This window comes from Oratosquilla oratoria, chromosome 39 (genome assembly GCF_046742065.1).
Source record: "Oratosquilla oratoria isolate Oo_2021 chromosome 39, ASM4674206v1, whole genome shotgun sequence".
Lineage (NCBI taxonomy): Eukaryota > Metazoa > Arthropoda > Malacostraca > Stomatopoda > Squillidae > Oratosquilla > Oratosquilla oratoria.
Genome location: NC_134815.1, coordinates 5,835,101 through 5,904,484, shown reverse-complemented (window position 1 = coordinate 5,904,484; position 69,384 = coordinate 5,835,101). Strand labels below are relative to the sequence as shown.

At 40.9% G+C, this 69,384-nt stretch overlaps 2 protein-coding genes across 6 annotated transcripts; one reads left to right on the top strand and one right to left on the bottom strand.

The window, feature by feature from the left end:
• Positions 1-9,311: 9,311 nt before the first annotated feature.
• On the bottom strand, positions 9,312-27,556 carry Kdsr (3-ketodihydrosphingosine reductase). 4 transcript variants are annotated; one of them, XM_076176487.1, is made up of 8 exons: positions 27,537-27,556; positions 25,301-25,444; positions 23,652-23,823; positions 22,089-22,231; positions 18,833-19,024; positions 16,680-16,808; positions 13,434-13,574; positions 9,312-11,529 (listed from the first exon to the last, which is right to left on the bottom strand). In XM_076176487.1, exons 2-8 carry the CDS (start codon positions 25,418-25,420, stop codon positions 11,419-11,421), a joined length of 1,008 nt encoding a protein of 335 aa, XP_076032602.1. In that variant the 5' UTR covers positions 25,421-25,444; positions 27,537-27,556; the 3' UTR covers positions 9,312-11,418. The 4 variants fall into 4 exon arrangements, with proteins under 4 accessions (XP_076032602.1, XP_076032598.1, XP_076032599.1 ...); XM_076176483.1 differs by lacking the exon at positions 27,537-27,556 and adding an exon at positions 27,364-27,524; XM_076176484.1 differs by lacking the exon at positions 27,537-27,556 and adding an exon at positions 27,141-27,251.
• Positions 27,557-27,928: 372 nt separating this feature from the next.
• On the top strand, positions 27,929-54,428 carry LOC143020266 (upstream stimulatory factor 2-like). Of its 2 annotated transcripts, none has more exons than XM_076176488.1 (6): positions 27,929-28,088; positions 34,971-35,119; positions 38,659-38,910; positions 47,036-47,289; positions 47,706-47,919; positions 51,566-54,428. In XM_076176488.1, exons 1-6 carry the CDS (start codon positions 28,057-28,059, stop codon positions 51,598-51,600), a joined length of 936 nt encoding a protein of 311 aa, XP_076032603.1. In that variant the 5' UTR covers positions 27,929-28,056; the 3' UTR covers positions 51,601-54,428. The 2 variants fall into 2 exon arrangements, with proteins under 2 accessions (XP_076032603.1, XP_076032604.1); XM_076176489.1 differs by lacking the exon at positions 27,929-28,088 and adding an exon at positions 33,460-34,862.
• The last annotated feature ends 14,956 nt before the right edge of the window (positions 54,429-69,384 follow it).

Here is a 69,384-nt window from a genome sequence, read left to right as displayed (position 1 = left end):
CTAATTGCGTGGAGCAGTGCGAGCGAAGGCAACGTCATTTTTGAACGACGGACCAGCTTCAACTGACAGCTATAGGACCCGCTAACCCCACTTTGAGCAGCCAGGTGACGTTCACGGGCCCGCTGCGCCAACTCCCTCGAAATTCGGTCGGAAGTGGTTAGACCTTATATTCTTAGATCTTGATAAGGTCTAACCACTTCCGACCGAATTTCGAGGGAGTTGGCGCAGCGGGCCCGTGAACTTCACCTGGCTGTTCAAAGTGGGGTTCGCGGGTCCTATAGCTGTCAGTTGAAGCTGGTGCGTCGTTCGGGAATGTCGTTGCCTTCGTTCGCACCGCTCCACGCAATTAGTTATATTCTGACAAATATTATATAAAATATATATATATATATAAAATACTATAGTTCCTGTCTATATATATGAATACATAATATATATGATATATAATATATATATATATATAATATATATATATATATATAAAATATTATAGTTCCTGTCTTCCTTGGCGTTTCACAGTTTTCTTCAGTGTTTCACAAAGAGAAAACGGACCCAGCCTAATGACGTCAGAAGCTGCGCACAATAATTCAAACGGTCTGACCTGTATATTTAGACCTTGGTACCACCTGCCCGCCTGAGGAAAACGACGCGGGAGAACCTCATTAGGACCGAGGTCGACATAACAGCGCTTCAAAACATAATGTAAAACAGATCATTCTCCCTATCGGAATTATCTGATTCGGTTTAACGTCGCGAACTCCCACTGCCAGGAGGCTAGGACGGTACGCCTTAAGAATAAACACCGTGTGAGATCGAAACCTTTATTGGTACGACGTTTCGCTTGTTACAGTTTTTTCAAGTCTGGATTCCTAGGAAAGACCACCCGCTTGCGCGGGATCGTTTTTTGTGGGAGGGGAAGAATGTCTGTAAGAAAATGAAAAGACAGTAGCGTATAAAAGAGGGCTGTTGCCACCGGGCGATTTGCGAGCGATTAGGGGCTTGTTGGTGGTCGTGGCTCGGGAGAACTGGACTGGGAGCTTGGACGGCGGCGTCAACGCCGGGAGGAAGAGCAGATTATATCACCAGAAGTTCAGAAAATGGTAGGAGACGTAGTTGGAGAGAAAGGTGGAAAAACGGAAAAATCTTTAGTGGGAGGTAAACTGAAATGAGAAGATGTAGTATAAGAGAAAGTTAGAAAGGAAGCGAATTTTAGTCGAAGAAAAAGTAGGTGTAGATGTTTGTGCGTGGTGTGTATGTGTAACTTACGGGAAGTGAGTAGATTTCACTTCCCGCGTGTAGAGGGCGTTCCTGATTAGCCCCAGGTAAGGCATGAGAACTCCTGTTTTACCCCAGGTTGGGTTTGAGCTGTTTGTATATTCTTGTAGCCTGTCAGTTAATGGGCTACATGCGATATTATCATTATTAGTATCATTATCATTATTATTATTACATCATAATGCCTATCACCAGTAAAACTAGTGAAGGGGTGTATTATAATTGGTAGGTACGGTTATACACGTCTTATCGTGTACACCGCACGTGGGACGGGCGCAGCTGACAGATAGTCTGTGCGGTGTGGTCTAGGTGTAATGTGTTGTATCAGATGTTTGTGTTTGTCGTGCAGTTTTTCTAGGTGTCTTGAGTGAAGTTTGTGTTTGTGTTGGTTGAATGGACGGATGTTGGAAATTTGGTGTAGAGACTCAGTGGTTCTGAAGTCGCTCCATCGCGAACCCGTGATGAACTGGACAGCGGCATTCTGAACCTTCTGATGCTCGTAGTTATTAGTGGGACATGTCAGCTGGCTTAGTCCCGGGGACTGGCACAGAATCGGTCTGACGAGGGCTAGGTACAATCGACGTTTGGTTTTTCAAGTACAGACATGGCAAACACTCTGAGTATATTAAGGCCGACGGGGAAGGATCTAGGAGAGGTTAAGAGGGAGGGTGGGTGATAGGTGGAGGTGGCGGAGGGGGGGTGAGAAGGGGGACGGGTGGGACTTGGTGGAGATAAAGGAGGACATTTCGGACAGTTTGATGTAGTGGACTAAGGGGGACATTTCATACATTTGTATAATGCGGGTAACAGATGGATGATAGGAGGGGCGATGTTAAACATACCTCTGTTCTGCTCAATGGTTTTGAAGCTTTGAATGGCGGCCGCTTCAAGGCATTTCCTCCTCACCCTGTCTGGTTCACTAAAAAGAAGCTCTGCGTTATCCCAATCCATCAGGTGGTCGTTGGTGTTCCGGTGGATAACACAGGCGTTGGTGGTGATGTTGTTCCGGGAATCGTAGCGATGCTCCCAGATCCGGGTCTTCAGGTCACGGGAGGTCTCGCCGATGTATACTTTATCACATCCAGCACAGGGTATGCGGTAGACACCAGCGTTTTTCCCCACATCTCGTCCTGGCTGTCACTCCTTCTAGAGAGCTCTTTGATAGTTCTACTGGACTGGCCCACTACCTGTATGTTGCAACGCCCAAGTGTCCGGGTGAGGGTGGTGGTGACGCTGCTGGCTGGAAGGATAAGCCTCCTAGCTGGTTCTTCCGTTGGTTCCCGCCCTTCCATTATTTTGAGTGCCTTTTTCTTACACTGGTGGATGATGTACTCTGGATATTTCAATTTCTGAAAAACCTCCTTTATGTGCCTAAACTCGTCCTCTAAGAATTCAGGGCTACAAATTCTGAGAGCTCTGAGGTAGAAACCTATAACTACACCTTTTTTAATACTGAGGTAATGTGTTTATTCTCACAGTTTTGTCAGCTTTTGCCATTGTGTTTCAACGGTACGCCTTACAGAGGACTTTGTAGCGTGGGATTTAATGAATCGTGCCCTTGGTCCAACTCGCTGGTGGCAAGGTTCGAACTGCCGTTACCTCAACCTCCGCCGCAAGTAGCGACGCTCTAACCCGCTTGGCCAGGAAAGGAAGTGTTTTTATAATTTGCATTATGGGAGGTGAGGGCGTGTAACGGAAGACTCCAGTCTCCGTTATTGGAGGGGTGTAGGTGTGTGTGTGTACAGCAGAGGGGCTTTGTTGTTGTTGTTGTTGTTGTTGTTGTTGTTGTTGTTGTTGTTGTTGTTGTTGTTGTTGCTTCCTAGACTGGCCAAGCAGTCCCTTCTCCCTGAGTAAGGCCACGACTGGAACGGGGTTTTCCCACAAACCCCTTATAGAATATATAATGTATTGTTGGCGTGCATAATTGTGTACAATGTATTCTTCCATAATGTGTTGTACAGTGTAGGGTAAAATGTTACATCCTGGGCTTTGTTGTACTTGGTAGGACTGCTACCGTCGACAGTCCTTTCTGCGACCACTGGGATTACACTGCCGACTCTCGGGGTTGGGATCTCTGGCTTGGAAATATCACTATTTCCTGGCTCCCATCGTCACGTACCATTGTTGGCGGAGTTGTGTTAGAGATGGGAAGAACGAGTGATGGGCCTTTTCTCACTTGTTTCTGTGCATGGCTCCTCCTATGGAGGTCAAGCAATTCATTTCTCACATAGGGAATATTTTACTTCCTTGCGTAGATACGATGATGACATAAAGTTATATCAATGTTTTGATGAGTAAGTTTTCCTGAACCGAAATTCGAACCGACCTTAGAGATATCGCCAACGGTTTTTTTTTTTTTTTTTTTTGCGGAGTTCGTACCCACTCAGACCACCATACCGGTGGTCCGGAACTGTTCACACATGAACACAGGGGAGACGGTGTCCACAGTATGCCATTGTAGTGACAATATCCAGAGGAGGCTGATGTATCACGCGCACAGCGATGAACCAAAGCACCTCAGGTCCTGAGGTGAACAGTGGTCGGGGGCCATTACTCAGAATGGATGACTTTCCTAACCCCTGCATTGCGGCGAAGGTTCGAACAGTCACGCCACGGTTGTCCCCAAGCCTCAACTCCACACCGTGGTGCCCAGTAACTTCCCCAGTGAACACCAACGACTCATGGCATTCGTCGTGATCAGCGATTTATTTATTTATTTTTTTTTTTTTTTACATTACGTTTTAATCGACTTTGGCAAGCGGATATCCTGCAAGTAAAAAGCGTCGCATTATCCGAGATGCGAGTCTGGCCCGTTCACTTGTTAGCCAGTGACACTAACCAATCGGTCATGGCTACTAGGAGGAGGAAGGGTGGTCCGCCATGGTTCAGTGATAGCGCGCGTGTTTTGTAACCGCATGTGGAATTCGGGCATATGATCAAATCCTGACCACGGGACAGTGTTTAGGGAGGGCGTCCACTCTGAGTAATGGCCCCTGACCATTGCTTAGTGATATACTACCCCTCTGGTCTCCAACATTGCAGAGAGGGGTTGGGGTACCATGAAAGAGCAACTTGAAGAAATGACTAGTACTTCTCAGGGACTGAACCTTTGCCTCCAGCATTCAAGGCAGAAATGCTACCCACTGTTCCACAAGAGCTCCCCATCCCAATTAGCCATTCCTATATTGGTTGACACACATCTCTTTATCAAGGTTTCTGCTTAGCTGTTTTATTCAACTATGAATGATCCCTTGGGTAGCAAAGAATTTAAAGGTGTTCTGCGTACCAACATAACCAGTAATTTGTCTTTAAATCATCACTCTGATCTAATTTTGAGTTAATCTATTGTTGCCTTGAGTTTCACTAAATGGAAAAAAAATGCAGCCCCACCATGGCTGGTAATGATCCTTAGGTCTTCAGACCATCCCATAGATTTCTCTGGGAAATTTTTTTGGACTGTTATCTGTACTGCATTAGTGTGGGACTGTTTCTATGTCAGTGGCTGAAGTGACAGGAAGGGGAGAATTCGCCATTTGTTAGTTCTCCATGTGTAAACAAGTGTAAAAAATATAGTTCAAGTTCAGAGTGAGATATCTTGAGCCCAGTCCAAAAACCAAGTTTCAACCCTTCAGAGCTGCGCCTCCTGATGGAAGGAGGTTAACAGGTTTCGAAAATGGGCAGCTTTGCTGTCCATCTTACAGAATTACCACATGCAGGGCCCCGACAAGGGGAGAGGCAGGGGGAGGGGCAATGCCCCGGGGCGGCACGTTTTTTTGGGGGTGGCACTTTTCGTGAAAAGAAGGTCAAGCAAATTCCCCCTAATGTACTTTTAATGCATGATTTATTTATCATGAGTTGTGTGTATGAATGATATGTGTATAAACGTTGTTTTGTGGATGAATGTTACATGTGAATCGTGCTAGTGACCATCAGATGTGGAAGGTGGTGGTAGTGGTGGTGTGTGGGGGGGTAGCACTTTTCGACTCACCCTGGGGCGGCACTTAACTATGTCAGGGTCCTGATCACATGCAGGTACCCATTATTGATCTCATCACCATCATTATCGGTACCATCATTATTGGTCCTTTCTTAATAAGATACAAGTATAAATAAACTTCTCAGCAAAATCCCCTTTTTCTAGATTTTCAGCTGTGGCCTGCTTTATGAGGTGGCTAAGTATGATAATTTGTCAGAGCTCAAAGATTTATGACTATGACCATCATATGTTGGCTCTAGCGAGACTTAAATCATCATCCATCTTATATACAAGCACTTCTCACCACACTCCCCATAAATAAGATTAACTTCACAAAAGTTCATGATCAAGGAAAGTTCAGTCATTAAATAAATCACCCAATGCCACACAAGTTCTCGCAAAACAAAATGAACAGGAATCACCATGAAGACATTTATCACATTAAGAATTGCCCATTAGAACTGGTTGATACAATAGTCCCTCAACATGACAGCTTCGGGGATTACACCACCACTTTAAACAAAAATTCGCATATTCTTTTTTTTCACTTACAAAACCTTTATCAGACTAACCGAACCTATCATGTTGTATATGATAATGACCTTCTGTCGTATGGGGAGATGGCTGAGTCAAAGCACGGCTTGGCTTTCAGGAAGAAAACGAAGTGTGTATGTGTGTGTGTGTGTGTGTGTGTGCGCACGTGTACAGTAAACTCGTTATTATGAACCCCGTTACAGCGATTTTCGGATTTATTGACCCTATTATGGCCTACCGACCACCCATTTGATATATCAAAGATCAGTATATGCGACGGATCGTTCGGTCAGCGGCGGCTGCGGTAAAGGAGTGGGTGAGGGAGGAAGGGAGCGATCTAGTGGGTATTTCACCTTGGTCTTTGGATCACGTGTTGGACTCGTGATCGACAGCTATTTCCCTCCCGGAAGAGAGCTCAGAGCTCGTATGACCGATCTATGGGTAATGCTATGACTTTACATGCACACACACACCCAACTCCCCGCCCACGAGAGTTGGAGTAACGACTCGAAGCGCAGCGATACTGAAATAATTTCAGCCCTGTGCAGGATTCGAACCAAATACCGCCTGCACCCCCGTACCGACATTCTGGGACTCTACCAACCGCGCCACCAAGCCGTGTGGTGGTGACGGTGAGCGGTACACCGAAAGTCCCCCTGATATACCGAACTTTGTCCGGTATATGAGGGGGAAATCCGACCATCGTGTTTATCTAGCTTTCGGCTTTATCGATCATGCTTTCCTGCCTTTCTTTGAGAGGGTAGCTCGTGATGTTAACCTGAATAATCTTTATTTGGGATGCAATCTCAGGTGTAAAGCTTGAAATGTATTTCTTCGCTCGCTGATTGAGGGAGTTAAGGCGTCATTACTTGTGGCGAAGGTGAAGGGGATGGCAGTTCGAAGCCTGCCACCGGCGAAGCTGAACCAAGGGCATGGATAATTAAATACCACACTACAAAGTCCTCTGTAAGAGGCACCGTCCTAGCCTCGCGATAAGGAGTTTGTGACATTAAATCAATATAATTTTCCTGTAGTCTTCGGGGTTAAAATGTTTAGCTACTTTTAATGTGGAGTTTGAGAGTCTTTCACTGGCTTTGTTTATGGATGGGGACTGGGCTAATATATAGACCTAGATTAACACAACACAGACACCGGCCCAGCATTTATTTCCTAAGAAATTTATAATAGGTGTGTCAGGTCGTGGAAGCCCTCTCGTTGGTATGCCAGATGTAAGGATGCAAGGAACCCCACGTTGGGATGCCAGATGTCAGGAAATGGGGCGATGTGGGCCTAGCTGGAAGGCACTCAATGGAGGGGAAGAACAGGTTTATTTGTGAATAAGTATAAAGTGCGGCCCATTGGACCGCAGCTGAGGATTACGAACTGGGCGCCGAGAAGACTGGTCACTCTTGTAGTGGGCTCGATCACGTGTCAGTAGCTGGGGAAAGTAGATAGTTCCAGGCGACGATTTGTTAAAGGTAGACGGGGGTCAGATTCGGCGAGAGAAACGGCAGTGAGAGAAGGCGAGGAAGGTGGCGGCGATGCTGGTCACGTGGTGCTCCGAGGCGGTCAGTGACTTCGGTGATTTCTGTCCACATTATATTCATCGGATCAGGTCATGAACTGCCAGGTACGCAAAGTCAGCTGTCCTAGGAGACTCGCATTGTACAAGGTTGGCTACTCCAGGGGACTCACACTGGGCCGTGGTGGTGCTGGGAGCCGTCGTGAGCTGCCGCACGTCGTCAGTGAGGACAACTGCCTAATAAGTGTCTCCAGAGAGTGAAACCTGAGGCAGCAATAATTACAATTTAATTCTTTATTATCACTGTCATACTATTCTATTCAGCCATGAGGGCACCATATGACCCAAACAGGTTTAAACAGGTTTCAATGGGAGTGGAATGGATGGGGATGAAATGGATGGGAGTGGATTTATACCTTTGACTTTGGCTACCTCCCTTGTAAGGGGAAAAAAGCCCTTGGTTATGTATGTACAAAAAAGCAAACAGGACGTCCATAAACAAACAGCTGAATTGTATGGACTCTTTTTATTTTATATTGTGTAGATGAATAAATGAAGTACAACTTTTAATTAAAAAAAAAAAAAAAAAACTCAGAATGCCTTTATTGATAACCCCATGAACCAGTTTTGATATCCCCTGGGGGTACTGTGGCACTACTTTTGGAACATCTGCCTTAGGGGCTGATAACCAATCTCTGAACTGGGGCCCAGACCTCTCCATCAACTTAAACTGTACTTATTAGACTTTTTCACACATTGGGAGCTGACAGCCAATGACTACTCACTTCACCCCTACTACTTTCACCCTGTAACATAGAAACTGCCCCACGCTAATGTAGCACAGACTACAGTCCAAAGTGTCTTCCCAGAGAGATCTGTCTTGGAGGCCTGAAGATCACTGCCAGCCACTTTTGGGCTGCAGATTTTTCCATAGTGAAACTTGAGGCAGCAATTGATTTTTTGACAATTTTATTCAACTATCAGGGCAGACTCAGGACATCATTAGAGTGGTGAAGCTAAACATAGATTCAATCATTCATTGGTATAAAATTTCAGGCCTGTTATTCCAGGTCTCATTTCACATTGAAAAAAGTTTTCATTATGGAGTTCATGCTTTCATAATAGTCGTTTTCTATGGATGGCTCTATCAATAACAATTGTGATGTAAAAATGGTTGTGGTACTTGCCCGGGTAAGCAAAGCTGCTCCCAGGGATCGATGCCATCTATATGAGAAACGGTGGCAGAGGTATGCTGCAACTAGGTGGCTCCCAACTCTCTCTCTCTTTTTTTTTTTTTGGGGGGGGGGGGTGCACAAAATGAAAACACTGCCACACTCTTCACCAGATGCTGGATGACTGTCCAGGATGTAACATTTCACCCCATACAACACATTATGGAAGACTAAAGTGTACAAAATCACCCACATCAGCAACACAATATACATACATATATCAAAGGCTTTTTCCCCCTTATAAGGTAGCAAAAAAACAAAACCACTCCCACCCATTCCATCCCTAACACACTCCAGTCCCCTCCCTCTTATCTTGGCACCTACATCTCACCCACTGCCCTGGATCAGAAGCAGTGTCGCAAGACACAGTACATCCACAGCAAGTACTTCATTAAATTGGTAACCCTCCTCTGTCCCCTCATGCAAAAAAGGAGAAGACTGGGAGAAATTCCTTTGGGCTGCATCAATTTATTTCTCACACATACTCCCTCACCCCTTATCTCCCACCCACTCCACCTCATGCATCACAGCATCATCCATACACAACCATTCTCCATTCACCCCAATCTTCTGTCCTTCCTCTCTTTCCTAATGCCCCTTTTACCCCATCCATCCATCTCATCCTAGGTCGACCCTTCATGTTCACTCCTTCCACACCTCAACACAATATACACTCTATTAAGGATTTGTAGGAAAACCTTATTCCAACTGTGGCATTCCTCAGGGAGATGGGACTGCTTAGCCAGACAATCTTAGGAAATGACAACAACAATTGTGCTTTTGACTTTATTTCATATAAATGCCAACTTAATGGATTATGTGTAGAAATATCAGGTACTTTTTTTAAACTTCCTAATATACACAGGTGTTTCACATTTTTTTTAATATGGCATTTAAAGAATAATTAATTCTTGATTATTTTTATTATTCCAACCTAATTAAATACCTTATGTATGGATTCTGAATCTTTGACTGCTTTGATTTAGTTACCCCTTATAAAGAGGAAGGAGTGTGTGTTTTATATGTATGTGTGTGTGTGAGATTCACCATGGTCTTGGATCATGTGTTGGACTCATGATCAACAGCTATTACCCTCCCGGAAAAAAGTTCAGAGCTCGTATATGACCAATCTATAGGTAATGCTGTGACCTTACATGCACACACATCCCCAACTCCCCAACCACAAGAGTTGGAGTAACGACTTGCAACACAGCAATACTGAAATTATTTCAGCCCTGGGCGGGATTTGAACTTGGACCACCATAGTGGCAGCCATGAACGCTACCACTGCACTGTCGAGTCGTGTGTGTGTATATACACAAAAAGGCCTTTTCTCAGATATAAGGCAGGTTGTCAAGTGAAGGCATACACTCACCCTTCACCCACTGATTGTCCCCTTTAAGGTCACTGTGGATGAAAAGTCATCCTTGTCCTCTACCTACTGTTCAGGTTGGCAGCAGCGCACCAAGACACAGCACCCACAACAGGATTTGATGGCTGAAACTATTTACCTCCACTACTTCACTATATGGTGACCCTCCCCCCCCACCTACAGAGCAGAAATGAAGAAATCCTTTCAGGCTGTGTCAATTTCTTTTCCACATAAAACCACTCTCCTCTTGCACCCACCTCTTGCTTTATCCATTTCCTGAGATAGTGTTGCAACCTAACGAGATTTCTGCTCTGTAAATTCTCAAGTGGGAAAGGTGGCAGGTCACCATGTAATGAATCTGTGGGGGTAAACCAGCTTCAGCTCTCAGGCCCTGCCGGGGAAATGCTGTGTCTTGGTGCATTGCCTCCAACCCAGGCAATGGATGAAACAAAGGGACAACTCTTAATCCACAAGGAGCTAAGACAGAAGGGAAAACAATTGGGTTCTGAATAAGTGTGGGATGGATGACGGGTGGGTGTTAGATTTTGACTTAGCCAACATGCTTATAAGGAAGACAAAGCCTTTTTGTGTATGATTTATTTGTTCTTTCTCGGGCATAGAATCACTTACCATATTCCTTACATTACAGGCACTGGCTCAATCATTCCTAAAAATATCAATCATCACATCATTAAGTCTTAAGCAACTTCTTACAAGAAAAAACTTGTACAGCTGGACATATGAACTTGTGGTACATTGGGGTGGCAGATACATATGTTCTTCTGACTACAAGAGGAGCTTAAATTTCAGCAAATCAAGGAGGCACCAGGCACACAAATTTAGTTGAAATTTATTTCTAATTGGAGAAAGGCATGTACTACCCATTTGTACCAACAATTCCTGTGTACAAATGTACATACATGTGCATTTATATATGCCACACTCACAACTGTATGTGTATTTATCTAGTATGCGTGTGTATGTGGAGCTGCCATGTCACATCAGCAGGAGACCAATTTGCTGACCAGGAGGAAAGCAGAGAATGAATGGAAGGCCTCAGCCTTCAATCCAGCCACTGGTGACTCCGTTACAAAACAACACAAGATCCTCAACTCTACATAGAGATGCACTAATCTCCAGATCATGCTCAGAAGCTCATTCAGTTCTTTTTTACTCCCTACTAATCTATCTTCCCTTTCTAATCATTTCTGATCTTTTATGTAAGGAGGTCAGTAGATTGGTACATTCCCTTCCCACTCCTTCTACTAGTCAAAGACATAGAAACCAGTTTAGGTTCATGAACTTTAATACAATATTTCTTCTTGAACGACTTATGGGCCAAGCTGGTGGCTGTTGCCAATTATCTAGGAGCCATGGGTCTCCTGCAAAAGACCTAATGGCAACAGATCAATTACACGACTGATGCGCGCATGTGTGTGTATATGTGTGTATGTGTGAGTGTGTTTTGTTCCATCTTGTGTTCACAATTTCTTGTAGGCTTCAGTATCTATTCGCTTTTCTTGCTGCTGACACGCTTCTGATATTCCTTCTTCACAATGGAATTGAACTGCCACAAGTAAAATGCAGAGATTACTCGGAATGGGCCCATAAGGAATACCTGAATAACAAAACGAAGATATTTAGTGCAAAAAATTAAAATACTCTAAAATAAAACTTATCACCACATCTGTGAGTGTTTACATATACATACATATACTAAAGGCACTTTTCCCCTTACCTGGGAGGTAGCCAAATTCAGCACACATGATTCCACTCCCACTTATTCTACTCCCATCCACCACCCCTCCCTCCCTCCCATCTTGGCTCCTCCTGGATGATGGGTCATCCATTTATTTATCTGCATGAAAATGATCTACTTTATGACGTCTGAATGATGATGAACAAATTCCACTTGGATGAAAGACCCACTCCAGCTTACATTCCATTAATCCGCTGCCCACTGGATGACTGCATTGTGGACAAATGCCCAGGATGTAACACTTCACCCCACACTATTCAACACGTCATGGAAGACTGGGTTATACACAATCACGCACGCAAACAACACAACATACACTCCATAAAGGATTTGTGGTAAAACCTTGTTTCAGCTGTGGCATTCCTTGGGGAGACCGGACTGCTCAGACAGACAGTCTAGGGAATAACAACACTAGAGAAAGTCTCCATTACTTAAGCCGCCTTCTTCATGTTTAAGGTTTAACCATTACTCAGGTGAATAAAATTGTCTACTGCTAACTAGAGAAAATTCTAGAGATGGAACCGAATGAATTTACATGATACGGGGAACATCTGCCATCAAAACCATAATGAAACAAGCCTTTACTGAAAGACGTAAATTTTCTTAATTGCTTTATGTCTAGAAACAATTCCATGTATATTCCAGTCCTAAGGCACTATCTTTTCTTCTAACCAAGTTGTGAATCTGGCCCACCGGTTCTCCGCATTCCATTGACATCTAGTTGGAGATCCTATCAGGCACAGAAACTAACTTGTTCACACCTAGTGTCACTATTATCATCAGATGATTTTGTTCATCTGAGTGGCAAACCTCAGTTAGAGAAAACTAAAAAGAAATTAATACAGGAAGACCTCACTATACGACCGAGTGCCATAAAGTAGGTATAACAAATGCTGGGTGTTGTATGTGAAAGCCCCAGGAGGCAAAATTTGATTGGGGGGGGGGTGTGTGTGTGACAGGGTCCATGAACACAACCCCCCTATCTACGTACATGTAAGACCCACCTCGATATACTGAATTTTCGCATTGCGACCAGTCAGCTGGGAACACAACTCTGTTGTATAGTGAGGTATTCCTGTGCTCTCAATGTAGTTCGTCTCGTCTCCACTAGAACCGATTCATTTTTAAAGTCATGAGCTCCCCCTATCAGGAGGTTGGGATGGTGCCCCTTACAGAGGACTTTGTAGCATGGAATCTAATGAATCATCCCCTTGGTTCAACTTGCCTGTGGGAAGGTTCTAATTGCTGTCACCTTGACCTACATCGCAAGTAGCTACACTAAACTACTCAGCCAACAAGCATCCAGACATTTGTTGGTGTTAACTAGAACAAAATCTATAAGGTGTTTCAGCGCTGAGGTACATACACATACCATACCAAGGTTTTTTTTCCCCTCTTATAAGGGAGGTAGCCAAAAACCAAAGGCATAAAAACCACTCCCACCCATTCCATCCCCATCACACTCCACTCCCCTCCACCCTCTTCCCTCCCTCTTATCTTGGCACCTCCTGCCCTGGGTCAGAAGCAGTGTTGCAAGACACAGTACATGCACAGGAAGGCCACTTCATTAAATCGACAACCCCCCCTCTCCATCCCCTCATGCAGAAAAGAAGACGGGGAGATATCCCTTCAGACTGGGTAAAATTTTTCTCACACATACTCCCTCACCCACCATCCCCCACCCATTCCACCTCATGCATCACATCATCCATATACAACTGCTAAGGTAATTGTACTTTTTTTAATGGGTACTTTGTATTCACCTGTGAAAAGAAGGAGGTGATGGACGTAATGGGACTCATCCCTGCACACATGGTCGTCAGCATAAATCCGTCTATACCAGAGGTGCTCATAAATTCTCCAGATAAAGCATCGGCAAGCAATTTCTTGGCCACATCATCAGCCTGAAAAATGTGTAAACAATTATGATAATTTTTTTTATAAGGATATCACATTTATGTGAACATATATACATACATATACCAATGGCTTTTTTCCCCCTTATAAGGGAGGTAGCCAAAATCAAAATGTATAATGCCACTCCCACCCACTCCATTCCCATTCACCACCCCTCCCTCCCTCACTCTTTTCTCGACTCCCCCTGGATGATGGGTCATCCCTGCATCTCGCCCATTGCCCTGGACCAGAAGCAATGCAGCAAGGCACAGCACATCCACAGCAAGGCCACTTTATTTAATCAGCGACCCCTCTTTCCATCCCCTCATGCAGAAAAAGAGAAAATGGGGAGAAATCCCCTCAGGCTGCATCAAAATATCACTCACACATAACTACTCCCTAATCCCCTCCCCATCCCCCACCCACTCCCTTTTGTGGATGTAAACAATAATAGAAAAAGATGAATAACACAGTCACGAGAGTAAATGATGAGAGGAACTACAAGAATGGAACCATTCATTCTTGAAGGTTTCAATCCCCATTATATGAAATGTGGACCAATCAACACGGGAAAAAAAAAAAAAAACTAGAAGTCCCTATAATCCAGTGGTTCTCAAATTGTTCCACGGAACTCCAGGGTTCCGTGAAGACCTTTCAAGGGTTCCGTGGCAAAAAAAACAATTATAATTATTTATTTATTTGAGCAAGAATGAATCAAATGAAATATGAAAGTGCTGAAATCTTTTGCATGTGAGGAGAGAGAGAGAGAGAGAGAGAGAGAGAGAGAGAGAGAGCAAGCGAGCGGGGGAGAGACAACAAGTGTATGGCTATATACTGTGTGTGTTGGTGGTGGTGGTGGTTAGTCTTAAATATTTTTAAGTCTGTCAAAATCTTTTTCGTTGGGGGTTCCGCCGAGTAGCTGCAAATGTGAAAGGGTTCCATTACATTGAAAAGTTTGAGAACCACTGCTATAGTCAATCAGCTTGAGCCCTTTGGTGTGGTCCAAACCCCATTGTTAACACATCTAACGATGACATATGAATGGTGCTCTGTCTCACTGCTAGTCTGTATGTTACCTATTTATGGAACATATATACATTCATAATATGACTGCATGGTGTTCAGGATGGCTTGTGATTTCAGGGAAATATGATGAATCTATAAACTTTCCATTTCACTTGGCAACGTGGCTCATGTGACATTGGAACCCAAGATATATGTAAAGATATATTTCATATATTTCAAGAGAGAGAGAGAGAGAGAGAGAGAGAGACAGAGAGAGATATGTGAGGAGAGAGATATGAGAGGAGAGAGATATGAGAGGAGAGAGATATGAGAGGAGAGAGGAGAGAGGAGAGATGAGAGAGAGAGGTAGAGGTAGTTAGCCCCTCTGAGGAGAGTGAGAGTGACGTGACAACATTGTGGTCTCACCAAGCTATACCTGAAGGCTCAAGTTAAAATCAATAGAGCATAGCCCCAACACTCTTCACATTTAGTCACCTTTTCTAATTTACAGAGAACATGGTAGTAATATTCTTGTCCCCAACACTGGGTGATAACGAAAACCAAAAGGTAAAGTCACAGAGGTAGTTGGGAACAGAGTGCAGGATGACGATGCAGCCTGAAGGGAGGTTGTTCTTATGTGCTTCATAATCTATTTTTGAGTGAATGAGGAGGAATATGGAACTAATATTACTGTTGGTCCTGCAAGAGGGATGTCAAAAAGAATCATTTACTTGCTGGCTGTCCATCTTCAAAACCCTCCAACACCTTCATCTCCATTTAGAGGTGCAACCCCAAGGGTCTGACACTTGGTTTTTGGACTCGACCCAAGAAATCTATCGACCTCGACGGTATTTCCTTCACCTTTGCACTCGTGAAGAGTCGACACCCAGCAACTCCTCGTCTCATTCTACTCCTATAAATGATTCGGTATAATGTTGTGAACTCCACCCCATCAGGAGGCTAGGATGGTGCCCCTTACAGAGGACTTTCTACATACATACATATACCAAAGGCTTTTTTCCTCCTTACATGGGGGGTAGCCAAAAAGAAAAAGGCATAGAAACCACTCCCACCCATTCCAACCCCTACATATTCCACTCCCCTCCACCCTCCTCCCTCCCTCTCATCTTGGCACCTCCTGGATGACAGGTCATCCCTGTATCCTGTCCACTGTCCTGGGTCAGAAGCGGTGTTGCAAGACACAGCCCATCCACAACAAGGCTGCTTCATTAATTCGGCGACCCCCTCTCTCCGCCCCCTCATGCAGGGTTTGAGCTGCCATCACCTTGACATCCAGCACAAATAGACACTCTCATCTACTTGGCCAGTGAGCATCCTATGAATATGTGACAATAATACAACACAGACATCAGTCCAAAGTTGCTTCCTAGAGGTGCTATGGAAGGGCTTATCCTCTCTGATACAATGACGCCTACCTAGGCATCGTGAGGCATGAGTGCCTTAGTGAGGATGCCGGCATCGACATCTTGATTATATTTTGTAGTTGTAGCTGAGTGACCCCCAAATTCTGTGAACTGGTTTGATAACGTTTTCTGTGTTTATTACTACTCAGAGTGAAAGAGAACTAGTGATACAGCAGTGATGCATCATACATTAGGCATCCAATACTGCATACGAGAATTTGACTTGTATTGAGGAAACTTCAGGTTGTTATCTGTGTGGTATTAGTGTGGGGACTAAATCCATGTCAACTGCTGAAAGTACTAGGAGTTGGGAAGCAGTTACTGATTGTCAGCTCCCCATGTGTGAGAAAGTGTATGATGTACTACTAAAGCTGATAAGAGAGTTCTTAGGCTCAGCACAGGGATCAAGTGTCACCCTCTCATAGCTATATCTCCTGACAGAGATGAAGGTGTTACCAAGTTTAGACAATGGGCAGATTTACCATCCATCTTGCAAGACCACCACATGCACAGGTAACCGTCATATAACAAGATTAAGCACAATGCTTGCACAGACTAAATCTGAAGAACTCGACCGAACAAATTCTTTTTATCTTCATAATTAGTAGACTATGACAGCATTTACATAAAGCTTTATTCAACACGACACATTTACTTCTGCACCAAAATAAAGAAGACACTCACTGAGAAGAGACCGGCTGCTTCGGAAATTAGCTTAGTTTCCACAGGCTTGATCTTGTTCTCCTCAACAAATCCAGGCGTGTCGGTGTCCGGGGGAAAGCTGACAGTCACGCTAATATTATACGGCTTCACCTGATACGAGAAATAAAAAAGATATATATTAACTCTTGGAATGCCACAATCAGGTTAATAATAGTAATTGTTACTGTGTCTTGCTACATTGCTTCTGTCCCAGGGCAGTGGGCAAGATGCAGTGGTGACCTGTCATCCAGGAGCCAAGAAAAGAGGGAGGGATGGGTGGTGAACGGGAGTGGAGTATTGTGGGGATGAAATGGATGGGAGTGGATTTATGCCTTTGACTCTGGCTACCTCCCTTGTAAGGGGGAAAATGCCCTTGGTATATGTATGTTATTTCAAGTGGGCAGTGGGCAAGATACAGGGATGACCCATCATCCATGAGGAGCTGGTAGGGAGGAAAGGATGGTTGATGGGCATGGCTATGTGCCTTTTGATTTGGTTACCTCCTTTGTAAGGAGGAAAAAGCCCTTGGTATACAGATAGACAGACTTCAAGGGGGGATCGCTGCTTAAATGAAGCGGCCTTGCTGTGGATGCACTGTGTCTTGCTACATTGCTTCTGACCCATGGCAGTGGGTGAGATGCAGGGATAACCCATTATCCAGGAGCCAAGATAAGAGGGAGGGAGGGGGGTGGATGAGAGTGGAGTATTGTGGGGATGAAATGGATGGGAGTGGATTTATGCCTTTGACTCTGGCTACCTCCCTTGTAAGGGGGAAAAAGCCTTTGGTATATGTATCTACAGGGTCTAACAGATAAATCCGTACAGACTTTGAAGAGGTTTTAAGCACTTACAAAGTAACATATGGCAATTCTGATTGTTTCCAGATACTTCCATTTGTCTAATCATTTAGCCAGTTGTATACTAGCACCGGTGCAATAAACATTAAGCAATGGAACAAGCCAAACGTTCAGCCATATGCGAACTTCGTCGCGCGGATCACACTCCTAGCGCCATAATAAGGATGCTAAAATACTCCAGACAAACTGTTTACGATGTTTGTAAACGTTTTGATGAGACCGGCGAAGACCAACGAGCTGCTCACAAGCCCAGAAGGGGCAGAATTCTAACACCTCGCTTTTTAGCTGGTCTCAAGAGAAGTGTCAATGCAAATCCAGCCTTACCATTATCGACATTGGCAAAGAAGAGAGGTGTCAGCACAATGACAATTCACAGAGCATTAAAGAAATTGGGATTAACCTCATTCTCACAAGGAAAAAGACATCTTTTGACACGAAAAATGAAAGAAATCCGCTTGACCAGGTGCCAAAAGCTGTTGAACTGGATGAAGTCGAATGGCTCAGTCATCAAGTTTTTTTCCGACGAGAAGATTTTCACGGTTGATGCGACTTTCAATAAGCGGAATGATCGCTGGATAGCCTCCTCATCCTCAGAGGTTCAACACAAAACAATGACGAAGAAACCAGCAAGTGTCATGGTCTGTGTGGTGTCAACTGAGGGGGACGTCTTCACTCACTTCTTCAACAACAAGGAGAAAGTCAATGCCGTTGTCTATTGCAAAGTTCTAGAAGAGAAAATAATACCCTGGATGAAAGATAAGGCTAGTGGCAACCAGTTTGTCTTTCAACAAGACTCGGCTCCAGCCCACACAGCAAAGAGGACCACCAACCTTCTCGAAGGGTCAAATGTGCAGTTCTGGAACAAAGAGTTGTGGCCCTCAAATTTGCCAGACCTAAACCCTTTAGATTATTATTTTTGGGCGCGAATTGAGGCCAAGGCATGTGACAAGCCACACAGAAGTATAACAACCCTGAAGACAGACATCAAGAAGGCTGTGGGTTCATTATCAAAGTCTGAGATCATCAACGCTGTATCCAAGTTTCGTAAACGCGTTGAAAGCGTCATAACAGCTGAAGGTGGTGACATTGAATGAAATCATTGTTCTTGTTGCCTTTTCTAAATATACTGAAAATTTCATAACTCTCTGTTTATTATTACCCGATATATTAATCTTAAAACATGTGATAAGAAGTTGTACGGATTTATCTGTTAGACCCTGTATATTCAAAGGATTAAAATGCATCATAACAGAAAAGAAGAGGACATCATGACCTGACCTCCATGTGAAGAGCTTCAGCCATCTTAATGACAGCAGCTTTCGATGCAGAATATGCAGTGAATCCATACAGACCAAGAAGACCACCCAGAGAGGAAATGAAGACAATTATTCCTTCATTCTGTTGCTTCATGCTCTTCACGACTTCCTGGCTGACGAAGAAAGAACCAAAGAAGTTCACGTCCATCTGGGTCTGGGGAAAAAAAATATCAGGTTAGTGTCTGATGACGACCATAATACTAATACGAACAAGACTGAAGGAGGAGGAAGAGTGGGTGGAGATGAGGGAATTGAGAGGAAGGGAGGGAATGGGGAGGAGGAAGAATGGGTGGAGTGGGAGAAAGTGGAGAGGCGGATGTATGTGGGAAGGGGTACAGGAGAAGTGGAAGGATGTGGAAGAGGAAAGCAGGGTATAGAGGTTAACCCCTTCCATACTATGATGCCTACGTAGGCATCATGACGCACAAGTGGGTATATGAAGTTGCCTATATATCTTGATTATATTTATTTTGTAGTTGTAGCTGCGTGACCCCCATATTCTGTGAACTGGCTTGATCATATTTTCTGTGGTCATTAGAATTCCAGTGGCAGTTCGAGTCCTGCCACCAGTGAAGTTGAACCAAGGGCATGGTTCATTAAATTCCACGCTACAAAGTCCTCTGCAAGGGGCACCATCCTAGCCCTCCGATGGGAGGAATTTGTGATGTTAAACCATATAAAAAATCATCGTTAGTATTCACAGTGAAAGAGATTGATCAATATAGCTGTAACTTTATATTTTATAATGCAAGTGTTGTGATGCATCACTGAATCATCGTACATCAGGCATCTGATGCTGCGTGTGAAAATTTGACTCATATTAGGTACGGGCACAGAATTTTCATTTTTTTTTTTAACTCTTAAATTATTGTTGCACATGAAAGGCAATTTTATTAGAAACAAAATGCTTTTTAAATTTTTGAAATAGCTTGAAAAATAAGGGAGATACAATTTTTTAGATTATTTTTAGCCCACATTTTTGGCTAGACTTTACCATAACAAAATATTAGAATTAAGGGTGGTAATTTGTAAAGATTTCGGTACAGAAATATACATTAACTCTAAACCACTGGTCCAATTTTATTAAAATTTGGAATACTTGGGTTTTATGGATCAAAAAATCACATGAGCATGTCAAAAACAATGTGAGACATCTCCATCATACCATATTTGCCTTTTCATGGCAACCATGAAGTTGTCAATTTTCAGATTATCATCAATAAAATCCAAACCACTGGCCCATATGACATGCAACTTGGCATGTTTTATGGGTCAATAAATCACCTGAGCATGTCAATTACATTGCAGAACCTTCTTCTTATACCATTCTTACTAACACCTATCATGTTGCCATGGCGACTGCTGTCAATTTAGAAATAATCAATAAAATCCAAACCGCTGGCCCAATTGACATACAACTTGGCATGTGACGTTTCTATCATAAAGCCCGATTCTTCAAAAGCAAACAAATATTCACTGATTCAAACACAAATTTGGTTATCAACCTCGGCAAATTAGTTTTCTGAGTAAAAATATTAAGGTAAGGCCATGGCAACTGTTGTCAATTTAGAAATAATCAATAAAATCCAAACCACTGGCCCAATTGACATGCAACTTGGCATGTCAAGGTTTTTGGGTCAACAAATCACCAAGTGTATAATACCCAACGATCTTGAGCTGCTCATATCCAGGAGAAAATAGGTTAAAAAACAGTTTTCTTACATTAAAATATTGGTTTCTTGGTGCCTTACCTTAATATTTTTACTCGGGAAACTAATTTGCCGAGGTTGATAACCAAATTTGTGTTTGAATCAGTGAATATTTGTTTGCTTTTGAAGAATCAGGCATACACTTGCACAACAACAAGATAATTTGAATATCCTGTGCATACGCTGAACACTCAAAGCATTCAAATTAAGCCAAACAAAATCCAACGGGTCGCAAAATATGGTGTTGTAAACAGTACCAGCGCGATGGTGGTGCCGCACTTGTTTTCACGCGTATCTACTCATATTGAAGAGGTCAAGGCTAAAGAGAAGAGAGGGACAGTGAGAAGGAAGCAGACTAAGGGGGGGGGGAAAGGTGGTGAGGAGGACGTCAAATAGAGCATATCTGTGACCAAGTCATTGTCTGGACTGTTGAGGAAACACAGGAAACAGCCAGACCCAAACCCATGACTAGGAGGATGAGATACCTACATGCTTCCAATTATACCACCAAGGTAGAAAAATATAGAGAAAAGCGAGGTTAGGGAAGGAGGAGGAGAGACAAGAGGCAGGAGGAAGGGGCAAGGGTACAGTGGGAAGAGATGCAGAGATGAAGGGAAAGACTAGGTTGGGAAAGAGTATAAGGAAGATGAGGAAGGAAAATATAAGAAAGTGAAGAAGGGAAAGGCAAGGGGAAAGGAGGAAACAAAGAGGCACAAGAGGAATGTAAAGAAAAATTGGCAAGGGAGAGGAGGGGGAGATGTCAGGAGGTAGAATGGAAAGGGGCTGAGGCAAAGAAGAAGAAGAAGAAGAAGAAAGAAAGAAGTGTTGGGGAAAAGTAAAAGAGGAGAAGAATAAGTGACAAGAGGAGAGAAGGGAGAAAGTGGAGAAAGAAGAATGTGATGATGATGATGATGACAATGATGATTTGGTTCAATGTCACAAACTCCCCCCATCAGGAGGTTAGGAAGGTGCCCCTTACAGAGGACTTTGTAGCGTGGGATTTAATGAACCATGCCCTTGGTCCAACTCGCTCACAGCAGGGCTCAAACCGCTGTCACCTCAACCTCCGCCACAAGTAGCGACGCTCTAACCCGCTCAGCCAGCAACCATTAAGAGAAGTGGGTAAAAGAAGGAAAGGTGGAGAGGGAACGGAGAAACAAGGGAGCAAGAAGACGCAGAGGGCATAATAGGAACAGTGAAGATCAAAAAACTTATATTTAATTCAAGGAAGTCATTAAAGTGGTTAAGAATAGAATAGCTCAAGATCTGACAAAGGTGGTTTAACTCAACGAACTTTAGTAACATACCTTGACCTGAGCTAATTCAAGGAAGTCATTAAAGTGGTTAAGAATAAAATAGCTCAAGATACAACAAAGGTGATTTAACTCAACGAACTTTAGTAACATACATTGACCTGAGCTAATTCAAGGAAGTCATTAAAGTGGTTAAGAATAGAATAGCTCAAGATACAACAAAGGTGGTTTAACTCAACGAACTTCAGTAACATACCTTGACCTGAGCTGGGGAAATGTCTTCGAACTTGAGAGGGATGGATAGGCCCGCACAGTTGACCAGCATGTAAATGGGCCCAAATGACTTTTCTGCTTCTTTAACCATCTCTCCAATGGCATTCACATCTCCACCTAAGTCAACTGTTCAAAAATTGAAATAGATCAAATTGGATGAGCTCATGGAAAAACAAGGAGAGAAAAATATATATATACATATAGCAAGGGCTTTTTTCCCCTTTACAAGGGAGGTAGCTAAAATCAAAAGGCATAATTCCACTTCCACCCTTTTCATCCTCACCCAATCCACTCTCATTCACCACCCTTCCCTCCCTCCCTCCTTCTTTTCTTGGCTCCTTCTGGATGATGGGTCATCCCTGCATCTCGCCCTTACTCTGGGTCACAAGCAACAAGTTGGCAACATGTAATCCACACAAAGAACACATACATACATATACCAAAGGCTCTTTTCCCCCTTAAACAGGAGGTAGGCTAGCCAAAAGACAAAGGCATAGTCTCTTATGCCTTTACTTTTTTTTAGGAATGTCCCCTGTGGGGCTACAGGTAGCAGGATTCCTAGTCCTATCCCCCGTCCCATTTTTTTGTCGCCTTGTACAACTCAAGTGGGAAGACTTGGTGGCAGCATACCAAAAGGATACACTCATCCAAAACTCATCCATTGTCTCTCCCTTCACAGCACCTTGTGGGTGAAGGAAAAAATTCATCCATTGTCTCTCCCCTTCACAGCACCTTGTGGGTGAAGAAAAAACTCATCCATTGTCTCTCCCCTTCACAGCACCTTGTGGGTGAAGGAAAAAACTCATCCATTGTCTTTCCCTTCACAGCACCTTGTGGGTGAAGAAAAAACTCATCCATTGTCTCTCCCTTCACAGCCCTTGTGGGTGAAGAATCATCCCTGCCTTCAGCCACACTGCTCAGGTCAAAGGCAGTGCACAGCAAGACACAGCATTTCCTCACCAAGGCTTGACAGCCAAAGACATTTTACTCTCACCACATCATCATAACGTGTGGCTCAAACAAAGCCCGTGTGAGTGACAATTTACTCCCAAATTATATATATATATATAAAAGTGTGCCCCCCTTCTCTGCCCTGCCCCACTCATTTGAGAAATTTACGGAGCAGAAAAGAACAATCCTTTGGACTGTGTCACTTTGTTATCCATTTAAAATCAATCTCCATTCATTCCTATCATTTGCACTCTTTCTTCATAGGTTGATTGGCATTCTTCTTGCATCCAGTGCCCACTTCACCCCATCCTTTCATCTCATTCTTCATTTTCCCTTTAAGGCCACTCCATCCACAAAGAACTTATGCTGATATTCATCAAGAACCCACCGTGTTCCTTCCTCTTTCTCTGTATATAAGACATGCCTTTTATTCCACTACTCTGTATTCCACTGAAGAGGATCACAGCCCATGATTGAAATATATGGATATCACATTTCTTCTTATCCAACACAGTGGGTTCTTGTTGAATTCTACAAATATATTATGACATTACTTTGTAGTTATGCTGATATTTTACCAAGTCACAATAATTACCAGAGTAATACTGAACTTTGTTGGCACCCCCAACTTTATGTATAGTTTTCTCCACAGCCATCTGAGCTTCCTCCAAGCGCTTGACGTTACGTGCTACCAAGGTCACGTTGGCTCCTTTGGCTGCTGCCTGTTGTGCCACACTAAGACCGATCCCACTTGAACCCCCAGTAACCTGGTGGAAAACCAAATATATGAGGTCCGGGACAACCAATGTAAAAATAGTTACACATACCAATACAGGGATTTCTCGATTTATGTGAAGGATATATTCCTAAAAGGATCACGTAACACAAAAATTGTATAAGTGAATAGTTAAGTTTTACAATTTCTTACTTTATTTCTACACTGTGTTATTCAAAATAATCCGTTTAATATGAAAAAATGACTAGGTGTTCTACCTCGTGTTAATCCAAAATTGCATATTCTAAACACACATAAATCAAGAAATCCCTGTACTTAAATAACAAAAGTTGCCTTGAGAGTCACTGAGTAAAAAGCCTCAGCCTCACAGCAGCTGGCAATGGTCCTCAGGCCCTTCCTCTCTGGTAAGAAAACCTAAACAGTTGTCTGTATTGTATTAGTGTTTACCTAGTTGTATTATACGGGAAGGGAGCTATGCTCGTGGTGACCCGTCTTTGTATCTCTCAGCATCAAGTCTTTTCTTAAAATCTTGAATAGTGTTTGCACACACTGTTTCTTTGTCTAATTTGTTAATGAGAGGTCTCACTGTATGTAAGTACCCATCACTAGTCCCTCCTCTTAACCACTTCCATACGGTGAAGCCTACGTAGGCGGCATGAGGAGCAAGTGGGTACTCGATGCCGACGTAATTTCAATTCTCTCTAAACTGGCTTCATCAATTTTCTATGGTTATCAAAATACAAGGGTGAAAGAGAACAAACGATTGAGCATTGACTTTATTTTTTATAATGCGATTATTATGACGCAACATCGCACGTCGGGCAGCTAATGCTGCCAGACGTGCGATGTGCCCCAGAATGAAGAGGTTAAAATACATAGAAGTCCCTTCTGACAAAAAGGACCAGTTATGAAAAAAAGCTGTTATAATCTGTTTTTCACATCTCTAAAATGAGAATTATGATTAGCCCCTAGAATATGATGACGCCTACATGGGTATCATGAGGCGCAAGTGAGTTTACAAGGATGACAGTGTCAGCATCCTGATTATGTTTATTTTGTAGCTGAAGCTGATTGACCCCTGTATTTTGTAAACAGGCTTGATCATGTTTTCTGTAGTTATAAACACTCTGGATGAAAGAGTACAAGTATAACAGATATAATCTTATATTTAATAACACGTATTGTGATGCATCACCGTACATCAGGCAACTAATGCTTGTGCATATATTTGAATTGTACTAACTGCTTCTGACCGAGGGCAGTGGACAGTGTGCAGGGATGACCCATCATCTAGGAGGTGCTAAGATGGGAGGGAGGGTGGAGGGGTGTGGAGTGTTTTCGGGGATGAAATGGGTGGGAATGTGTTTGTGCCTTGTCTTTTTTGGCTACCCCCCTGGTAAGAGGGAAAAAAGCCTTGGTATATGTATGTATGTACTAAAAAGGTTAACATATTTAACTAAAAAGGTTAACATATATGTATGTACTAAAAAGGTTAACAATTTACATACCAGAACATGTTTGCCTCGTATCTCTTTGGTTTTCCTCGTAAGATATGAAGTCAGGAAGCACAAAGCTCCCAAACCAAGGCAAACCAAACCGCAATCAATAAGACAACAGAGTTCCATCATGCAAAGAGACGTGTCACTGTATACCTGCAGGGGCACAAAAAGACATCAGTAAAATACGGCAATTATCAATGTCAACACAGATAATTATTTTCAAACTTAAATGTATTTCACGAAGCTTCGGTTTTCTTTTGTCACCAACTTAGGTGTCATCACCAAAGACAGTCTGAGGACCTACCACACAATTACCATCGTAAACTCCCCCATCAGGAAACTAGGATGGTGTCCGTTAGAGAGGGCTTTTGTAGTGTCGAATTTAATTAACCAACTTGCTGACAGCAGGATTAAAACTGCCTTTACTTCAACCTCAGCCACCAAATTTCAACAAAATAATAGTGGCCTTCTCTTTAGTCTTTTTGTTGTAAATTATTTGTTTTCAAGATTGTAAAATCTATTTTGGCACATTTTGCTTAGGGAAAAGTTGGGGAGTGCACAACTTCAATAATTAATTACTTCAAAAGTACGCATTTGTGACGGAAATGAAGTACACCATCGTTCATATCTCAACATTTCTCACCAGAAACATAAGCCACATGGTTGGGTGAAACTATAAATTGTCTGCAAATAGTGTCTGTGGATGGGGCTTCCAGGATACCTGTGCCTTCCTTAACAAATACCCAATATTCAATAAGCTATGATGTAAACATCACTGCTACCACATGACATATATATATCACCATCATTATAAGAATATGTAAATCATAGCCAATAGAATATCTAGCAGAACCTATTCTATCTCATCCTAAAATAATATGAAAAAAGGATTGTCCTATCAGCAACAATATTATTCTAAATTTACCCAAAATCTATAAGAATGCATATGGAAAGCCTTCTCTATAAAATGGGTTACCATTCAAAATAAACTTTTAGTATTTACTATTTCATGTAAGTACATGAGGTATGGAAGGCAGATGTGGAGGGAGTGAACATGAGGGGACATCCTAGGATGAGGTGGATGGATGGGGTGAAGGGGGCTTTGGGGAAGAGGGGAATGTCTGTTGAGGAAGGAAGGGAGAGGACGGAAGACAGAGGTGAGTGGAGAATGGTTGTATATGGATGATGTTGTGACTGCATGAGGAGGAATGGGCGGGGGGGTGGGGGGTAGGGTAGTATGTGTGAGTAAATTTTGACGCAGCCCGAAGGGATTTCTCCCCGTCCTCGCCTTATATGCAAAGGGGGACGGAGAGGGGGGGTCGCCGATTAAATGAAGCGGCCTTGCTGTGGATGTACTGTGTCTTGCGACACTGCTTCTGACCCAGGGCGGTAGGCAGGGTGCAGGGATGACCCGTCATCCAGGAGGTGCTCAGATGAGAGGAAGGGTGGGAGGGGTGTGGAGTGTATTTAGGGATGAAATGGGTGGGAGTGTTTTTATGCCTTTCCCTTTTTGGCTACCTCCCTTGGAAGGGGGAAAAAAGCCTTGGTATATATGTATGTACATTTACAAAAGCTCTACACAGTATATGTTTAGCTCATTCCCCCTGTAACACACCCTGAGCTGAACAGAATCTGACATTAACCGGTTGTAGATAATATCAACGTAGTGAAGCTAATGGAGATAATTGTAGCTCCTTTGGCTTTGCTAGCGTTATCCACTAGGGTTAAATATTTATATTATTAGACATTAGCCAGAATGGAACTTACAAAACGTCACTAGTGCAAAACAGTTACAGACCATAGAATACGAAGTTACCTAACTTTTCTTCTGCCCTTATCACTGTATTACCCTATAGATTGGTTGTTATTCATGCCAAAGTGCCAAGTTGTAAAGCCTTTGAGCTCTCCGAGCGTTAGGCGTCGCCAGTTCAAATTCATGACTATTTCATTTTCTAAAAATATTTAGGACTACGATTATCATTAGCTTTTAACATATTCATTTTGTAGTCTTGATTTTATTTTCCTCTGTAAGAAACAAGTTTTAAAAACATTCACATTCCTATGTTACATACCGTTTGTTACTTTGTAAGTGTGAACACTACAGTTTACATTGGAGATGTAATGTCATCATGACGTATTGACGCCTGTGCTTTTGTTTACTTTCTGGCATACTGTCATATTAATTAACTAAACAACCATTCTTACAATTTGCCAGGTGTCAACAGTAGTACAACTGTCTATTTACCAAGTTATATCTAAGAAGTAAGAGAACAACACATATTTGTGTGTTTTTGGTTAATATCTATGTGGTAAAAATTCGAATGAAAACTGTCGTTTCATCATCTGTGAAAAATGAATTGTCAAAATGAGACTGATATGATTATCATCTATAGTTGTTGTTTTTATTTTTAATATAGATTATCAAATATAAGAAACTATGATGAAATAGTATGGGAGTAATTACTTTTGATTCAGAAATAAATAATTTCACATGAAAAAAAATAATAAAAAAATATTCCAGGTTTTTTATTTATAAAGTAAATTCCTATATATACCAGAAAATATTCATGCGTTTTTTTATATTTCAAAGTTTGATATATTACTATACAAATATGAATTCTTCATATTTCTAAAATCTGTCGAGCAGCAGTAGGATTGCAGCCATTGTTGTTGTTGCTAGTGCTCACATGACCAGGCTGCTGGTCCCGTGACCAAACAAACGCACGCCCGCCACCCACAAACTCTGCACCACTATTCGGGTACACATGGACATGATTGAGACTGCACTCGATACCAGGTACGCTTTGTTATGTTCAAATTTAATTTGTCACTTATGTATGTGTTGGGAGAATTGGAAGAGGGTTGAGCAAAAGGAACCAATTTTTTTGGTTGCATCACAAAATTAAAAAATTAGTGTTTATGTATATTTCATGGTACCTAACTTTTGACTTATAAAGTTGACATCAAGCACTGTATTGACACATCTCTCAATGAAAAAGTAAGTGTGCTATTCACTTGCAATGGTCATAGTTTTGTTACTTGGCAAACCCGTGCATTTGTAAAGACATTTTTTGGTATCAGTTGGAGAGATAGAGGAGCTGGGATCCTTACAGAGAAGCTGCACCAGTAAATTACTTTCCTGGTTGGTTAAAAACTACTGGAGACATCTGAAGCACCCTAGGCTCTACTGACTACTCTTTCCAAAAAAGAAGACGTACCAGATCATTAGCCTCTTTTAAAACTCGTTATGACAGAAACGTAAGAATGATCCGATAACTGGCTAACACGTCCTAGAGGTAGCGATCATGACAAGAAGTTTGCTTCTTATTTCCTCACTGTTTCTCGATAAGGTAAGCATCACATAGTAAATTCTGGAAGGCCTGATACCTAATATTGTCATTAACGTGAGCCCTAACTGTGCTAACGGTATGCAAGGAAGACCATTCTCCATCAAAAGAGTCCAAAATAAACCACTAGATGCTAAAAGCACTCAAGGTTAGCAATTTCATCAGGACTGGGGTTCATCAATCTTCCATCGTGTCTGAGAAACGGCCTTCAATGTACAAATTTTTGAAAAATGCTGAACGTCCTGCAGAAGATAGAAGACATGTCTCCTCTACTGTCATACCATACCTGGTCCGACTACAATAAGCTGGGCAAGCTCATACCACTATACTTGAGGCAAAATGGAGGATACAGTGACAGTACTCGTAGTTGTGGATGATGCAGCCATAACTGGTTCTTTGTAATAAACTCAGAATTCTATAATTAGAGAAATCATGTGTGTCAATATACTAGAGCTTCAAAGATTTATTGATGTAAGGAGCATAGGAAACAAGTTGCCTAAAAATGAACCTTGAAAGTGCAGAACAAGTCACCCTAAGGTAGTCCAGCACCATTAAGCAATTTCGGTATGATGATGCCTACGTAGGCATCATGAGGTGTGAGTGGGTACACGAAGATAGATGCCGGCGTCGGAATCTTGATTATATATATTTTTTTTGTAGTTGTACATGAGTAAACCCCAGATTCTGTAAATTGGTTTGATGTTGTCTGTACCGTATTTATTATTACTCGGTAAAAGAGAATGAATAATACAGCAGTGACTTTATATTTTATAATGCAAGTAGTGTGATGCAAATTACATGTGGCAGCCAATGCTGCGCAAGAGAATTTGAGTTGTCATGGTAAATTTTTAGTTGTGCACACTTACGTGATATACCAGTAGAAAATTATTAATTATGTAAATTATAATAGGTTAATGTAATATGGTTTTCTTGGCAGAAATCAATGACAAAGTTGCTAAAATCTATTTATTAATGAACGAAGTTGTGGCAGTTGAATGATACGCCATGTTTTTTATAGATGCCTAGGTCGATGAAATGAAAGGATGGTGAATTAGTCTATTCTAACCTAACCTGACTAACTTATGTAACCTAACCTATATTTAGTAATTCGGCACCTCAAATTCTAAAGATCATGTGGATCATTGTTGTCATCACGGTTGCTGACAGCCTGATTATTATTGTACCTTGGGCAATTAACAGATGGCAGCAGAACCCTGTGTTCTCTCAGAAAGTCTAAGGAAGCCCTTGTCTTTGTAACAGCACTTATTAACCACTTCCATATGGTGACGCCTACGTAGGCGTCATGAGGAGCAAGTGGGTACACGATGATGCCGACGTCGGCGTCTTGATTATATTTATTGTAGTCGTACCTATGTAACCTCCATTCTCTCTAAATGGCTTCATCATATTTTCTATGGTTATCAAAATTCACAAGTGAAAGAGAATGAACGATTGAGCACTGACTTTATTTTTTATAATGCGATTTTTATGACGCAACATCGCATATCGGGCAGCTAATGCTGCCAGACGTGCGATGTGCCCCGAAGTGAAGAGGTTAACGTCATCCGGAATTGGAGAACGCCTGGTCCACAAAGTGAAGGCCATCATCTGATAGTGACTGGAATGGCATGGCATCTGGACCGTATCCTAGCAGCTTCATTAATAAGTAAATTTGCTTGTAGCAAGGTTTTTTTTATTTTCTATTTCTGCCAATAAAATCGCATGTTATGTTCATGTATTATAATTTACAAAAGTAATATTTAATTTTCTAATGCTATTTTGTGTAGATGTACACAACTGAAATAATAGCCTTGTCATGCAGTGTGAGAGAGTATTATATTCTTGTTATAATTGGACAACATTGACCTACTAATGATGGGACTGTGCTGCAAAATTGGGTGCTACCCATATCCAAAATTTGTCATCTTTCCATGACATCCTAGCAAAAAAAGGAAGGGAGGGATGGGGGGGGGATGCTAATGTGTGAGTGATATTTTGATGCATCCCAAAGTGATTTCTCCTAGTCTTCTTTTTTCTGTATGACGGGATGGAGAGGGGGTCGCCGAAGTGAAGCTGCCTTGCTGTGGATGTACTGTGTCATACTACATTCCTTCTGACCCAGGGCAGTGGGCAGGATACAGGGGTGACCCATCATCCAGGAAGAGCTAAGATGAGAGGGGGAAATTGGTAGTGGAGGGGAGTGGGTACATGTGTGCCAACCCCGTTAATCTTTTACTCGAGAGTGATTGATATGCTACAAGAAAAGTGGCTTAGTGAACTGTGTACCTCAATGTAAAGGAGGTACACTTGTGTAGAAAATTGAACATGTTGGAGGACTAGGAAATAAACTAGAATGAATTAACGAGATTTTCTATACATGACTGTAATAAAAGGCAAGGCAACAGGATAGAGTACAGTGACCAACAGAGTTAGTCAACAACAAAGGAAGAGCTAAGATGAGAGGGGGAAACAAAAAGTCTGAAAATAAGGGAAAGTTTATGTATGAAGTTAATGAACTATTAACGGAAGTTGCCAATTTAATGAAAGTTAGTCTGTTAATGATTTTCAAAGTTAACTTAAAAGTTAATATGGTAACAAAAATTTTAACTTAATCAACAATTAACAGACTGGTGCCCATCTCTGCTCTTAGTGCTCCATTCTTTAAAGTTTCTAAATCATTTGCGTTTGATTTGCGGATTGTTGGAGACCATGCTGTGGAGGCTTAGTCCAGAATGGTTCTTATGAATTGGTTGTAAATGGTTACAAGTTCCTTTCTGTTGTCCAAAGTCAGTGCTAGTGATGAATTGTAGTAGGCTTGTCTTGTTGATTTTATGCTGTCTGGTCTTTGATATGTGGAGCTGAAAGTCACACGAGTATCAGATGATAGTCACAGGATGTTTGGGTTCTTCAGTGGAAGGATTTGGCCATTTAATCCAACTATACTTACAAGGCAATATAACCCAAGCTATTGCAGCACATGGTAAATGGAGAATAAGAAGATATAACCCTCGTTTAAACCCTAAGTCAATTTGTAACCAGGTATGGTAACAGGAGATTGAGACAAGACCTTATGGGCATTGCTTCTTTCTTTTATACAACAGTTAGGTAAACACACACACACACAAAACAATTAAGAAAACTGGAAACCATAGGAGGGATACACGGTCAACTACTGAAATGGATGGAGGACTTTTTGCATAGAAGAAAAAGGAGGATAGTACTCAGAGATAAGAGTCTACTTGGGAAGAGGTCATTAGTGGAGTTCCACGAAGATTGGTATTGGCACCAATAATGTTTGCTATTTATGTGAATGACATGGATGAGGGTGTGGGATGTTACACAAGCTTCTTTGTAGATGACTCAAAACTGTTTAAAGATAGTGAGTACTGAAACAGACTGACTCACTGCAGAGGTCTGAACAGGGTTTGTGAATGGATTCAAGTGGGAAGTGGACATCAACATTAAGAAATGTAGCATAATGGAATTTGGAAAAAGTAAAAAAAAAAATAAAGGATATCAGGACAATATAAAGTTGTTTGAAAGGAAGTAAAAAAAAAAATGGGATCTGGAAAGACCTGTGAGTAATCATCACAAAACATGTAAACAAAATTGTCTGTGAAACCACAACTTGCTGAGATCAATAAAAGTGGCTGTTACTTTGATGAAGAAATGGTAAAGAAAATACTAGTCACAATGATAAGGCCAAAATTCGAGTATGCAGCAAAACTCTGGTCACCCAGCACTAAAAAGAATACAAGGAAAACTGAGGGAATCCAAAGAGCAACTATGAAGATGGCCCCAACACTATCAAAGGTGGAGCATGTCGACAGGAGACCTTTTGGTCCATATCTAGATCGGATGCAAAAAAAAAATCATATTAAAATAATAAACTATAATAATGTAAATAACAAATAAAATACATAAATGAATGCATAGGTATAGTTAAATAATAAACAAACAGGTAAATATTAAATAATAATAAATTGACATAACTAATAAATGAAAATCAAACAGACAAATGATAACAAAACACAAACAAATAATATAAAATAAATTATAATCATAATCATTCTCTAAACAGTCATATGAAGACATATGGTCAAAATAGAACTACCAACTTTGGAACAAAGAAGAGAAAGAAGTGACTTGGTGGCCATCTACAAAATTATGAGAAGTATAGAAATCCTTGATAGAGAAGACCTACTAAATTGGGACAAGAGGAACTCAAGAGGACATGGAAAGAAGCTCAGAAAGGACAGTTATAGAAGAGATCTGAAAAAGAACAGCTTTCCCCATAGAGTGGTGGATGTATGGAACATGCTGGATGAAACGATAGTGTGTGCTAAAACAATACGGGAATTTAAGAGCAAATTAGACATGGCAAGATACAGAGATGGGACACCACAAGTGCAGCTCCCCTTCCTGTAAGGTACAACTAGGTAAATACATACATATGGGAACTTTGGGGTATAGCTCAGCTTGTGCAGAAATAATGAAAGTTTCCAATATGTATTCACCAAGGAGAATAGTTTTAGAGGAAAGTGAGGTGAGCAATAATTGGGGTTTAGAAGATATAAATATAGAAATAAGGGAAGTGCTCACTCTTGGGATCATTGGATTTGAGAAAACCTTCAGGACATGATAGTATTTCAAATTGGATACATCTGGAGCTCCTAATCCAGTACTTGCCAACTGCCACTTGTACAGATGTTTGAGCCCACTTCGGGAATTGGCAAGGGACGTAAAACGCCAATTCTCGAAGGGGTAAATGTCCTGGGCCCAAACATCCACACAAGTGGCAGTTGGTGAGTGTTGGGGTAATAGACCTAGGTCTACTTAATCCTTAGAATACTATAATGCCTTTGTAGGTATCATGAGACATAAGTGAGTATACAAGGATGCTGTGTGTCAACATCCCTATTATATATATTTTGTAGTTATAGCTGAGTGACCCCTGTATTCTGTGAACAGGCTTTATCGCATTTTCTGTGGTTATAAACATTCAGGATGAAACAATGTGGATAACCGCTGTAACTTTATATTTTATAACACGTATTGTGATGCATAATTTTCTTGGTTATTGCCAAAAATCTACCCTAACTTTTTTGTCTCTCATAGTCTAGTTCATGATTCTGAAAAGTAATTTAGGGAATGATCCACGCACATGAGAACCCCCACCACCAGTAGACTATTGACCTAGGTAGCCTATGTATTGCACATGTTTGTGAATCTGCACATTATGAATATTCATAAAATGTGTAGCACATATAATGAATTCACAATTGGTGGCCAGTATAACAACTCCATTTGAAAAGCACACATAAAGATTCATAAAAAGATTGGTTTATGTTCATAATGTGGGCATGTCTAATGGATTCATTATCTGTCCAAATATGAATTCATTATTGGTGCTGCACATTTTAATGAATATTCATAATCTGTGCAAATTTACAAAATGTGCATGACAACCTAAACAAATGACATGTCACATCCCTAAGCCTGAGCCCTATTATAGACCATGGAGCTGGATATGACTGTCCCAACACTTCCAAGTTATGGCCTGTGTTGTCCTATGCCTACATGACGTGTGACCGAGATTATGACTGGCACTAGGTCTAGGACTATGGCGATCCCCCAGGCACCCACCCTAGTGGGTTAGGCCTATGGCCACAGCAGCAATTCATTGATTAGGTTGACTCAAAGAATAAGATGATGATCTAGATTTGCCTTAGACCTAGTCAAACCCTAGGTATACCAGTCAATATTTCATATGCTTTCTGTCCTGTATCCCTGGTTTTGCTCTTTCTGATCATGTCCCTTCCCACTTTCTTCACTACTATGGTTAGACTTTCCATTTTCGTCATCGTCAAGGTCAACTTCAGCATGTTCAATCATTTCATAATCCTTTTAATGTTTGACATTGTATTATGGGCTCAAGCATGTATGGCTGGAGCTTTTTCCCCCGTATAAGAGAGATAGCCAAAGTCGAAGGCGCACACCTACTCTCACCCATTCCACTCCAGTCAACCACCCTTTTTCTCCTGAACATCCCCAGTCTACTTTCCATTTTCAAGGATTTTTTTCTCACAGTCACCTCAAAGTAGATTTAGTTACAGAGAGCAATAGGTAGTATGGAAGTATACTTTATAGCTTCTAAAATATCCACAAGGTAAATTCGTGACACTAGCTTGGGAATAAAGAACATCCTCCAAGAAACTGTAAAGGTACGACTTATCCATGTTTTGTTAAGTTGTGTTCATGTCTGCAAGTACCTACATATCTTATGTTTATATTGTAATACTGTATAATCTTTTTGCTATGGGTTTATCCAGCGGGGACATGAAAAGGGAAGTAGAAGACGACAAGTCCATCATTTCTAGACAACTTCCTATCGTCGAGGACGACTCGCATGACAGAGACTCTGCCTCGCCGATTCTGACAGATGGTACATTTGCTCTCAGGCCAGAATCAGACCAGACAGGTGAGTGTTTATTTTGTATGCATTAGAAAATATAGGGCATTTAGTTGAGTAGATTTAAATTATAGCCAAATGAAGGAATGTATGAATGCGTGTGTACTTTGGCCATTGATTTAATCGACCCTCGTTTAATGATTTCAGAGGTAACTGATAAAATCCAGTGATTCAAAATAGGTTTCTGTATCACACACACCTACACAAATTATAGACTGGTGTCCCTAACGAGTACAATTGTTAAAATTTGTGAGTCATCAAAGATAGATGGACAAAATATCTGGAGGAGAACAATATACTGAACCCGAGGCAATTTGGATTCAAACAGGGAAGATCATGTACCTAATTTGATCAGTTTCTATTCAAGATTGATAAATATGTTTCAAGAAAGGGACGGCTGGGCAGACTGCCTTCCTGGACTTGCAAAAAGCATTTGATAAGGTACCACACAGAAAATTGCTGAAACTAGAAACAATAGGAGGCATACATAGAAAACTATTGAATTGGATGGAGGATATCCTACATGGAAGAAAAAATGGGAATAATGCTCAGAGACAAATATTCAAAGTGGGAAGAAATGAGTAGTGGCGTCCCACAGGGGTCAGTGCTAGCTCCGATAATGGTTGTTATATATGTGAATGACATGGACAAAAGTATTGAATGTTACCTGAACTTCTTTGTGGATGACACAAAGTTATTAAAGAAAATAAGCTCCAAAAAAAGACAGTCATTACAGTGATCTGAACAAAGTCTCAGAGTGGAACAAGAGATGGGACAATATAAAATTGACGAAAATGAAGCAAAAAATGTAAATTCTGAAAAGGACCTAGGAGTAATCATCACCAAAGACATGTCTCCAGATAAACATGTAAATAAAATGGTCAGTGAAATGTAGAGTTTGTTGAGATCAGTAAAGGTGGCTTTTAAATACCTGGATAAGGAAATGATGAAAAAATATTAAAAACACTGATAAGGCCAAAACTGGAATATGCAGTAATGATATGGTCACCCAGTACAAAAAAGAATATAAGAAAATTAGAAAGAATACAAAGAGCAATGACAAAGATGGTCCCAACACTTTCAAACTTGATGTATGAACAAAGATTAGCCGAACTGGAATTGCCGACCCTGGAACAAAGAAGAGAACGAGGGGACCTACTAGCCATCTACAGGATTATGAAAGGCAAGAAACACCTTGATAGAGAGGACTTGTTAAAGTGGGATAGAGGAAAAACAAGAAGACATGCAATGAAACTCAAAAAGGACAGCTACAGTAGAGACTTGAAAAAGAATAGCTTCCCACACAGAGGGATAGATATCTGGAACAAATTGTACAAAAAAAAAAGTGTGTGCAAACACCATACAAGAATTTAAGAACAAATTTGATCATGCGAGATCCAAAAACAGGTCATTACAAGCATAGCTCCCCTTCCTGTAAAATACAACTACGTAAATACACACTATAAAATACTAAGAATCCATCCTCACAATCTTTGGTAAATCTGATATTGATTTACAGTAAATATGTTGAATTTATATTTATCAGACTTATGTTCTTCCTCCATTTGTATGTTAAATTGATGAATGTGTGTGCATTTGACATTTCCATGTAAAAATATACATCACAAAACAAGCGCCTAGTGATAGACCTCCAAATTCTACACTTCACCAGACTCCCACAGCCATTAACCCAACTGAGAAGCCACTCCAAAAACAAGTAAGAACCATGCTGGCATAGATGCATGTAGGTCACCATCCAGCATTAAAGCAGTACTAACTCAGAATTGGGCTGTCAATGGACTCCAACTTACCCATATACAACCACCACACAGAAAACTGAACACCTTGCTCTGCATTGCCCTACTCACGCCCTATTTAGACAGTAATACAAAATCTCTGTATTTATTGACCTTGCATAATTGGCTACTTGTGGGCTGCAGGTCTCTTGCAAGAGAAACCAGTGGATTGATATGTGTACATAGTCTACTTTTTACTTTTGGTAAGGTCACTTTATAATAATGGTTTCCTATACAAACCAATTAAACAATTATTCTTCTCATTTTCCTCCTCCTCCCAGAGATGATGATGATGATGATGATTTTTTAGGAGCAAGCCACATAGATACTATTAGTTAAGTTGATATATGTCTATTATTCTGTATGCCTTCATGTTGAATTTTGATATACACATTATGACTGGTTTAATTAATAAGCAGGACTAGAAAAGCTTGTGTTTAATATAGACCCACTCAATGCTAGTCAATGGTGTGGCTATTTTGGCAAAAAAAAAAAAAAAAAAAAATCTGAAAAGCAAACGAGCTGCATCATAGAACTTTAGACAGGCGAGTGGTGGACATTTGTAAAAGGTGTCCATTATTGATTAAGAGAGGTTGTGATTAAGCATTTTTAATTAATCATTCTTTTATTAGCACATACTAGAATGTCAATTAATTTAAAATTATTTTTTCATAATGAAATGCAGTGTGGCTATTGTCAGTGATACAGTAATTACAGTTGAATTTATTCTTCATTTAGATAGGTGCTTTTTGCATCATGTTTTGATGTTTTCTCTTGCTGTTGTGTTAGTAGAAACCTTCACTGATGGGAATTATTGCTTCGAGTTCAACAAACTGGGAACCCTGCAGTCCCCATAGATCCCTCTGGGAAGAAACTATAGACAATGTTTGCTTTGTATTAGTCTGTGGTTTGAAGTAATAGTAGAAAGACAGGAGTTACCAGTTGCCTGTTCTCCATACATGAAAAGAATGGAAGAAATACAGTTGAAGCTGACTGAGGTCTTGGTCCCAGTAAGGTCATTATCACACTGAGCTATTTTTTCTTCAGACTGTTGGAGCAGATTTGTATTACGTAGCTTTCGGGAAGGAATCTTAATTGCTGGAGGAAGATTCAAACTCAAATGGTATTCTATGTAAATTGTTGAGGAAACAAAATAGTTTGCCATAGTGATTTTATAACAGAAAAAGTGCTACAGGTGGCCATTACTGCCAATTAATTGGATGTTAGAGGAAAGATAACCCAATGTGATGATGCCTATAGCCCCTTTAGATAAAGATGAAGTTTTTAACCACTTCCATACGGTGACGCCTACGTAGGCATCATGAGGAGCAAGTGGGTACGCGATGATGCCGACGTCGGCGTCTTGATTATATTTATTGCAGTTGTACCTACGTAACCTCCATTCTCTCTAAACTGGCTTCATCATATTTTCTATGGTTATCAAAATTCATGGGTGAAAGAGAATGAACGAATGAGCACTGACTTTATTTTTTATAATGCGATTATTATGACGCAACATCGCACATCGGGCAGCTAATGCTGCCAGACGTGCAATGTGCCCCAGAGTGAAGAGGTTAATGGGTTTTCAGGACAGTTGGCTGGGAATGGTTCGTTTGTCTTGCAGGGCCATTACAAGCAGATAGCAGTGTTTGAAAATCACCCAAAACATTTTGAATGTTGACTAAACCTTAGTTGTATTTGGTTAAGAATTCAGTTATTCTTGAATTCTTAGACCATGGTTTTTATTTTCAGGTGGCCTGGCTTACCGAGTTGTACAGTTTGGCTCTGATGGTGGCGTTGACACCCTCCCACATATTGTTACCAGTTCACACACCTCTTCCCCTACGCTTACTAATAGCGGGGTTACTGCGGCAACGGCGCTAGTTGCGACAACACAGTTCAATGGGTCACCTGGGTCTGATGGAAGTGGCGAAGCTAGGTTTGCTTTCATTGCTCCCGGAGGAGATGGAACGGGTGATGCAAGCGCAGTGCTCACGTCGGGTGGTAAGTAATGTGATTTGTAATCAAGTGTGCACTTTATGTGAAGCGCTCTTTGTACGAGTTTGTGATTGGGAATGTATTTATCTAGATGTGTTACAGATACGAGTCAGGACTCCATACATAATGTCTTATTATTCCCCTTAGTTCAAAACCTAACCTGTAGTTCACTTTGAACTCGGAAATACCCTGTGTGCATTCACTCCTTTGTAGATTTTCATCAGCCAGTTATCATGTGATGCACATACTTTTATTTATATGGTGTATGGATATTTATTTGTTGATGTACATGTTTATCACATGTCCATGTACTTACCTTTTCCTTTTACAGTGTATAGGAAAGGAGCTACATGTATGCATTAGATGATTGCTTTAACACCCCCCCCCCCATCCTATTAGGGCAAAGTGCTCTTTGGTGTGTATGCAAGTCAGATCTGGTCCTGTAAACCTCTTTTCCACACATAACTACTCTTTGCCAGGTGAATACTAACCCCTCCATATACATATATATACCAAGGCTTTTTCCCCCTTACAAGGAAGGTAGCCAAAAAGGAAAAGGCATAAAATCATTTCCACCCATTCCATCCCAAAATACACTCCACACCCCCTCCACCCTCCCTCTTATCTTAGCACCTCCTGGATGACGGGTCATCCCTGCACCTTGTCCACTGCCCTGGGTCAGAAGCAGTGTCGCAAGACACAGCACATCCACAGCAAGGCTGCTTCATTAAATCGGCGACCCCCCTCTCAGTCCCACCATGCATAAAAGGAGAGGACAGGGAGAAATCCCTTCGGGCTGAGTCAAAATTTGCTCACACATACTACCTCACCCCCCATCCACCCGCCCATTCCACCTCATGCTATCACAACATCATCCATATACAACCATTCTCCATTCACCCGTCCTCTGTCCTCTCCCGTCCTTCCTCAACAGACATTCCCCTCTTCCCCAAAGCCCCCTTCACCCCATCCATCCATCTCATTCTAGGACATCCCCTCATGTTCACTCCCTCCACATCTGCCTTCCATACCTCTTTTACTAGTCTTTCTTCACTCATTCTTTCCATGTGTCCAAACCATCCTAATACTCTTTCATCAACCCTATCTCCCAACTCCATTTCCACCCCTGTTCTCCTTCTCACTTCCTCATTTCTCACTCTAGCCTAGTAACCCCCATCATACTTCTCAGACACCACATCTCAAACACATTCAAACTCCTTCTCTCTTCCTCTCTTATGTTCCATGTTTCTGCCCCATACAGTGCTGTTGGCACAATCACTCCTTCATATAGTTTCCTCTTAGCATCCATTCCCAAATGTCTATTCCTCATTACACTCTTCTATCCACCAAGGCATTTATTTGCTTCTCTCAATCTACATTCTACCTTCACCTTCACTCCACCTTTTCCTACCACATTTGCACCCAAGTATCTAAAACTATCCACTTCCTCCAGTTGCTCTCCCTATCTGCTCACTTCCAGTCTACTGCCACTTTCACCCCTTGTACATCTTATCACCTTACTTTTACCCACATTTATCTTTAGCTTTCTTCTATCACATACTCTGCTTAAAAGTGGCAGTCTGCCGACAAGATTGACTAGATAAACACCATATGAGGACGGAGCCTTTATTTGTACGACGTTTCGCTTATTACAGCTTTTTCAAGTACAAGTTGAGATACAAATGCTTGAGATTAAATAAGGGGAAAGGAGGGAACGGGGAGAGAAAAAGGGGGGGGGGAAGGAAGAGGAGGAGGAGGAGGAGGTTGGGGGGATTGGACACTGGGAAAGGATGAGAATGCTGGCCCAAACGTCTGTGAGCGAAATGTCCACAAAGGGTGGTTTAAGTATTTAATATTTTGCTGGCCATGGGTATTAGGGGAATAATGTGAGGAGATATGTTAAACATGCCCCTGTTTTGTTCAATAGTGTTCGTTCCTTGAATGATTGCTGCTTCTAAACACTTCCTGCGGATTTTGTCTGGTTCCCGCATCAGCAGCTCTGCATTCTTCCAGTCCATAAGATGGTTTTCCTTGTTTCTATGTGTCACACATGCATTGGTGGTGACATCATGCCTGACGTCGTAACGGTGTTCACGTATTCGTGTATTCAGGTCGCGTGACGTTTCTCCGATGTAAACTTTATCACATCCTGAACACGGAATACGATAAACACCGGCTTTGGTGCCCGGTGATTGGTTGTTGTGTGTTTCCGTCTTCGTGATGTCTTTTATTGTTCTGCTTGTCTGGCACACTATTTCCAAGTTGGTGGTTCTTAAAAGACGTGTCAGGTTGGTGGCAACGTCGCCGGTTGGCAACACGAGACGTCTAGTTGTGCTGTCCTGCTGCCTACGGCTTTCCCGAATCTTAGCGGCCTGCTGTTTGCAACTATCTAAAAGAAACTCTGGAAATTTTAGTGTTAAAAAGGTCTCTTTAATAAACCTGCACTCTTCTTCTAAGTATTTTGCACTACATATCCTAAATGCCCTAAGGAAAAAACCTATTACTACTCCTCTCTTGGTCCTTATATCATGGTGGGAGTAGAAATGAATTAAATCATTTTTGTTGGTGGGCTTTCTATACACTTTGAATTCAAATTGGTTACCGTACTTAAAGATGTGTGTGTCCAGGAAAGGAAGAGAATCGTGGATTTCTTCCTCTAGGGAAAACTGAATGGTGGGCTCCACTTCGTTTAAGGCCGTCTGCAAGCGCTGAAGATTGAAACGCCTGGGTGTGACGAGTAAGATATCGTCCACATATCGCAGCCAGGTCACATGCTCGGGAACGATGTTGGCAAAGGGTCCTGTTTCTAGAAATTCCATGAATAAATTAGCCAGGACTGCACTTAATGGAGAGCCCATGGCCATGCCAAATTTCTGGTGGAAGAAACTGTCCTGGAATTTAAAATAATTAAATTCAACACAAAGTTTGATCAAATCGACAAAATGGTTGGGGGGCAGGGGGAAGTCGATTTTCTCCTTCTCGATTCTATCACTAAGGAGCTGTATTACCTTATCCGAGGGGACACATGTGAAGAGACTTTTCACGTCCAGGCTGGCCAACTTCTTGTTTCTGGCGGAGATATCTCGGATTCTGTCTAGTAGGTCCCCTGAGTGTCTGAGATGAGCTCCACTGATGGTTCCCAGGAGGGGGGACAGATGTCTGGCCAACGTACCTGCTAATCTATGGGGAGCACTCCCTATCCCTGATGTTATAGGTCTCATTGGAATATCATTTTTGTGTGTTTTGGGAAGACCATACATCGTAGCTGTGCGTGGGAGATTTGGCAATAAGTAAAGGAGCTTTTTACCTGCAACTGAACTTTTGAGAATTTTTCTTACCTTGTATGCGAAGTTCTTCGTCTCGTTGTCTACTTCTGCCTGGGAGACTTCACGATATGTATTAACATCACTGAGCAGATATTTCATCTTCCTCTCGTAGTCTGAACTGTCCATCACCACTACTCCACCTCCCTTGTCAGCGGTGGTGATTCTGATGGAAGAATCCTTGGCTAGCTCTGCTAGAGCTCGAACGTACCTTCTGGGTATTGTAGGGTTGGGACGTTCGTTGAGAGCTAAGGTCAGTAGTCCTTGTGTGTAACCTTGCATGAATTCACTGTCTTGGTATCTGTAGTTTTTCGTGATCAAATCGATGTTTTGATTCTTCCTGTGGGTACCGGTTGCAAACTTAAGCCCGAGGCTGAGTACTTCGGTTTCGATGTCAGTTAATGCTCTGTTGGAAAGATTCATTATGATTTCGGGTCTTCCCATGGATTTCCAAACACTGTCGGCGCAAAGCCTATCCAGTTCACGTAGATGTCTATTCTTCTGTTGGTTGTTGAAGGTAGCGATGTCCACTCTTATATCTTCGGCGACCGAATCGGACATCGTATGGCGGAGCTGGGAGCCTAACTTCTTGACTTTCTCGAAAGCCTGGGAGACCTGGGTAGAAAGGCTAGTCCAGCATTCCGTGAGGATATGTAGTGCAAAATACTTAGAAGAAGAGTGCAGGTTTATTAAAGAGACCTTTTTAACACTAAAATTTCCAGAGTTTCTTTTAGATAATTGCAAACAGCAGGCCGCTAAGATTCGGGAAAGCCGTAGGCAGCAGGACAGCACAACTAGACGTCTCGTGTTGCCAACCAGCGACGTTGCCACCAACCTGACACGTCTTTTAAGAACCACCAACTTGGAAATAGTGTGCCAGACAAGCAGAACAATAAAAGACATCACGAAGACGGAAACACACAACAACCAGACACCGAGCACCAAAGCCGGTGTTTATCGTATTCCGTGTTCAGGATGTGATAAAGTTTACATCGGAGAAACGTCACGCGACCTGAATACACGAATACGTGAACACCGTTACGACGTCAGGCATGATGTCACCACCAATGCATGTGTGACACATAGAAACAAGGAAAACCATCTTATGGACTGGAAGAATGCAGAGCTGCTGATGCGGGAACCAGACAAAATCCGCAGGAAGTGTTTAGAAGCAGCAATCATTCAAGGAACGAACACTATTGAACAAAACAGGGGCATGTTTAACATATCTCCTCACATTATTCCCCTAATACCCATGGCCAGCAAAATATTAAATACTTAAACCACCCTTTGTGGACATTTCGCTCACGGACGTTTGGGCCAGCATTCTCATCCTTTCCCAGTGTCCAATCCCCCCAGCCTCCTCCTCCTCTTCCTTCCCCCCCCTTTTTTTTTCTCTCCCCGTTCCCTCCTTTCCCCTTATTTAATCTCAAGCATTTGTATCTCAACTTGTACTTGAAAAAGCTGTAATAAGCGAAACGTCGTACAAATAAAGGCTCCGTCCTCATATGGTGTTTATCTAGTCAATCTTGTCGGCAGACTGCCACTTTTAAGCAAACATTAAATAACCTCACCAACCAGTCCACCATCACTGATCAGTTTGTTGAGTGTAGTTGGGAAGGCGTATGGGAGGGTTGTAACTGAGAGAATTAGGAGAGGACCAGAGGAAGTAATTGGTGAGGAGCAGTGTGGGTTTAGGAGAGGTAGGGGCTGTGTGGATCAGATTTTTGTGATAAGACAGATTTGTGAGAAAGCTTTAGGAAAGGGTAAGGATGTCTTTTGGGCCATTATGGATTTGTAAATGGCTTATGATAGGGTAAACAGGTATTGGGGGAAAGCTGTTAAATGCAGTCAAGATTTTTTATGAGAGTAGTAGAGCCTGTGTTAGAATCAGAAATGGAGAGAGGTAAAGGAGGGACTACGTCCGGGATGTGTCATGTTGCCATGACTGTTCAATGTGTATATGGATGGGGTGGTACGGGAGGTAAATGCAAGAGAAATGGGTAGGGGACTGGAGTTGGTTGTGGAAAATGGAGAAAAGTGTGAGGTAAGTCAGTTGTTTGCTGATGACACTGCACTTGTGGCAGGGTCAGAGGAGCCATTGGGAGAGTTAGTGACTGAGTTTGGGAGGGTGTGTGATAGGAGAAAGTTGAAGGTGAATGTGGGTAAAAGTAAAGTGATGAGGTGTACAAGAGGAGAGGATGGTGGAGAGTTGGAAGTAAGTCTTAAAGGGGAGAGGCTGGAGGAAGTGGATAGTTTTAGGTACTTGGGGTCATATGTGGCTGCAAAGGGAGGAGTAGAGGTAGAGGTAAGCTGTAGATTGAGAGAAGCAAACATGCCTTGGGGGATTTAAAAAAGTAATGAGAAATAGACATTTGGGAATTAATGCAAAGAGGAGATTGTATGAAGGGGTGATTGCCGACAGTGCTGTGTGGGGCAGAGACATGGAATTTAAGAAAGGCAGAGAGGAAGAGTTTAAATGTGTTTGAGATTAAATGTCTGAGAAGTATGGTGAGGGTTACAAGGCTGGATAGAGTGAGAAACGAGGAAGTGAGAAGGAGAGCTGGGGTGGAAAAGGAGTTGGCTGAGAGGGCTGATGAAAGACTATTAGGATGGTTTGGACACATGGACAGAATGGATGAAGGAAGACTGGTGAAAGGGGTATGGAAGGCAGAGATGGAGGGAGTGAATTTGAGAGGACGACTGAGGATGAGATGGATGGATGGGGTGACAGGGGCGTTTAGCAAGAGGGGAATGTCTGTGGAGCAGGGAAGGGAGGTGGCAGAAGATAAGGATGAGTGGAGAAGGACTGTGTATAGATGATAGCACATGTACATCCTTAACTCTTCCTATCATAATCCTATTTACCACTATATAATCCATTAATGCTCTATCTACCACCCTCTTCCATGTGTACTTATGCTTGACTTTCTTCCGAAACACTGTATTTGCTATCATCAACTCTCTTTCTAGACACACTTCCACCATCAACTCTCCACTACAATTCTTTCCTGGAACTCCACATTTCCCAACCATCAGTTGGAACATTTCCTACCCTAGCATTAAGGCCTCCCAGTACTATTACATTGACATTTCTCCCTAAATTCTCTATGCACTCATTTAAATCTATCCAAAAGGCCTCTTCTACACTCTTCTCACTGCCAGGTCCATATGCACTTACAAAGACCCACATCTCCTTCCCCAGTTTCACCTTCATCCACATTATCCTTGAGGAAACCTCCTTCCACTCCACTACACGTTTACCTATCTCTTCACTTACTAGAATAGCCACCCCTTCCCTCCCTCGCCCTCTCTTCACTCCTGATAACCTCCCACTTACACTCCCAAACTTACTCAACCTTCCCTTTCAACTTAGTTTCACTCAAAGCCAACACATCCATCTTTCTTCTCACAAACATACTACCTATCTCATCCCTTTTACTCTCATCTGTACCACATCCACTCACATTAAAAGACCCAAACCTTAGGGTGCTGTTCCGAAAACTCCCAGACCCTCTTATGCCTTTACTTTTTCATTTAGGAATGTTCCCTGTGGGGCTACAAGGAGAAGGATGCCTAGTCCCAATCCCCGCCCCTTTCTTCTCGCCTCTTACGGTCCAAGTGGAAATACTTGGTGGCAGTATTCTTTTCCCCCACCACAGAAAATGAATACTCAGAGAAATGGTACAGGACAGCAAACAAGGGGTTGGGGGACAGCATAACGGAGGGACAGTCATAGTATAAAAGTGTTATTATTTCTCTATGAACAGAGTTTTCCTCTATCATAGACAAAATGATGTGTGGATCTGATCCGTAGGGGTGCCCAATATAGACCCAAAAGTATCAACTGCGTGCTACTTTGCCACAATAACAAGCAGCCAATACCTAAAGAAAATCTTAAATGTATGTCATTCAGTGGCGACTCCGGCCGTCAGGCTACTCGGGCTTAGCCAGAGTATTAGATTTTCTAAAATGAACATGTAATTACAGCCAGTTAGCTCGGGCTCCATTTATTTCGCCTGGCCACAGTTCATATATTTTCATTCAGCGTCTGGGATTCGTCTACTCTAGGTGGGCTGTGTCAGAATATAAATATTGCTCCTATATAACGCGCCTGACTTGTCACCCAATGATAGTCGAGCTGCTTCTCAGCTCGGCCAATCAGAGCTTTTCCGGATCCTGCCTCCGCCGCTCGGGCTCAAAGCTTACAGCCTTGTTGTTATCTATAATTGTAAGAATTTTAAAGTAATTCAAATTCAATGTTTCCTTGAAACAATAGATTTCTACAGAGCTTAGGATTTAAATTCCAATGTATGAAAGATCTCAATTCTACAATATTCTTAAAGGAACGGAAAACTGTCCAGTAACTTGGGCTAATACAAATTAGCTTGGTAAGCTGGGTAAAAGACTAACTGGCATCTCTTTGAGTTGATGATGCACTCGGGCTCAGAGCTTACCGGCCCAAGTTGTTATCTGCAATTGTAAGAATTAAAAGTAATTCAAATTCAATGTTTCCTTGAAACTAGATTTCTACAGAGCTTAGGATTTAAATTCTAATGTAAGAAAGATTTAAATTATACAATATTCTTAAAGGAACGGAAAACTGTCCAGTAACTCGGGCTAATACGTATTAGCTTGGTAGAGGTAAAAGTCTACGGTGTGCATTACGTCTCTTACCTTCATTTATGCATGTGTCTTAGGCGAAATCTGTGATGAGCCTGAGTGACGTTGATGACCTGGAGTCGCCTCTGATGTCATTGTACCAAAGGAGGTAAAATTATTATCCGACCATAATGCAATCTTTCCAGGCCAATTGTATGTGATTGGGAACACCACAAGTGTTTTAACGTCAACAAATCAGAGATCTCTGACACCAAGAGCTGGAGAGACCACGACAATGACGACGCCAAGACTGGTGGGACACAATCGTGATGAGAAGAGAAGAGTTACTCATAATGAAGTCGAGAGGAGGAGAAGAGATAAAATCAATACGTGGATTGGACGATTGGCTAAAATCATTCCAGATTGTCCAGAAGCTCACACAAAGAATTCTCATGTATTGGTAAGTAGCTCTGTATGAATTATGTTTGCTTAGTCATCCATGGGAGATACGTGGCCTAACGACCAAATTATGCTGCAAAGTAATTCCTTTGGTTGTGTTTAGAGGGGGAAAGATTAACATGTTCCTGTATTGTCCTTAATGATAGCATCATCCTAGTGCATTCTTTACTAGGTGCCAGACTATAGGAACATGTTTTTGTGTGGTCTTTATTGTTTGTATATTGTAAAGATTTCTTCTTTCTGTTCACTGAATCACATTATTGTTGCAGTTCTGAAAAGTTTCAAGTTGTTCCTCTCCTATGCCTAGTTGTCTTGCTTTGTGGATTATGGCATGATTTGAAAGTGTTCTTGTTGACCTCAAATGTATTTTATGATTTTTATTTTATTTTATTAGTTTTCTCTCAATTCTCTTTTCAGAGTAAAGGTGGTATTTTATCAAAAGCCTGTGATTATATCCAAGAATTGAGGCAGCAGAGTGAACAGCTTTTAGAGCGTGTAAAAGAGCACCAGCAGTCGCAAATGGACTTTGAACTCCTCAAGCAAGAAATTGAAGTTTTGAAGAACGAAAATGCAGCTTTGAAGAATGAAAATGCCTTGATGCGAGCACAGTTACAGCAGCAGGGTCTACTAGGTGATCTCAGATCTTAATATTAGCTATGTTTTACATGGCAGATTTTTAGTAATTGTATCAGTGTGTGCAAGATTGGCCTTTATTTAACCATTTTGTCATTCACTTCTTGATGCAAGAGGTGGTGTCAGCCATAGACCTTATCATTTTTATTTTTTATTATTGTTATTATTTTTTTATTGTCTTGCCATTTATCGTAGACATGAATAGACATTTACCAGACCCCATCATGTCTTAGGATTGTACAGGTTGCCACTTTTCTAGCAATGTCGATTGGCTGTGAGATGATACACCAGTGGAATAGACTGAAAGCAAAACTTAGATACTTTTGTATTTGTTTGTAATGGGAACATTGTGACTACTGTAGAACTTTTCTTTAATAATCCAAACACAAGCCAGAGTAGATTGTTCACAGAAATATTTGGAAAATGCATTAGTGTTCATTAAACTAGTTAACTAGTATTCAAACAAACATCACATCCCTAACGAGTGAGCATGTAGGCCTCTAATGATAAAAGTTTGTGTATGTGTTTAACTGTGTATGTGGATATATACCAGTAATGTATGTGTACATTATATATATTTTATATATAATGGTTGGGTGGTGGATAATTTGTCCCAACTTAAAATGGGCTGAGTAATGATGGTCATTTTTGCCTCGAGTCTCACTGACTGCAACCCTAGGGTGATTGACATTGATCCTTGGTCCTTTTCATAGATCTCTTGAAAGCAACTTTTGATCATTGTCTCAGTTGTATTAATATGGGATGGCTTAAGTGTCACTGACTTGTAGAAACGTTGGTTGACTCTAACTTGAGCCCTTTGGTGTGGTCTGGGGGATTTTTTTTTATGACCTACACATGGCAATTTGTCTTGCTGTTAGTCTGTACATTATTTATTTATGGAATATATATTTATAATACAACTCCATGGTGATGGGAATGACTTGGGATTTGAAGGAAAGAAAACAATTCTATAATCTTTTCATTCACTTGTCAACATAGATCATGTGACAAGGTTGCCCAAGATATGTGAACATACATATACCAAAGGTTTTTTTTCACCTTACAGTGGAGGTAGCCAAAAAGCAAAGGCATAAAAAACACTCCCACCCATTCCATCCCCAACGTACTCCACTCTAATCCATCCCCTTCCCTCCCTCTTATCTTGGCACCTCCTGGTTGATGGGTCATCCCTGTATCTTGCCCACTGCCATGGGTCAGAAGCAGTGTCACAAGACACGGCATATTCACAACAAAGCCACTTCATTAACCCCTTCCATACGGTGCCGCATACATAGGCGTCATGAGGAGCAAGTGGATACGCGAGGCTGCCATATCGGCGTCTTGATTATATTGTAGTTGCCCCTCCGTAATGACATACTCTCTAAACTGTCTGTAATCACATTTTCTATGGTTATCAAAATTCACGGGTGAAAGAGAGAACGATCGATATAAGCGGTGACTATATTTTATGATGCGAGTATTATTACGACACGTCGCACGGCTGGCATTGGCTGCTGCCCGCGAGATTTAAGGCCCGTACTGAAGAGGTTAAATCTGTGACCCTCCCTCCGTCCCCTTGTGCATAAAAGAAGACAGCGAGAAATCCCTACGAGCTGCATTAATTTATTTTTCACACATACTCCCTCACCCACTCCCCCTCATGCATCACAGCATCATCCATACACAACCATTCTCCATTCACCCCATCTTCTGTCCTCTCCCATCCCTCCTCAACAGACATTCCCCTCTTTCCCAATGCCCCTTTTACCCCATCCCTCCTCAACAGACATTCCCCTCTTTCCCAATGCCCCTTTTACCTCATCCCTCCTCAACAGACATTCCCCTCTTTCCCAATGCCCCTTTTACCCCATCCCTCCATCTCATCCTAGGTCAACCCCTCATGTTCACTCCCTCCACCACTTTGACTAATCTTTATTAACTTGTTCTTTCCATGTGTCCAAACCATCCCAATAATTTTTCATCACCCTTATCTCCCAACTCTTTCCATCCCCACTCTCCTCCTTACCTCCTCGTTTCTCACTGCCCAGCCTAGTAACCACTACCATACTTCTCAGGCATTTCGTCTCAAACACACACATGTGCACATACACACATGTATATGTGTGTGTGTGTGTATATATATATATATATATATATATATTTTGTCTTCTTTTCTTTGTGTGGTAGCCCTTTTGCGAGGTAAATTTCTCGGGTTAGCAATGACGACATTGAAGGTAAATTAGTAAGTGATGTGTCTCATTCCTGATTTTTGTGTAAAGGAACAGCACTTGAGGGGTTCTATTCTCCGTTTATGATAGTTTTGATTCACCAATTACAAGTTTGGGTTCGGTCATCGTCCCGGGTATGTTTGTCTACAGTGCATGAACCAGTGTTATATAATTTCCATTAAATTGTATCTGACTTCAGAGGGGCTAGTAGAACAAGAATGCAAATTTTTCATCTTTAGGGAATTCCCACAAGGAAATTTAGGTGAAAAGAAAACGGAAAAAAAAAATGGTGGCAAGTGTATGTAGAAGGAAATACATACATTCTGTGGAGCGCTATGTTGAGACTCTTACTAAACTACCTTTCTACCACTTTTTTCCCCTTGTAATATTATAGTAGTAGAATGTAATTACTAATTGATTTAACCTCTGTTACTTATGTCTGGCATGAGTTCAGTGCTATTAGATCTTGCACCATTTTGGTATGTGACAACCCCCCCATCCTCATCAACTCAAAATATTACATGAAGCAGATGAAGAGAATTCAAAACTGCTACAGAACAACAGCCTGGTTGGGAGGGTGGGTGGGTGCTTGCCCAGGCTGGCTACCTCTTTGTAAGGGGAAAGACTTTTGGTACATAGATGAGAAGAACATCTTTTAAGCCAAGTCATCCATTCATCCATTCAAAATCTTCCTCCACTCTCATTCTCACTTCCCTGCTTGAAAAACCAAGGACCCTTTTACTTCACCCATCCACTTCCGCTCAAGTTCTTTCCATCCACTCTCCCTGTGATGGTCTTTCCTTGTTCAATTTTTTCATGTACCCAAACCACCTCAGCACTGAAAGAGGAGGGCAATTGCCAACAGGTCAGGGGGAAGCATCATTTGTGTACTTGATAAAGCTCAGGACTCACAGTAATGGATTTAAATTGGCCAAATTTGGATTTAAGAATGGAATAGACTTGGTAACCACATAGTGAGTGCTGAAACTATCGGTTGTTTTAAGAAAAACGTTAGACAACTTTGTGGATGGGGATGACAGGTGGTAATAGACATGGAACTGCCTAGTGTAGGCCTTATGGTCTCCTGCATTCTTCATTCTTATGTCCTCACGGTGCTTTTCTTGACTTACCTTAACACTGTTTGGTCTATCATGGGAAAAAGGTTGCTTTCATTGCTGTGTAAAATTATGATGGAGAATAGAAAATTATGTAAACAACTTCTTCCATATGATGATGCCTACATAGACGTCATGAGGCACAAGTGGGTATACAAAGATCCCGGTGTTGATGTCGAAATTATATTTATTTTGTAATTGTTGCTGAGTGACCCCCAAAATCTGTGAACTGGCATGATCACATTTTCTGTTTACTCCAAACAAGTAAATCGGCATTGACTTTATACTTTGTGTATTGCAGCACATCATCTAATCATCATACATCAGGCATCCTAAGCTGCATGTGAGGCATTTAACTCGTATTGAAGAGGTTAAGATGATCTTGCAACTGAAATAAGGCATTGACTTTATACTTTGTGTATTGCAGTGCATCATCTAATCATCATACATCAGGCATCCTATGCTGCATGTGAGCATTTTACTTGTATTGAAGAGATTAAGATGGCCTTGCAACTGAAATAACCACATGTGGTTATTTAAATCTATATACCAAGAGATTCTTCCCCTATATAAAGGAGGTAGCCAAGTCGAAGGCACGTGGGAGTAGATACGTATCTTTGACTTGGCTACCTCCTCTATAAGGGGGAAAAAGCTCTTGGTATATAGATTTAGATAATCAATTGTGGTTATTTTAGTTGTAAGACCATTTTAAGTTGGTTATTTTTAGCTGCATGACATTGTTGCAACACAAATGGAGTAATTGTTTGTCTGGTTTCAAACTCCTTGTTTTCACAACAAGACTTGGATCAAGTGCCCAGAGTTCAGATATTATCACAAAGACCAATTGATGAAGTGCCCTCCATCCCTAGCCATGGCTGTTTGTTAATACGCATTCAAAGAGACTTTCAAAATGACTAAAGGAAATACGCATCTGAGAAGAGGGTTTTGCTGTGAAGAAATGTTGTTGCTGTGAGAGTGATTAACTATGCATGTGTCATCGACCTCTACTTATAAAGGGGTGGCTCGGTCAAAGCATACTGAATATGTGCGTGCATGCGTGCGTGTTCATGCGTACTTGGGCAAGTATGTTCAATTTATATACAACAGCCTGCCCCACCCCACCACACCACCCTACAAATCATCAAACAAGTACTCCTTGACAAAATACCAAACTCCCATTGAATTTACTTCAGAGAAATAATTTCCAGGAGACCAGAATAATACTAGCACAAGAACGTTCAGGTTTCCACCTCCTTGCTGAAACGTCCTAGCAACAGAGACTAGATGCCTAGAATGCAACCAACATACTGTATATACATACATATACCAAGGGCTTCCCCCCCCTTACGTGGGAACTAAACTAATCTATATATGTAATCAACATACAACAATATGAACATCTTAAATGTCTCGTGGGCCTAACTAGTGTCCGTGGCCAACTCTGTGGGTTCTGTGAGTCTCCTGGCAGAGAGAACCAAGACTGATTGAATGGAAACTTCTTTACGTTCTGTGTCATCCCTTCGTCTAATTGTACTCTCCCTACATTTACTAGTGTCTTTTGCACCATCTCTTTCCTGTTTGACAAACGTTCCATGTGCACCCAAAACCTGTTTCACCTCATATATCCACCTCATTTTTTGTCCATCTTAGCATATTCCATCTGCATTTGCTTTCTACACTCTTTGCTAAACTTTGTTCGTTGTTTTATTGATGAAACAGTCTTAACACTAAATCTTATCTGACAGCTCCCTTCCCACTTTCTCTGCCTCACCTCCACATTTCTTACTATCCATTTTTGTAACACCTGTTATATTTCTAAAATGTTTACTATATGGATGAGGGTCATTTGCTTGAAATTGTAACTTGGTGGTTTCTTAGTTTTTTCCTTCAAAATAGTACTTTATGTATTTTCTTGCCAATAGTGGGGACTTAGAGTATCTAAATTTTTTCTTAACTACTCTGTAAACCAAAGGTTTCTGCAGAACTGAATCTCACTATGATATATACAAGATTAAGAATTATAAATGGGCCATTTGAAGTGTTCTTAAAAAGTTCTTCAGTTTTAAAATTTGTCTTAAAATATAAGAAATCCAGTGTTCAGTTTTGAAACTGATTGCAGCCTCTAATGTTCTGTATGTATTCTTTGTTTTAATATTGTAAATATATTATAGATATTTTTGCAATAAAATGAAGATATGTTTTAAGGAACTTTGGTGTTGCTACTTTACTGTTCAACTTCATGCGTGTGTGTGTGTGTGTGTCTCAAAGATCCTTTCCGCCTTTTAAGTAGGGTTTAGGCAAGTCATTGCACATGCCTACATCATTCAGACAATATTCCTTCAACCATCCTTCTCTTCTCCACTCTTTAAGGTTACCCTGTACCCCATTACACTGTTGCACTTCAAGTCAAAGGCAATGAAGTGAGGCACAGTTCTTCTGCCATGTCTGTGTGGTGACCCTCACCCACCCACCTTATCCACTAAAAAGAAAAAAAAATTATGAAGTATTTGAGAACATCTCTTCGTCAATTTACGATCCATCCCACCCACCCATTCATTCCTATTTTTTGCAATTATCTCTACTTGACAGACAATTGTCTTGCATTGAAAGCCTCCAATCTTGCTTTTAGTCTTCACAGGCTTACTTGAGCCACTTCTGCTCGCCACACTCTTTGTTAGTCGTTCCACATTCATTCTTTCTATATGAACCAGCTCGGCACACTTGTATCCTAACTGGCAGCTCCCTTCCCATCTTCATGCTGTCTCTCCTAATTTCTTATTATCCATTCCTGTAAATCCTGTAATATCACTCAAATGCATTCATATATTTTCATTCCACCCATTTGCTTGCATTACACAATTCACCTTTACAGGAACTATATTCATTGCCACGTGTGACACGCCCATACTTAAATCTTTCCACATCCTCAAGCTTTTCACCCTTCTCCTGTTCAGTATGTCGTCACTGTCACTCTGTTCATCACTTTACTTTTGTCTGCATTTCCTTGGGTTTCTTCACTCACGTAACCTTCCAAACTGTCAACAACTGTTGAACTCTACCAAAGGACCTGTTTCAGGTGTTAATGAAGTCAAAATGTACACCCACCCATGGCCCTCACATGGGGGAGGGGGCATATATATATATATATATATGTATATGCCCCGTCCTCTCCTTTATATGGGGGGACGGAGAGGGGGGGGGTCGCCGATTTAATGAAGCGGCCTTGCTGTGGATGTGCTGTGTCCTGCGACACTGCTTCTGACCCAGGGCAGTGGACAGGGTGCAGGGATGACCCGTCATCTAGGAGGTGCTAAGATGGGAGGGAGGGTGGAGGGGTGTGGAGTGTTTTCGGGGATGGAATGGGTGGGAATGATTTTATGCCTTGTCCTTTTTGGCTACCTCCCTGGAAAGGGGGAAAAAGCCTTGGTATATGTATGTATGTATGTATATATATATATATATATATATATATATTGAAATATGTATGACAGAATGAGTGGAAAGGGTGATGAGGTAAACGCCAAAAAACGTAGGAGATTTATTACTAATGTTTCGTCCATAAAGGATTTCCTCAGAGTATGCTCATACTCTGAGGAAGTCCTTTAAGGATTTCCTCAGAGTATGCTCATACTCTGAGGTAGTCCTTTAAGGACGAAATGTTAGTAATAAAACTCCTACTTTTTTTGGTGTTTACCTCGTCACCCTTTCCACTCGTTTATATAATGTATACATATAATGTGTGTGTGTGTGTGTGTGTGTGTATATATATATATATATATTCATCAGTGCAGTTGAACCAACATGAGGATTTGTTTCCAGTGAAATATAAGATATTGATTTGGCAAATATTTGGAACTATCCATATACCAAGGGACTCTTCCCCCTTACAAGGGAGTTTGCAAAGTCGAAGGCACACCCACTCCCACCTATTCCACTCTCATCTGCCACTCTTGACACCCTCTCATCCTTGTCTAGCCCACTGTCTAGGTCAAAAGCAATGCAACAAGACACTGTACATCCACAGCAAGGCCACTTTGCTTAATGAGCAACACCTCACCCCCTCCATCCCCTTTTGCAGAAAATGGAGAAGTTGGGGGGGGGGGGGATGGAGTCCCTTCGGGATCCATGAACATATCGTCCATACACAACTATCTTTCACCCTTTCCTCTCTGTACTTATGCTCGACTTTTTCTTAAACACTGTGTTAGCTATCATCAACGCTCTTTCTAGACGCATCTCAACCATTAACTCTCCACTATGATTTTTACCTGGCACTCCCAATTTCCCAAATATATATGTTCTTAATATTTCGAGGGCCTAATCCTAACAATACTATGTTTGTCAATTTTGCTGTAGTTTAGGAATTATGCCCTTTTTTTCCTTTAATCGATAATGATTGTTGCCCTGAATTTAACTGACTGGAAACAAAAAGATTGGCAACAGTCTTTGATCCTTCCTGTAGACCTCCTTGGGAAAAGTTGTAGAACTGTCATCTTGTGTTGTATTAGTGTGGAGTATTCCTGTATATTAACCACTTCCATACGGTGACGCCTACATAGGTGTCATGAGGAGCAAGTGGGTACGCGATGATGCAGATGTCGGCGTCTTGATTATATTTATTGTAGTCGTACCTACGTAACCTCCATTCTCTCTAAACTGGCTTCATCATATTTTCTATGGTTATCGCACGTCGGGCAGCTAATGCTGCCAGATGTGCGATGTGCCCCGGAGTGAAGAAGTTAATAGGGGAACAGTTGCCAGTTGTAAGCTCTCCATGTGTGAAAAAGTGAAGGAAATATTCGTAGAATAGTTGGAGATTCAACGAAGCGGCTTTGCTGTGCTGTCTTGTTCTATTGCTTCTGACCCAGAGTAATGAGGAAGATCCAAGAGGATCCAAGAAAAGAGAGGAGGGAAGGAGGGGTGGTGAATGGGAGTGGAGTGGAATTATGCCTTTTGACCTTGGCTACCTCTCTGGCAGGGGGGGAAAAAGCCATTGGTATGTCTGTAGTTGGAGATCTTGGGATTGCCCCCAGAGACCAAGTGTCAGATCTTTAGGGATGCATTTCCAGATCATTGCGGGAGTGTTCATGCATTTTGTAGATAGGCATCAGGGTGATAATACTCGGATGTCCATCCCAAAGGAGTACATTTGCAGGTATCCTTAGTTGGGCTTTAGTAAAATGTTTGAAACTGCTTACTAAAATTTTGAACTTCTCCAATACATTTGCTTTTTACTGTATGCAGTATTGCGAACAAATTTAGAATAACTTGATAAACTTTAGTGAATTTTCTCTAATGAAATTGAAATATGAAAAGTGTTCATTGCGTTTTCTGGCAAATCTTGTAACTTTGGACATTTTGTAAATTGGGCCGAGGGAACTGGAAAAGGTAATTCAGGAAATGTGTGTCGGAAATGAGTGTTGTAAAGTTTAGATTATTGAGTCATAAGAACATGGATAATGTAGTTTGCAGCTGCCTACAGAGATTTCCTTTTTGGCTACCTCTCTTGTAAGGGGAAAAAAGCCTTGGTATATGTATGTTCTGGTAAATACAGTCGTACCTCGGTACTCGACCATAATCCGTTCTGAGGTGGTGGTCGAGCACCGATTTGTTTGAACACCGAAACCAATTTTCCCCTTATCACTGTCTTTCTTTGGACCCATTATTAAGGGCTAGAGCAACACGAAAAAGTTTAAATCTGGGAAGAAATACTCGAACAAACTGCGTACGTCTTACTCCGCTGGCGGTCTGAGTCGAACTGACGCTTACCCGCTGTTCGAGCTAGTCGAGTACCGAAAATCTGTTCGAGGTCCGATGCATTTTCTACTCGAATTTTATGGTCGAGCACCGATTTGGTTGAGTATAGAGGCGGTCGAGTACCGAGGTGCGACTGTACCAGAATTTTATTTAGCTGAGTGGACTAGGGCTCTAAATTCATCTCGTTTGGATAAAGTAGCCAGGTATGATTGGAAACAAAAACCCTTAAAGTACGTCTGAGGAGGTTTAATGATCCAAAATTTGAGCCAGATATCTTTTAAATCTTGGCAGGAGTGTTGTCGTAAGAAAAGAACGAGGTTATATAGATACCTTTAACAACTCCAAGAGCCATACCTATGCTGGTTAAACCCTTGAGTACCAGATGTGTGTTTTGTGACACCTGCGTGTCATGGCTGAGTGCACCCGCCAGGAACCAAGCGTGCTCCCCGTGACACGCACGTGTCACAGTTATAAGATGTGTGTATTGAGGGCTCTCAAGGCCTCGGTTTCTGGGTTATTTCTACCCACGTGGTGGCAATTGTCTGTGTTTACAAACATAAGGCTCCAGCCATTCGTGGGACGGTTTGAAACATTTGTTTACGTAAGGTTGACGGGACGGTAACGAAGGGGTTAAAAAGGTTTAGGATTATTTGGTACAAGATCTGGAATGTTCATCAACAGGGTGAAGAGTGTTCGAGGTGGACTGGTCATAACCAATCACTCCAAATACCCTTGTCTGATTAAAGGAAATTGGCATTAGATTAGAAAGAAAAAAAAGAATCCATAAAGGTTGTTGTTAGATTGAAGTGGTTAAAACACATTATTTTAACAATTCAAGTTTGGAGTGGATGATGCCTTATGGTGTTTGACCAAGGGAGTACTTCACTTAACCACTCCGGTACAATGACACCTACGTAGGTGTCATAAGGCGCGAGTGGGTACATGAGAATGCCGGTGTCTTGATTATATATATATATATATATATATATATTTTATTTAGTTGTACACGTGTTACCCCTGGGTTCTGTGAACTGGTTTGATCACAGTTTCTGTGTTTATTTTTTCTCAGAGAAAAAAAAAAAAGAATGAATAATACAGCAGTGACTTTATATTTTATAATGTGAGTAGTGTGATGCATGATATGTATGGCAGCCGATGATGCGTGGAAGAATTTACTCTTACGAGTGGTTAAGACTAAAGGAGTCATGATTCTTTGAGACTTTTCATGGCAGGGTTCATACCTCAGCTGAGTAAAAACATCTGGAATTAGTCTGAAAAATATCAAAAAAGACTGAAATTGGGTTATTTGGGTTTGGCTAAACCATAGTTTGTTTTTAAGATGCCTGGAGTTATTTTTATCTTGCTAAGTATTGCAAAATATATTTATTTGTTGTGAAAGGATCTATCCATTGAAATAATTTGTCCATTATTTTTTTTTAACTCTGTCATTTATATAATTAAGCACACATCTTCATGTCAGAATTGATGTCCAAAGCAATGTTATCCACACTTGTTTGCCTGGTACAGAATGTGATGTAAGAGTTTGGTGTGTGTACATGTGTTGGGGGGGATGTTACATGGACATACATTTCTGTATTCCTGAACAGGATTATTTGTTTTTATATATATATATGTATATATATATATATACATACACACGAGGTCTGTCTGGAAAGTATCCAGCCATTATGAAATTGGCGGGCACTGACGGATGACCCTACTGCGCATGCATGAGCGGCCATAGTCCCATATGACAACTCGGTTACCAGCCAGACACAGTTGAGTGAAGGTGTGTACCGTTTGACCATCGCATCTCGTGACCCATGAGCAGAAGGAATTTTGTGCTAAAACTCCACCAGACATGCTTCAAGCTGCTACAAATGACTCGGATTTCCTGAAATGAGTAATAACCGGAGATGAGTCATGGGTCTACAGCTCTTGACGCAGAAACAAAAGTCCAGTCTAGCCAATGGAAGTCACCTGCATCAATGTGACGGTCAAACAGTACATGCCTTCACTCAACTGTGTCTGGCTGATAACTAAGTTGTCACATGGTTACTATGGCCACTGACGCATGTGCAGTAGGGTCTTCTGTCAGTGTCTGCCAACTTTTGTTAGTATTGCACTAACAGTTTGCTGATATTCGTAATGGCTTGATACTTTCTGGACAGACCTTGTATATGTGTGTGTCTATATATATTATTAGATGAATTATTGACTTTTGCATGGCCTCATGGCCAACAAAACCTATTTAATTGGGAATAATGTTGCCAGGGCCTTTGTGTATTTATGAACAAGTTCCTGGGTTGTCTTAAGACATAATAAGTATTATTTTGCAACTGCTGCACTTGGTTTGGTGTTTACAATGCCCAAGTTAGTCAACAGCTTAAATTTTCACATAGTTGCAGAATAGTGCTTCTGGTCTGTTGCAAAACTGTGAACAATCAAGGGAGTCAGCACATACATATTTGACAGCATTGTCACAGCTGTCCAGGATGACAATGTAAAATGGAGAAATGTGCAAACATTGTGACCTTTTTTCTTTTATTTTATTTTTTTCTGTTAAACATAAATGTGGTGGAAATTAATCCCTTAAGTGCATTGGCATGCTTTATAAATTGTGTTATGGCTGGCACCAACCCATTTAGGTGAAGGCAAGATGGATGAACGAAAGGGTTATGTTTGCCTACCCTGTAACTTGATAAAAATCTTCAGCCATTTATCCATAACAAAATCTATAATGTATGCCATGTTGAAGGGGTTATAGATTTATATTAAGTCACACTGACTTAACATTGAACGTGTGACTGTCTTCAGTGGGATAGAATGAATGTTGATGTACAGATTACATTAGACAGGCTTTAAGTAGTTGTTGGTAGATTAATCATTTGTAATAATGCACAAGTTGGCAATTGGTGTACATCACTCTTGGTCTGAGGCATTTAGCCAAACACAATATCTTTCTGTTAAGAGCAACCATTTTTAATGAATTTGTTTTGACTGAGTGATTTTTTTTTTTTTTCTATTTTTTTTTTTTTTTTTTTTCCTGTATCATGCCCCATGTTTGTGTAATGCTGTCAAACTGTTGTATTATTTTCTGGCCATCTTGATGTACAATTTTGTTATAGTCTCACGGTGATAGATGTTTTGGTATAACTCCTTATGTATAGTGTGTATATAAGCTGTAAATAATTGTTATGTGAGGATCCTATATATTCCGAGACCACTACAATCAAAAGTTGTATCATTACCGAGAATGTGCCAGTGGATTTCTTTACCTTATACAAATACGAGTAGACGTAAGAATGTAGCTACGGTGGTGATGGTCCTATTGATAACCTGGATTTTTAATTAAGCTGTAATTTCTTTAGTGGCCTGTCACTAAGAATATATACACATAGTACATACACACCTGTTTATTTCTGGTAGGGTTGAGCTAAACAGATGACTTACAAATGTCTTTGTTCTTTTGGTACGTTTCCCTACATCAACCAGTCTTTCCCAGTAACTTCCGACCTGCTTTCCCATTTGGTCCAAGGTAAATAATCATAATACAGTAGATGCGTGTAGTCATATGTGCCATGCCCAAAGCATCTGACAAATTACTACAACTTCTGTTCAGTCATGTTGGCCAATAGTCTGCACATTACTATAGATAGGAAAATTAAGTTCTCAATGCAGACTTCTCCTTAGACAGCTTTATTTAGCTCCTGTCTATAATGCTTCATGTTAATTTATGGAGAATGTTACTCTTTAAGTTACCTTGAGGGTGTTGGGCTCTCCACCCCCATCAGAGGAGGAGCTAACTGCAATCTTACTGCCTCAATGTGGTACCACCAGGGACTGACCAATAACCTGTCCCTCTGGATTCACACTGCCCCTCGGAATTTTGTACCCCTTTTATAACGTCCAAACTTACTGAAAAGTGAATGTGGGTGATACGAGGAAAGACGAGAGTTTTAATCAGAGTTTATGCCTAACTAGTTTTGCAATTAGCTTGCAAAACTAGCTATTAATAAATTTGATTAAAACTCCACAGACACACACACTCATACACAAATGTGCACACACCTGAAACTTGATGTTGGGAAATCACACGGCCCGGATGGAATTGCAAATTGGATGATAAAAGAACATAGAATAGAATAAATGGACAAAATGTACAACATAAGTTGCTCGCTCAAAGAAGGAAAAATACCTAAAAATTAGGAAAATGCCAATATTGTATCAATGTATAATGGAGGAAACAAAGAACCAACAAATTAGACTGGTCTCCCTTACAAGCACTGTAGCCAAAATTCATGAAAAAATTATCAAGAATAAATGGATAAAACACCTGGAAGAAAACAAGAAACCCCAGACAATTTGGATTCAGACATGGAAGATCATGTGCCGCAAATTTAATCTGTTTCTACTTGAGACTAATAGATATAATACAAGAAAGGGATGGGCTCATTGTGCTTTCCTAGACGTATAAAAAGCCTTTGACAAAGTACCACAAAAATTAAGAAAAAAAAAAATGGAAAACTGGGATACAAGGTAAATTATTAAACTAGATGGAGGATTTCTTGCATGGCAGAAAGATGAAGGTAGAACGCGGAGAGAAGAATTCAGCTTGGGAGATGATTAGTGGTGGTCCACTGGGATCGGTAATGGCTCCAATAATGTTTGCTATTTATGTGAATGGCATGGATGAAGGTGTGGATTGTTACACGAGCTTCTTTGCAGATTATGCTAAATTGGTGAGGAAAGTGAATACTGATATGGATTGTAAATACAGAGGGACCTAATAAAGGTTTGGAAATAGAGCCAAAAATGGGAAGTAGGCTTCAACATAAAGAAATGTAGCATAATGGAGTTTGGAAAAAGTAAAAAAAAAAAAAAAAAAAAATCAGGATCATATACAATGGGACCAAAGGAAGTAAAGAAAGTGGGATCTGAAAAAGACCTGAGAGCAATTATCTCAAATGACATGTACCCTGTTAAACAAATAAAATTGTTGGAGAATCTTACAACTTGCTAAGATCAATAAAGGTGGCTTTTACCTATTTAGACAAAGAAATGGTTAAAAAAAAAATACTAGTCACACCAATAAGGGCTAGACTGGAGTATGCTGTGACACTGGTCACTCGGTACCAAAAAGAATATAAAGAAAATTGAGCGAATCCAGAGAGCAACCACAAAAATGGCCCCAACACTTTCAAACCTGTCATATGAGGAGAGACTGGCTAAATTGAAATTACTGACTTTGGAACAAAGAAAGGCGACCTGCTGACCATCCACAGAATCATGAAAGGCACAGAAGTCCTTGATAGAGAGGACTTGCTAAATTGGGATAAGAGAAATACAAGGACATAAACTCAAAAAGGATAGTAATAAAAGAAATGTGAAAAAAAAAAAATTCCACACAATGGTATATCTTGAACAAACTGGATAAAACAATCAGGTGTGCAAAAACTATACACATATTTAAGAGCAAACTAGACACTGAGATACAAAGACAGGACACCATAAGCATAGCTCCTCTTCCTGTAAGATACAACTAGGTAAATACACACACACACACACACACACACACACACACACACACATGATAATAGAAGATATATTAGAAAAAGCAAGTAAGCTAGCAAGGAGTGAACATTACAACAAGATATGGATAAAAAGAGGGATGAGTGTTGAAGTAGAAAAGGTAAAGCTAAGGGAAAAAATGTGAAGAGAACTGAGACCGAAAGCAAGGAGTTCTATTGGAGGGTCATAGACATGAGGCTGAGAATATGGTACATCAGAGTGAGCGAAACAAAACCAGAGAACAAGATAAAGAAAAACAAAAGTGGCCTATACTAACATTGACAGATTAATCTCAAGATTGAATGAACTAAACGATTGCCTGTCAGGTGAAAAACCAGACATAAAGGGAATTGTGGAGACTAAGAGATCCAATACTACCTAATTGTGTTGGACACAGGTTATGTAATTATTGGATTAAAAACAAACAGGGAAACAGGGAGGAGGAAGCATGTTCCTGGCCAAGAAAAACTTGAATGTGACAAAGGTTACTGAGGGTAAAAACTATGTAGGAATGATCATGATAAAAGTCGAAGACAAAGGCATGAAAAGTAGAAAGTTTGTGGTGACTTGTGTCCCCAAGAATGGGCTCTTAGAAATAGAAAGCCCATTCAAAAAGGTTTGAGGATACAAGGCATTCATTATATGAGATGCTAAAGGATGGAGGTAACCTGGTACTTATGAGGGACTTTAACTGCAAAGAAATCTGTTGGGAGATGACAGTGAAGGGTGGAGAGGACCTATGGGGAAATGTATTACTGGATATGACTGTGGAATATACAATGACACAATGGGTCAGTGAAAATACCAGATACAGAAGCAGTGAAGAACTGTTGAGACTGGATTCAATATTTACAACTAAACCTGAAATTGTAGATAGAATTTAATACTAAACACCATTTGGAAAGAGTGACCACATACTAATAGAGGCTGAACTAAAGGAAGAAATATATAGGGAGAGAAATGAAAAGTATAGAAAAGGACGATTGATGTACAACAAAACGGACTTTGGAAAACTAACATTCTTTCAAAATCCAAATTGGGGAAAAATTGTACATGGAGAAATGGGCAATCTTGATGGAAATCTATAATGGAGTGAATAGGGTACATACCAAGACAAAAGCAAGAGAGGGTGTATATTAAATGCTGGTTCAACAGAAGATGCAGTGAGGCAAAAGATGAAAGACAAAGCTTGGAAAAAGAAAATAGAAAATGGCAGATATATATAAAGTATAGAAATGAGAGACCTGAAAACAAAAACAAAATTGTTGGAGAATACTATAACTTACTAAGATCAATAAAAGTGGCGTTTACCTATTTGGATGAAGAAATTATTAGAAAAGTATTAGTCACATTAATAAGGCCTAGACTGGAGTATACTGTGACATTATGGTCACCCAGTATCAAAAAGAATATAAAGAAAATTGAAATAATACAGAGCAACCACAAAAATGGCCCAAGTACGGAAATATTTGATAGGGAAGACTTACTAAATAGGGACGAGAAACACGAGGACATGGAAAGAAGCTCAAAAAGGACAGTTATAGAGGAGATCCAAAGAAAAACTGTTTTCCACAGAGAAAGGTGGACATTTGGAACAAACTGGATAAAACAATAGTGTGTGCAAAAACCATACATGAATTTAAGAGCAAACTAGACACTGCAAGATACAAAGGTGGGACACCATGAGCAAAGCTCCCCTTCCCATAAGATACAACTAGGTAAATGTGTGCGCACACACACACACACACCTTGTGGCACTGTGGTTAGAGTTCTCGCCTGCCACTACGGCGTCCTAGGTTTGACTCCTGCCCAGGGCTGAAATAATTTCAGTATTGCTTTGCTGCAGGGTGTTACTCCAACTCATGGGCATGGAGTTGGGGGTGTGTGTGCACGTAAGGTCACAGTGTTACCCATAGATTGGTCATACGAGCTCTGAGCTCTCATCTGGGAGGTTAATACCTGTTGATCACGAGTCCAGCACATGATCCAAGACCATGGTGTATCACACACACTCATGCACACACCCTCAGTTGCCCTTGTACTTAACTTCATCAACCCTACAACTCTCACCAGTGGCCAGTGCTATTGGTTATTTGGGACAGGAGACAACAATTCCTGGAAGCTTCTAGTCATGAACTACACACACATAGTATTGGGTGGAGGGTGATTCCATGCTGGGATTGAGGTGGCAATGTGGCACTGTAACCTCCCATATGATTAATCAGCCCTTGTTTTAGGATCTGCCCATCACAACTCACCATGGGGGAGGGGTGCCCTAAACATAGCCCACCTTGAGTGTGTAATCTTGAGTAGGTTCACTCGGTTAATAAAGGGAGGGAACAGACTCTCTTCAAGAACCATGAAGACCTACTTACTGCCACTTTGCTCCATCCTCTTGCACACATGGAAGAGCTAGATCCTACTTATCCACCTCCTTCTTGTACCCCCAGGATTGACTCTCTCCAGAGATGATGATGCAAAGTGTGAGGTAGTGACTAAGGCTGACAAATCAATCACTAATACCTTTTCCTCCTATTGCCTAACAATACCTTTGTTATTCTCAACCTAGTAACAGTTTCATACCTCTGGGGGCTTCTAGTCATGATGCAAACATGGGCAGTGCAGGTAAAGTGGTTGTTCAGTACTTGGGCAGGGCAGGAGTCTTTTTTATAGTCCACTGCTCCCCCAACATGGGGAAGGTGCCTAAGACATAAGCTGCCTTTTCTCCACCTGGCAGAGGAGCCTATCTCAGTAGGGTCTTCCAACTTGCAGCTATAGTAATGAAACAGATTAGCCATCATGTAAATAGAAGGAACAACAGCCCTCTCAGATCAGTTAAAGCCCTGTTCCTCTACCCTACCACCCACATCCCCAACTTGAAACCAGTTTTGTCCTCACTTGCTTCCATAAATGAAATAACTACCACCACTGCTGTACAAGTATAATGACTGAGCTATTGTTGGCTGCTTCGTCCATACCACTAAATTGCATTCTTAAGATTTACCCTGCTTTTATGGTCATAATTTCAACTTCCATTAGGATGAAGTAAATTTAACTTAAACTATTTAGGTTTGGGTCCTTCACACTACCAGTGGACCATCCTTTGCTTCACAATACGTCTTTATATTAAAGACTTAACCTGTTCACATAGAAAACCCTGCCAAATGTGGCTCCAGTGAAGTAGACCTCCAGTAATGGAGCTTGAATCCAAAGCGGAGTTCGTGTGCAACAAAGTCTAATCCTTTTCAGTGCTCTGCTACAGAGTGAACCACACGGAACCTTCCACTCTTGCATGGTTAAGGTGGTCAGGATCATGGCTGTCACTGTGACACCCAAATGTCCCCTATGACTTTATTATAAAGATTTATAAATCTTGGATTTTATATTTATTATTACTATGTATATGCCAGCTTGATGGTACACTGGTACAGTTCTCGACCGCTGATTCAGCAATCCCGCCCAGGGATGATAAAAATTCAGCATTGCTGTATTTTGGCTACCTCCCTTGTAACGGAGAAAAAGCAGTTGGTATGTATATGCAATATATGTATGTATGTATACATATATGAATCGGAGTGACATTGCCCCTAAAAGGAAAAATATAGAAACATAATTATGATAATAAATAAATAGATAAACAAATATTTAAAGATTCCATCCTCCGCACTGATCCTTTGTTCACCTTCATTACTTGCTCCATTTTTATGAGGCTACCTGAGATTCCAAATAAGAAAATTCTACCCAGGCGATCAGTTTCGATATACCAAACAGGGATAGTACCATTCTACAGGATTATTTAGACACTGTTTAACCCCCACATGAGAGGACACAGAAAAAAACTGAAAAAGGATAGTTATAGAAAAAACTTGAAAAGGAACAGTTTCCCACACAGAGCGATAAATACATGGAACAAATTAGACAACAAAACAGTATGTGCAAACACTATACAAGATTTTGAGATAAAACTTGATGCGGAGAGATACAAAGACAGGTCACCACGAGCATAGCTCCCCTCCCGTATATTACAACTAGGTAAATACTTAGCTATCCATTTCCAAAACTTGCGAAATGTGCAAATTATAGAAAGACCTACACAATGTTCTCATCTTCTGCACAGTGTACTTGTTTGGACATGAGGTCCCCTGCCTCCAAGACACAGAGCACATCAGATTTTAAGAGGTCTGAAGCCAAGAAAGATCCATGAAAATTCACTCGGGAACTGCTATGTAAAGGCTCCTCCTCCTCCTCTTCCTCTTCCTCCTAATCTGTGACATGGAAATGGAATCATGCTCATATGACAGCAGTCTAACATTTGATTGTAGATAGAGATGCAGAAGGGCCCAAGGACCATTGCTGGCTACTGAGGATTTGTGGATTTCTAGTGACGTGATAGGAAGTGTGCTGATCTTGCCTTCTCTTAGCTGTGGGTTTGAATCTCGCACTCCTCTTCAATTCCCGGCTCTGACTGTTACCTGCCCCAAAAGTCTAAGTGCATAGGGCAAAGGTGGCTGCTCCAGCCTCCTGGTGTTGGTTCTTCACCTTGTGATATTTGGGACAACGGTGATAATTTGTAGTTTTGTAGTTTTATTTGCTCAAATCTTCCCCTTTTTATTGAATATTGTTTATTCTCTGTAGACCCCTTGATTTTTTTGTGGAAATTTTTTTTCTGTTTGTTATTTGGTAGACCTGTTTAGAAAGCCATCCCCATTGATCTTCATATTATGTAACTGAAATTCATAAACCCCTTCAGATAATTTTGCCTCCAACACTAAAGTAACTGGTGGTGATAGTGAGGTAGGGGGTACCTTCAGTTTGACTTAATATATATATATAATATATATATATATATATATATATATATATATATATATATATATAATATATATATATATAATATATACATATATATATATATATATATATATAATATATATATATATATATATATATATATATATTTTTTTTTAAGACCTATTTTGTTGTGAGCACTTTTTTATTTATATTGATTGGCCTGGACAAAAGGATCTACCAATACACTTTACTGATATTGAATTAGTACCACAAATTTGAGAAATCACATGAATGTGAAGGATATATTCTCAATTAGGGTTAAGGTGGTCGGGCCCATGGATGTCACCGTGACACCCAAGCGTCCATCTTGCAGGTTGCAGACCCTGACTTGAGAAATGCTGGTCTACAAGTTAACATTTCTCACTAGCATGCTACTTGCTTTTGCTACTTGAAATGACTTCAGTAACTCTTTGTTTTTCAAATTTCCAAATGTTAAATTAACATGTCATGTAGTGAAAAGCTGAATGATTAACTAAGAGAAGTTTAATCTTATACAAATGTTAGACCTGTTGTTGAGATATTCTTACAGAAGTCTAGAGTAGTGTAACCAAAGTAATTTCTACTCAAATGAAGTAGCATGCTAGCCTAATATACCACCACCTTAAGCTCTCAGACACGGTGCCCCAAAACATTCTTCCAGGTTAAGGATATTGCATTCCTGTATTTACCCTGCAGTCAGCCAACCCACACCTGCTACTTGACTCCATAGCCTCTGTATGATCCTTGAGATCAGCATGATGATGTCCTTAAGGACAGAAATGTCAGTGAATTGTTGATAACAAAATACAAAACAATACCTCAGCTATCGGTGACTTTTACACTTTGCCTATAAAGCAGAGGTTCTCAAACTTTATTGTTTAGTGGTGCACTAATGGCATATCTTTGACTTTGACGGCACACCAACTTTACAACCAGTGTAGTGTAAGTTTGGTGCCTGTTCTATTAACAGAACATTTGGCATAATGTTAGCATGAATATGTGTGTGTAATAATAATAGTAATAATGATGAATTTAAGTACACATACCTATCCAAAAAAAATTATTCAGCACATTCGGGGATAGTTGTGGCAGAAGTGCACCACGACACACACTTTGAGAATCTCTGCTATAAAGATGAAAATTAAGAACTTGTATGTTCTGAAAGCCTTCTCCCCTGTATGTTACAAAAGGTAGAAGACCTAAAGTACATTTTCAATTCCTAACTCTAGACTGGATGTGTGCAAGTCACAGACCACTGTATACACAAAGAAAAAAGAAAATTGACAAAATGTACAAATTTCATTAGGAGCAGTGGAGGGGTTTCAATTACATTTGTTGAACTGAGGTAATGAGGACATTTTTCAGTCGGCTACAAGTTATCCTCAAATATATACCATTGGTACATTTTGGAAGTTTCTGGTAATTTATTTAAACTTTTTATTGGACTGCTGATCCCAGATACTTCTATTTTAAGTAATGATTGTGTGGACAACCAATGATGTTAACTTTTAAGTTGTGAAATGTTAATTTTGAAATATTTTCTTTTAGATTCTTGAAAACAGTCTTTTAGACCCATGTGATTTTATCTTTCTTGTGCTCTATGTTGCCCTGAATGAAAAAATATAAGTAAAGTAATCCTACTGGGTTTTTAAGAGCCTTTATTTGCCTTGAGCACAACATGAATTAAAGATTGAACAAGGAAATTCCATGAGAGGGAACAAGGAAGTTTGAGAATTTCATAGCTTACAGAAAGGTAATTCCCATTCATATGCAGAAGCTTAGTCTTAGATATATCTCATGAGAGGAGCAAGTATTGTGGAATATGAATAAGACAGTATATTATAAATGATGTACCCAGGATTTCTGTTAATGGATGAAAAAGATTACATAATAGCAATTTTAAAACCAAACAGACCACCTGAAAACCTAGCATCCTATTGGCTAATCTCGTTGCTCTCCACC

Coding starts and splice junctions, on each gene's coding strand:
- Kdsr (XM_076176487.1), bottom strand. CDS start 25,420: ATGATGGAACTCTGTTGTCTTATTGATTGCGGTTTGGTTTGCCTTGGT. Junction 22,232..23,651: donor CAAAGTTCAGTATTACTCTG/GTAATTATTGTG, acceptor ATTTTTGAACAG/TTGACTTAGGTGGAGATGTG. Junction 19,025..22,088: donor TTTCCCCAGCTCAGGTCAAG/GTATGTTACTGA, acceptor TTTTTTCCCCAG/ACCCAGATGGACGTGAACTT.
- LOC143020266 (XM_076176488.1), top strand. CDS start 28,057: ATGGACATGATTGAGACTGCACTCGATACCAG. Junction 28,089..34,970: donor GAGACTGCACTCGATACCAG/GTACGCTTTGTT, acceptor GGGTTTATCCAG/CGGGGACATGAAAAGGGAAG. Junction 35,120..38,658: donor GCCAGAATCAGACCAGACAG/GTGAGTGTTTAT, acceptor TTTTATTTTCAG/GTGGCCTGGCTTACCGAGTT.